Source organism: Hemicordylus capensis, chromosome 6 (assembly GCF_027244095.1).
Source record: "Hemicordylus capensis ecotype Gifberg chromosome 6, rHemCap1.1.pri, whole genome shotgun sequence".
Taxonomy (NCBI): Eukaryota; Metazoa; Chordata; class Lepidosauria; order Squamata; family Cordylidae; genus Hemicordylus; species Hemicordylus capensis.
In genome coordinates, this window is record NC_069662.1 from 80,033,834 (window position 1) to 80,105,922 (window position 72,089).

Here is a 72,089-nt window from a genome sequence, read left to right on the forward strand (position 1 = left end):
CACAGTGAACACATTCCTTTGACATTCCTTTGACCCACATCCTGTGTCTCAGTTTGAAGCCTACTCTCTACATAAGAGGTGAAGGCCCAAGAGCATAGCAAACAGAGCATAATGAACAGGGAGAGAAAACGGGGCATTGGAGTTGTGCGGCAGTTTAGCGAGAAATGTGTGGGGGAGCCTGGAACAAGCCCCTGTTATCACAAGGAGCCCGGTGGAGAAGAGAAGGTGAGTACAAATCCCTCCCTCATATTCCTGAGAAAGGCTGTTTGGACAGTTAAATAGCTGACCGTTACAGCTGAGACCTATCCTTATAATAAAATATCTCTAAATACTGTAAACAGCCAACAAAACCAGTATGAAGACAGAAAGTCAGCAGGGGAGGGGGCACTTTTCAGTGTATTGCACAGAGTGCCACATGTATGACTATTTGCCCCATGGGCAAAAGTCATGGGTGTGTGCTCAGTGCAAGTTGCTCCTGGCTCTCAGGGAACAAGTTCATTCCCTTGAGACCAAGGTGACAGATCTGGAGAAACTCAGAGAGAGACAGAGGCATGTGGACGAGACCTTCAGGGACATGGTAGAGGCATCCCACTCCAGGGCTGATAGCTCCTCTGCTGTCAGGGAGAATGAAGGTCCAGGCAAGGAGGACATCGGTCTGAGGAAGAGGGAAATGCTCCTTTAGAAGGGACCGTTTCCGTGAAAGATGAGCCCATATACTCTCGCACAGGGGATACTCCCTCGGGGGGGGGGGTTCCTTGTAGTGAGTGATCCGATCATTAGAGGTATAGAGAGATGGGTTTGTGACCTGCATGTTTACTGCACTGTGACTTGCCTGACTGGTACGAAGGTTGCAGACATAACGCAGCAACTAGATAGGCTCTTGGGCAGTGCTGGGGAGGAGACAGCTGTCATGGTGCACGTCAGCACCAACAGTGTGGGAAAATGTAGTCGGGAGGTCTTGGAAGCCAAATTTAGGCTGATAGGTAGCATATTGAAGTCCAGGACCCTCAAGGTAGCATTCTCAGAAATGCTACCTGTTCCACACGCAGGTACAGGGAGACAGGCAGATCTAAGGCATTTCAATGCGTAGATGAGACATTGGTGCTGGGAGGAGGGGTTTAGCTTTGTTAGGCACTGGGATACATTTTGCGGCAAGAAAGGCCTGTACAAAAGGGACAGGCTGCGCCTGAACCAAGATAGAACCAGACTGCTAGCACTTAAAATCAAAAAGGTTGTAGAGCAGCTTTTAAAATGACACCTGGGGAATAGCTGAAGGGAGCTGTGCAGTATCCGGTTCAGCAGATACTATCCTTTAAAGTGAGTGGGGGCAAAGGATTCAGATAAAAAAGAAGGGGACAGAGCAGAACCACATAAAGAGCAGACAGGAGCCTGTGCCAGCTAGTCAAAGAGTCAAAAGAAATATATCAGACACCAGGGAAGAGATTCAGCATATAGGTGCTTATATGCCAATGCCAGAAGCCTCTGAGTCAAGATGGGTGAGCTGGAGTGCTTGGTTGCTAACACAGAAATAGATATAGTAGGCATATTGCCCTGAGCCATTTTTGGAAGGGCGGTATAGAAATTGAATGAATGAATGAATGAATGAATGAATGAATGAATAACAGAAACATGGTGGAACAGTGAGAACCAGTGCGACACTGTTATCCCTGGATATAAACTCTATAGTGTTGTTGGTTTTTAAAAGTATTTTAATTGGTTTTAAAAGGTTTTAATTGTTTTTGAATAGTTTTTATATTGTTTTTAGCACTATGTTTTGAATTGTGTGTTTTTATGTCAACAACTTTTAAAAAGTTGTTGTAAACCGCCCAGAGCCTCTGGATGGGGCAGTTTATAAATGGAATAAATACAAAATAATCAAATAAATAAATGTAGAAAGGACAGGGAACAGCGTCTTGGAGGTGGAGTAGCGCTGTATGTTAAAGAAGGGATAGAATCTAACAAGCTAGAAAACCTAGGTGGACTGGAGTCCTCCACAGAAACCCTGTGGGTGACAATACAAGGCCTGAAAGGAAATGTGCTACTGGGGATGTGCTATCGTCCTCTGGATCAAAACACTGACAGTGACTGGGAGTTGCAGGAGGAAATCAGGGAGGCGTCAAGGAGAGGGAGGGCAGTAATAATGGGTGACTTTGATTACCAACACATAGACTGGGTACATTCACAGTCGTGTAATGACAGAGAGGTCAAAGTTCTAGATACGCTGAATGATTGTGCATTTGAACAGTTGGTCTTGGAACCAACCAGAGAGAAGGCAACTTTGGACTTAATCCTGAGTGGCACCCAAGACCTGGTGTGTGATGTCAGTGTCATCAACCCTTTAGGGAACAGTGACCATAGTGCAATCAAATTTAGCATACATGTGGGGAGAGAATCACCAAGGAAGACTAACACAGACACTTTGAATTTCAGAAGAGGAAACTCCTCCCAAATGAGGAGTATATGGTGAAAAGAAAGCTGAAAGGGAAAATCAGGAGAGTCGCTTCGCTCCAGAATGCATGGAGTTTACTAAAAACCACAATACTAGAAGCCCATTTAGATTGTATACCCCAAAGGAGGAAAGGTACCACTAAGTCCAGGAGGATGCCAGCATGGCTAACGGGTACCTTCAAGGATGTCCGAAAAGGAAAGAAGACTTCCTTCCGAAATTGGAAGGCCTGTCCAAATGAAGAGAACAGAAAGGAACACAAACTCTGGCAAAAGAAATGCAAGGTGAAAATAAGAGAGGTGAAAAGAGAGTTTGAGGAACATTTAGCTAAAAGCATCAAGGGGAATAACAAAACCTTTAAATTCATCAGATGCAGGAAACCTGCCTGGGAGGCAGCTAGACAATGAGGAAATGAAAGGGATTATTAAGGAGGACATGGAGGTTGCAGAGAAGCTAAATGAGTTCTTTGCGACTGTCTTCACGGCAGAGGGTACTGAGCATATACCTATTCCTGAACCAGGTTTTTTGGGATGGAGGCTAAAGAACTGAGTCAGATAGAAGTGGCAAGAGTTGATGTTCTCAACTGTCTTGAAAAACTGAAAACTAGCAAATCGCCAGGGCTGGATGGCATCCATCCAAGTGTCCTCAAAGAACTCAAATGTGAAACTGCTGGCCTCCTTGCTAAAATATGTAACTTATCCCTGCAATCAGGCTCTGTACCAGAGGACTGGAAAGTAGCCAATGTAACACTGGTTATCAAAAAGGGATCTGGTGTGATCCAGCAAATTACTGGACTGTTAGCTTAATGTCCATTCCAGGAAAACTGATGGAAAGGATCCTCAAGGATAAAATTGTAAAGCATATAGAACAGGGATTCTCAACATTGGGTCATCAGATGTTATTGGACTTCAACTCCCATAATCCCCAGCCCCAGTGGCCTTTGGTTGGGGATTATGGGAGTTGAAGTCCAATAACATCTGTGGACTCAATGTTGAGAATCCCTGATATAGAAGAACAGGCCCTGCTGGGAGAGAACGAGCATGGCTTCTACAAAGGTAAATCTTGCCTCACAAACCTTTTGGAGTTCTTTGAGAGTGTCAACAAGTGTCTGGATCAAGGTGATCCAGTTGACATAGTATACCTGGACTTCCAAAAAGCTTTCGACAAAGTTCCTCATCAAAGTCTCCTGAGGAAACTTAGCAGTCATGGGATAAGGGCACAAGTACATGTGTGGTTTGCTAACTGGTTGAAGGACAGGAAACAGAGGGTAGGTATAAATTGAGAGTTTTCACAATGGAGGGAAGTAAGAAGTGAGGACCCCCAGGGGGAACAGTGCTTCTTAATTTATTCATAAATGATCTAGAAGTAGGGGTAAGCAGCGAGGTGGCCATATTTGCAGATGATACCAAACTCTTTCAGGTACTGAAATCCAAAATGGAATGTGAGGAGCTCCAAAAGGATCTCTCCAAACTGGGTGAGTGGGTGACAAAATGGCAAATGCGCTTCAATGTTGGCAAGTGTAAAGTGATGAACATTGGGGGAAAAGCTCAACTTCAAGTATACACTGATGGGATCTGAGCTGTCGGTGACTGACCAGGAGAGGGATCTTGGGCTCGTGGTGGACAGCTCATCAAAAGTGTCGACTCAATGTGCGGCAGCTGTGAAAAAGGCCAATTCCATGGTAGGGATCATTAGGAAGGGGACTGAAATTAAAACTGCTATTGTTATAATGCCCTTATACAAAATGATGGCACTGCCACACGTGGAGTACTGCATACAATTCTGGTCACCACATCTAAAAAAGGACATTGTAAAAATGGAAAAGGTGCAGAAGAGGGCAACCAAGATGATCAGGGGCCTAGAGCACCTTCCTTATGAGGCAAGGCTACAACACCTGGGGCTATTTAATTTAGAAAAAAGACGACTGTGGGGAGACATGATAGAGGTCTATAAAATAATGCATGGTGTGGAGAAAGTGGATAGAGAGAAATTCTCCTCCCTCTCACATAATACTAGGTGTGTGCAATTCGTATTTTTGGTGTTTCGATTCAGATCCGAATCGAAACACCCCAATTTGTTTTGGGGTCTGAATCTGACCAATCCGAAGCACCCCAGATTCAATTCAGATCCAAATTAATCCGAATCCCAATTTATTTGGATCAAGAAAATTAGTCCCAGAGCCAAAAGAGTGGGTTGAGGTGGTAGTGCCTAATGGGCGGAGGCTACCACCCAAATTCGAGAGGGATTCGGCTAACCCATGGGATACAGGGTTCTATTGTTTCTGAGGTGTTCTGAGTGTAGATTCTTTGGTAGCAAATGAGATTTTCAATACAAACCATGAATCCACTCTCATTTGCTACCAAAGAATCTACGCTCAGAACACCTCAGAAAATACAGAACTCTGTACCCCATGGGTTAGAAATCCATGGGGATGGTTGGCAGTCTATATGCACAACACCACCACTCACTCTGGGCACCCCAGCACCCCCCAAAGTGCAGTTATGGGGCTGCTGAAACCTCCATTATACTTTATGGGGAAAAACCTTAAAGACATGTAAACTTCAACAAATCACCAAAAATCAGCCCTCCGCCCAAATCCTTTGAAAAAATTCTGGTAGCTTCCTTGCCCCCCTTGAGCACTACCACCAACCCCACACCACTCTAGGCCACCCCTTTCCCTCCGATGTGAAACGATACACCTCCATTATACCTTATGGGGAAAGACGCGCAAATTCCAACAATTCACCAAAAATCAGCCCTTTGCCCAATCCTTCTGCAATTTGGGTGGTAGCCTCCACCCATTAGGCACTACCACCCTACCACACTCTTTTGGCCCTGGGACCCAAAATTCAAGTAGACGTCAGATCTGACCCTTATTATTATTATTATTATTATTATTACATTTATATCCCACTCTTCCTCCAAGGAGCCCAGAGCGGTGTACTACATATTTAAGTTTCTCTTTCACAAAAACCCTGTGAAGTAGGCTAGGCTGAGAGAGAAGTGACTGGCCCAGAGTCACCCAGCTAGTATTATGGCTGAATGGGGATTTGAACTCGGGTCTCCCCGGTCCTAGTCCAGCACTCTAACCACTACACCACGCTGGCTCTCTCTTTTGCATTGACGTCAATGGGAGGCAAAAAGGCGGGAAATTCAAACAGACGTCAGAACTCAAAATGGAAGAGGAAGAAGAAGCACTTTATCAGCCACAAAATGGAGGGCTGAAACTACAAATAATTCTGAGCCGAAATGGGGGCGATTTGTTTCAGCTCCAAAACATTTCAGGAGGGCAAGAGGGTGATTTGTTTCGGCAATGAATCACCCAAAACTGGCAGTTTCGGGTACAGATTGTTCTGTACCCGAAAGGTTTCGCACATCCCTACATAACACTAGAACCAGGGGTCATTCTATGTAATTGATTGCCCGGAAATTTAGGGCCAAGAAACGGAAGTACTTTTTCACACAATACATAATCAACTTATAGAATTATCTGCCACAAGTTGAGGTGAGGGCCAACAACCTGGATGGCCTTAAGAGGGGTTTGGATAACTTCATGGAGGAGTGGTCTATCATCAGCTACTAGTCAGAGGGCTATTGGCCACCTCCATCCTCAAAGGCAGGATGCCTCTGAGTATCAGTTGCAGGGGAGTAACAGCAGGAGGGAAGGCATGCCCTCAACCCCTACCTGTAGGCTTCCAGAGGCATCTGGTGGGCCACTGTGTGAAACAGAATGCTGGACTAGATGGGCTTTGGGCCTGATCCAACAGGACATGTTCTTATGTTCTCATTGATACAGTTCATTTATTTATGACTTTTTTGCCTCTCTTCCACACAGGATGTGGAATAGAATTCTAAATCAAAGGGTTGTAGAAGTCTGTTATTTATTACCCATAGAGCTTCTACAGTTACAAGGAACTCTGCAAGCAAGGGTTCAAAAAGGACAGGCTGTGCCTAGAGGCTTCGCCATCCATTTTCCCCCATTCATAGCAGGGCTGTGGGGCAGACCAAGGATGCTGTTGTTCTGGAGCATCTGGAGCCATAACCAAGAAGATAGCTTTTGAGCATGTGCAGAGTGACTTGCCCTCCAGTACTAAATGACTCAAATATCCGCCCCCCCACAAGCCAAGGCTGAGAGGGGCTTTCTAGGCAAACTAGAATGTTGTCCAATCATGCTCTTTGTATTGGAAATGAAGTCCTGTGTCTGCCTGTCCTTCCTTTTTCTGTCTGTCAGTGTATCCATCTGTCCATTCAGGGAGCCCAGGATTATTCTGCCTGTCTTCACTGCTGATCTAGCAGGTGACATCACGGGCATAAGCTACAACTGAACAAGAGAGTGGGGAGATGTCCCTGGGCCCCTAAGGGACAGCACCCCTATCCAGATGCTTCTCAGAACTGATGCTGCTGGGTGCTCTCAGCCTTAAAGACCGTGGAAGGGGAGGTGAAGTGAGGGCTTCAGGAAGGGCCGTACGTCAGTGGTTGGGCACTTGCATCTACTCCAGAAAGGGATGTGAAAAACCCTTGCTAGGAGGAGAGCTCTGAAAGGTGATGCTGGAAGTTCTCCTGTGGAGCTGCACAGAATGGGGGGAGGCTGCAATTTAGCCTTTTTGTCCCTCTCAGATGCCCAAATGGCCAAACTGACCAACTGCACCTCTTCATTGCCTCTGACCACAGGGCAAGAAAGTCCTCCGTGGGATAGGCTTGCAGCACCCAGCAACCTCTTTGGCCCTTCTGGTGGGTCCAGCAAGGCTTGTCCTGTCTCCCTTCCGCTGCCTCCACAGCCTGGCTAAGAGTGCGGGGCACGAAGGGAACCAACGAAGTCTGGCCCCCGGGGTAGGTGGAGGGCACTTTCCACCCCCCCACCCCCGTGTAGGATCAGAGGCTTCTGCTGGCATAAGCAACCTCCAGGTCTCATGGGGCGGTAGGCTGAGAGGGGGGGGGGGGAAGGGAAGGGAAGGGAAGGGACCCAGGTGTACAGCTGAGGAAAGCCCACCTTGGGGAGGCAGGACACAGACCACTAGCAGCAGCGTGACACCATCCCATTTCCCCACTGAGGCCCTCACCCAGCCTCTGTTCATACTGTGGTGGCAGCCTGCGCAGATGGCCCACGTGTGATTGCCTCCATCATGGAGGGGGGAGTGCTCGGAGCCCCTCCCCGGCAGCAGAGGACTGGGCCAGTTCCCTGTGGCTTGCTCCTAAGAGCGCCACTGCCTGGATTCCACACAAAGTAATAAGTTGCATATCCATAGATGGCTTGGTGGGATTGTGGCTATCAGAGGAAGCAAACCCTCCAGATTACATTGAGCAGCATGCTCAGGAATATAACAATGATTTGAGACATATGGTGTTTTTTACAAAAAGGTTTCACAAGGAGAACATTGGTCAACAGAAGGATTTAAACCACTGCTCTATTGGCTGATATGGATGATTATGACATCACTGGTTTGTTCCTCTAGTTAATGCTACTGAGCCTCTTGCTACTGAGCTGAGCATTCACTGCCTCTTTTGTCTTTATTGACAGGATATGCCTCACCAGACAGTTTTCAAAATCTCATCAGGAGTATAAAGTGAGGAGATAGCAGTTTTTGGAACGCCAGCTATCTGATATCAAACCCCATCTACATGTTTATGAACTCTCTCAAAAAAATCTACAAGGCTGGTAAGGCAAGACTTTCCTTTGAAGAAGCCATATTGATATTTTTTCATGGAGGTTTGTCCTTGATTAATTCTAGTTTTAATCCTGCTTTCCATGTTGGGACGGAAGATGGGCTAAAAGATTTATGATTTCTTTGCTGCCCTGCCCCATCCACTGCCCCCCATCCCCCATTGATATTGCATTGGCTACCTTCCAGTTATCCACGGAGGCCAATTTTAATGACAAATTGTATATGTTTTGTTAGGTGGTTGACATTTTCATATCTGAGCTCTTTAAGAATGTCCAGATATATGCTGCCAGGACCAATGACTTTTTAATGTATTAAGTCAATTAGCCCTAGAACATCATTTGGCATTGCATTTTAATTTTTCTTCAGATATCTGCCATTCCTTTCTCTGTGAATTTTTTTCTTCTCCATTACAGGAACAGGCAAACCTTTTAAAAGGGATTGAAATGATTTCACACTTTTTAATCCCTTAATGGCTAGAAGGGAAAGTGAGAAATTATTAGGGAATAAACCCTAACCCTTTTAAAAGGTCTCCCTGTTTCTGCAATGGAGACGAAAAAATAATAATATAAAATTGAAGGAATGTCCTTTTTCCTCCACATGGGGGTGGAATGATGGTCCCTGGAGGGGCTTCAGATCTTTTTTGTGGTGGTGGTGGTAAAGTTCTGGCTTCAAACAAGTCACAGAGTTCACAATTTTTAAATTCACTAAAAACCAGAAGACAAAACCATAAAGTTACATAGTGCCTTTCCAATGTGGTCTTCATGTAGTGCCAGATTTTATAACTGCTTGTCCATTCCAGAAATATAAAGCGGTCGGGGGGTGGGGGCAAAAGGAAGATTCCTCCACATGCTGGTGGAATGATGGTCCAGGGAGGGTTTCTTGTTTCAGAAGTTTTTATAAAGTTCTGGCTTCAATGTGTCCTTCAGTGTAAAACTGGCTCGAGGTCGAGCTGGTTCTCACATCCCTAGTCTGTGTGTGATTACTTGTAAATGCATGACTAGTTTCTACAGTTTACTATTTATAGATTCCTTTCTGTGCAGACTATTATGATCAAGACCTCTAATTTCCTGAAAAATCACAGAATTTGGCTTCTATCTTTATACATTCATCAGAATCTTGAGAATTGGGGCTCGAAAGACAATGAAGTAGGTTGTCATGAGTGTTCTAGTTGTCATGAGTGCAGTGATAGGCTTCAAAAGCTGAGGGTGATGTCTGTGAGGTTAGATCTTTTATAGCATTGCTGAGGTAATGTATATGAAGCACTTTGTATATTCTAAATTTGTTGTATAATTAAGTTTTAATATTATTAGACATATTGATATAGCTTTACTCATTTCAACCAAGGTTTTCTAGGTTTTTCAAGAACCATCTCTTCCCATACAACCTTGCCTGTGACCTTCACACCTTCATTCCCTCACTATCCAAGTTGTAGTGGGTGTTTATAAGGGGTAGGCTCTTCTTAGCTTTGGCACACAAACTATGGATTTGTCTCCCAAAAAGATATTTATTTGTTTGTTTGTTTGTTTGATTGATTGATTGATTTCTATACGGACCTTCCAAAAATGTCTCAGGGTGGTTTACACAGAGAAATAACAAATAAATAAGTTGGATCCCTGTCCCCAAAGGGCTCACAATCTAAAAAGAAACAGAAGATAGACACCAGCAACAGTCACTGGAGGTACTGTGCTGGGGGTGGAGAAGGCCAATTACTCTCCCCCTGCTAAATAAAGAGAATCACTACGTCACTAGGTGCCTCTTCGCCAAGTTAGCAGGAGTTTACCTTCTCAAAGGCAGTGACAACTATATTGCTCAAGTAAGTTTTGTAAACCTTTTGGAGTGCCCTTGCTGAAATTCCCTTGCTTTTGTTTATGCCTTATATTACTGGTTTTGTTAATGTAAGAATGTCATTTTATTTTTGCATTTAAGCCACCTTGAGTGCATTTCTGTGTAGAAAGGCAGAGTATAAATTGATGAACTAAAATGAAATATAATTATGACTAGAAAGGACCTAAGCATTTATTTATTAAATATATAAACCACCTTTCATTACATGCTTGAAGGTGGTTTATAACATAAATATTAAAACAATAATAGGGGTAGGTTATGGGGTGGAGACTGTCATGGTTTGCCTGATGGATGATATCCAATGTGAAACTGACAGAGGGTGTGACTCTGTTGGTCCGTTTGGATCTCTCAGTGGCTTTTGATACTATTGACCATAGTATCCTTCTGGACCATCTGAGAAGGTTGGAAATGGATGGCAATGCTTTGCACCCTCTCAGGCAGATTCCAGATGGTGTTGGTTGGATACTCTTGTTCTTCAAAACTTTTATATGGCATCCTCCAGGGCTCCATACATTCTCCAATGTTCTTTAAGATCTACATGAAAACTCTGGGAAACAGGAGATGTGCTGCAGGGTGTTATCAGTATGATGATGTCACCCAGTTCTATATCTCCATGTCAGCATCATCAAGAGAAGGCGTAACCGCTTGCTAGCCCATACTTGTGATGGGCTGGATGAGGGATAACAAACCAAGACTGAATTCAAATAAGACAGACATTATGCGGGATTGGAACTAAGGAGACGGTTTTGATCTGCTGGTTCTGGATGGCTCACACTTCCCCAGAACTAACAGGCACACAGTCTGGGAGTGTTTCTGGATCCAAACCTCTCTCTCCTGTCTCAGGTTGAGGCAATGGCCAGAAGTGCTTTCTATCAGCTTTGGCTGATACGCCAACTGTGTCTGTTTCTTAAGATAAACCACCTCAGAACAGCAATACATATGCAGATAACCTTCAGAACTGACTACTGCAATCTGGTCTATGTGGGGCTACCCTTGGACGTAGTCCAGAAACTGCAGTTGGTACAGAATATGGCGGTCAGGTTGGTCTCTGGGTCATCTCAGAGAGACCATATTACTCCTATATTAAAAGAACTACAATGGCTATCAATAAGTTTCTGAGCAAAATACAGGGTGTTGGTTAGAACCTATAAAGCCCTAAACAGCTTAAAAAGGTAAAGTGTGCCATCAAGTCAATTTTGACTCTTGACACCCACAGAGCCCTGTGGTTTTCTTTGGTAGAATACAGGAGGGCTTTACCATTGCCTGCTCCCGTGCAGTATGAGATGATGCCTTTCAGCATCTTCCTACATCACTGCTGCCCGATATAGTACCAGCAGGTATTTGAACAAGCAACCTTCTGCTTGTTAGTCAATCATTTCCCCACTGCGCCGCTTAAGGTGGCTCCTAAACAGCTTAGGCCCTGGGTATTTAAGAGAATATATTCTTCACTATGAGACACATTGCCCATTGAGATCATCTGGAGAGGTTCATCTGCAGTTAACACCAGCTTGTCCGGTGGCTACACAGGGAAGCACTTTCTCTGTTGCTGCCCCAAGACTCTGGAATGCACTCCCTCCTGGAATAAGAGCCTCCCCATCTATAACAACTTTTAAAAAGTCTCTCAAGACAAATTTATTCACCCAAGCTTTTAAACTAGAATTGTAGTTTAAAATTGTTTTAAGGTTTTAATTTCTGTTTTAATTTGTTTTACGTTGCTGTAAAACACGCAGAGATGGATGTTTGGTGTGGTGTACAAACTGATATGATATGATATGATATGATATGATATGATATGATATGATATGATATGATATGATATGATATGATATGATAAATATCTATAAAACCCTAGAGCAGGGGTAGGCAACTTTGGCCCTCCAACTCTTGTTGAATTCTAACTCCCAACACCCCCCGCCACAATTTATGGGAGTTGTAGTTCAAGAACAGATGGAGAGCCAAGGTTGCCTCCGCAAGCTTTAAAGTCTATACTATAGCACTGTCACAATCAGAAAGACACATGCAAAGTATATGAGGTATAAACTGGTTTTTAAACTGTGTTCCAGGGAAGCTTATCTGAGGTTCATTAATTAGTCAGTTGATCAGTGATTATTTGAATAAATCAGTAATGGGTTGATTAGTAATGGTTCAAGATATGGATGTGCAAACAGGTTTGACGTTGAATGTGTCATGACCCAAGCCACACAGAGGCCCAATGCGCATTCGCGGCAGCCTCCAAAATGGCTGCCGCATGGGGGAAAGGGGCGGAAATGGCTGAAGAACACCCAAACTGGGCGATCTTTGCCACCAGGAAGGCTAGTGGGGGGAGGGGGAACCTCCAGGGACACACACACACCCCACGGTCTCAGAGGAGCCCCCCAGAGGGGATACGTTTTTTAAAAAAAAATGACTTGCAAATCCCCCCCAAACTGAACCCAGGGGGTTGATGGGGAACAAAACCGAACTGGCCCAGTCCTGTTCGGGTCCAGTTTGGACTTGAGCTGAACCAGGGCAGCCGGTTTTGTGCACACCCCTAGTTCAAGATACATGTTTTTGCCCTTATTTTTGTGGGCTGAAAAATGGGCGGGCGGGGAGGGGGGAGGTCTCCGGTGGATTTTTGACACTTAGTCAGAGACTAAAGTTTTGTTTCACTTAAAAAGGAAGCAGTGTCACAACATTGTGTCCTTCCCTGGTGCATTCTGGGAAAGAAAATCGAGCAGGCTAGGAGACAAGCAACACTTCTCATACTGCTGCATTATGACGCTAGCCCTGACTAGTGGCTCCAAGTCTGATCCCAAAAGGAAAGACCAGCACTGGACCCAGCCCCAGCCCTAACACTCAGCCATAGCCTGAGAGAGCTTCAAAGATGGGGCCCCTCAAGATTGTACCTGTAGAGCCTGAACCCCCCAAAGTGATGCCCTCAGAAACTGAGCCCTCAAGGGAGCTGGCTACTCTTCTTCCATCACCCTCCCTGATATCTCACATCAGCACTGGTGACAGGCAAGGCAGCATCAGTGGGAGAGGAGGCGGAGTGCCAAACTCCAGGCAGAGGTTCTCTTACCCCCTCGACTTCTGGGCCGAAGTCCAGGGCCTCCACAACCCCTGGGGCCTCTCGATTCCTCTTTAGTCTGTCCCAGCTGATATGGTCGCCACACCAGATGGCTGAGCATGGCTGTGACCTGCTCCCGAGTGTGATGGCCGAGTGTGACCTCTGCTTTAGAGACAGAGTGGGGGAGTGGGGAAAGAAATATGTGGGATGATATGTTTAGTTGTGTGTTGAAATGTTTCTGGGCCCCAAAGGACCCACATGTTAAAAATACTGTGTGTGTCATGGAGTGTGTGTGTGTAGGGGGATGATACTTAACTTGCAGTGGGGAATGGGGGGCTCTAAAGGCTTTTAGGTCCAGGCTCCAAAATTACCAAGGTGCACCTCTGACTCCAGGCTAGAGAACTGATTCATTAAGACTGCTCCTCTCCAGGCATGAAGGAGGAGCTCAGCGGGGGTAGACTGAGCTCAGAGGTATTCAGGAGCTGAGTATACCTCTGACAGTTGTCATATCCGTGTGTCCCATGGACCTGTATATAGTGCTGGCTGCCTGCCTTATTACCCACCAGATCTTGTGGACTATGAGCTGCAGGATGGAACATGACACCATCACTGTTTGCACAAGCAACAGCTTTTTCCGAGTTAAAACCAAAACCAAAAACAAAACTACCACTGCCATGGCCTTAGGTAAACCTCTGCCCCATCCTTAAAATAATAATAACAAATGTTTGTGAGTCCCCTCGTGTAAGAGACAAGAATTCCTAAGGCTTCTTGAACACCCCTACAAATGATTGACATTTCCAGCAAGTTGCTAGCATAAAATACTTCACTTCCAGCCCTAGTGATGGTGGATGCGTTTCTCTGAAAGAAGTGTACCCAGCACTACCAATCTTTCCCTGAAATGTGTGACATAGGGGAGTGCTGATTGTGTTTTAGGGACAACTCTCAGTTCACATGGGGTGATAGTGAAGCTGAACCTGTTTAGCAAACACCCTACATATTTTGCCTTAAAAGATGTCCCAGAATCCTCTGCAGTGCCTAGAGGCTCTCTGGCTGACAGGTTGATGTGGAAAATGTTCCCTGATGGTACAATATTTAAAAACCACCGAGGTAGTAAAAGGAACAGAAGTTGCAACAAAATTAAGAGGTCTCCTGTCTAACTGGAAAATAATGCATGAGTTAAGAATAAAAAAAGAGCATACTGAGCTAAAATCCAGGCAATTAAAACTGAGATAGTGAGGGGTGGGGAATTACTAAGAAATTGTACAATTCAAACTCAGAAAATTATTTATCCATATATGTAAGAACCAATTAATAGTTTTGGTTCTTTTGTTGCCTCATGACACAGTACAGAGTTAAGACTAATGGGCAACAATTATTCTGACTTCCCACCACTTGCCACATAACTAAGCTTGTTTCTGTGTTTTCAATAGCAGTCTGAGCTGTGGAAATTTGGCAAGTAGAACTTTTCCCCATTGCTTTACCTCTTTACCGGGGGGGGGGGGATATTCCAAACCATAGCCAGCTTAATTTCTGTGTGTCAGACTGCTGTTAAAGACACACAATGAGGGCAAGTAGAATTTCTGGCAAATCCACTATTGCCATGAGATTTTGAGAAAAAATGAAGAGAATGCCTTTCAGAATTCCGTTTTAGGACAAATTGTTGATTAAAAATGACACTCCAATAAGTAGAGGCTAACTGAATAAAAGAAGGAAACTAGGTGTCTATTTTTAAACACAGCAGATAATTTCTCATTGTCAGTCAGATTGGTGTCTTTTGTCTGTAAACTGCACTGAATGTTTTGAAAAGGCCATGGATTTGGTTCATGCCTTGGGGAAGATGTTTCACTTCTGAAGGACGTTTGTGATGATCAGAGGCAAAGAAAGCCTCCCCCACCCCCCCGCATTATCAGTCAACCAGACAAGATTACAAGTTAAATTGATTTTTTTTGATGCTAAGATGACTTGGCAAGAAATATATTAAGAGAGGATCAAACGATGGGTATTCTGGCATATCAACCTCTATCTAGCAAAATTGTAGGTGTGGTCTTCACTGATGGGTGTAAATGGGTTTGTTTTTTTCAGATTTAAGCTTAAAATTTATAGCCTCCTCTTCTACTGAAAAGCAATATTAAAGGCAGCTTATAAAAGCTTCTATGATTCTGAAGTACCAATAAACAGTTAGAACACATGTCAGCAAAGAGTGAGGAGGACATACATTCTAAAAGAGTGGTGAAAATGGTTTTCACACACATTCACTAACTACATTCCATTGTCATCAAGGTAGAGAATGTGTCAAAACTGTTTCTGCCACACTTAGAATGTCTGTCTGACTTCACTCATAATTCAGCCAAGGATTTCTGCCCTATCCATATGAGGAATTTTAACAAAAACTTGGACTGAGACTGTTTCTTTCAGCCATCTCCTCTTACCACCCACAAACAGCTGCCTAAACATCACAAACCACACATTTAATAAAAACCAGTGTACTAGTCCCAAACACACAATATCTCTCCTACCACATTTCAGCTCACCCTCCCCTATGGCCTTCTCATCTTTTCTTATTATATTGGCACTCAATGGCATAATGAGGCTCTTCACATGATCAGTGTATAGAGCTGAGAGGGGTTTGGCGGGGAGAGCGTGTCAAGCCCACTCTCCCTGCACACAAGCAGCAGTTGAGATCAGTCGCCCACACGGTAACGGGCTCCATCACGGAGCCAGTTGGGGCTGTGGGAATTGGGGGAAGTCCCAGAATGCCCCACACGAGTGCTTGGGCATTCGGGGGGGGCAAGGCTGGGAGGCTTGTTGTAGCCTCCTGGCCATGGGTTTCCTCAGGAGTCACTATGGCACGGAGCCACACTGGGGCGACTCATGATCGAGAAAACAGGGTTAGTGGAACACTCACTCCACTAACCTCATTTAAGGGGAGGACTACTTTGTCGGGCAAGCCGCTGTTGAGCCTGCCCGCGAGCCTGGTGGTTCTCATGATGGGGGGAAAAACCAGGCTAGGCTCCCGTAGCCCGGTCCCCACCCCCCGCCCCATCATGAGAATAGCCTCAAGGATGGTTGCAGCCATAGACTGAATGTGATCGAGTTCACATCAACACTGAAGTGTGGCAAACAGAGAAGAAGACAAAGCATACATAGAAATGTTCAAACAAATGATGGCTGTAACAGGAGCAGAGGGACCAGTAGCCCCCCAGGCAAAATACATTGTGAAGCTCTTCTCACAATCCGTGAGAAGAGCTCTGGGGTGGTCTGCAGGAAAAGAAGGGTTAACCTTACCTTCCCCACAGACAATTTCTGACTCTTGCCTGGGTGGGTGGATTGCCTGCCCAGATGAGCAGCAGCTCTCCTGCCACTCCTGCTGCCACTCCCGGGGTCGGGGTGCCAGGACGCGCTGCCACATATTGCCCCACCCCCCGAGCCCTAATAATGCACCACGTGAGTGCACAGTGCATTACTGGGATCCCCTTCCCCCTCCCAGTGTACCTGCCATGGCTGCAAGCAGCCGCAACAGACACTCGCACTCGCTCCCTTAACTTCATTTAAGCAGGAGGCTTCAGTGGTGGGTTTGCCACCATGTAGCCACCGGAATTGGGTGTGATCCAGGTGGTTCATATGATACCCTTGCTCTTGTGAACCACTGGGATCGGGCTCAATCCTGGTGGCTGCATGGTAGCAAACCCACCTATTGAGCCACCCAGTTAAACAAGTGTAAGGGAGTGAGCTCTCCCTTCACCTCATTTTTTAAATCGTGTGTCAAGCAGCCGCTGGTGGAACACTCGGGGGGAGGGGGGATCCCAGTAATACACCGCACACTAGTACAGTGCATTATTGGGGCTCTGGGGCCAAGGCACGGTGCTGCATCTTGGAACCCTGACCTTGGGAGCTGCAGCAGGAGCTGTGGCTCATCTGGTCGGGTGATCCACCATCTGCAGAGAAGGTACATTTTACCCTCCTTCCACACAGACCGCCCACGAGCTCTTCTCGCAGATTGTGAGAAGAGCTCTATCAGATGTTTGGTTTGAACAACATTGTTTGGGAGTGAGACAATGAGGCTCTTCTCACGATCAAGTGAGTAGAGCCAAATTGGGTTTGTGGGGAGACTGGGCTAAGCCTGGAAGTTCCATATGCCCTGCGCGAATGCACAGGGCATGCTGGAGAGATTTTTAGCCTCCTGGTCAGGGGTCTATGCGTGAGTTGCCGTAAAAAACCGGGATTGCGGAGCACTTGCTCTGCAAACCAGGTTTAATGGCAGGGGAAATTCAGAAGGTTACCCGCTTGTAAACCACTGGGCTAGCCTGAGAGCCCGGTGGTTTACACGACCAGGAAAACAAAAAACAAAAAAAACTAGGCTCTCTTAGCCTGATTTTCGCTGGTCATGAGAATAGCCTCAATATATTATCATTACAATACAGATTATTATTGCAAGGAAACAGAGCGCTCTGCAAACCTGGTTTTCAAGATTGTGAGTAGTTGCGGTGCGGCACGGCTCCGCACCGTGACTACTCACGAGGAAACCCCTGGAGGGGAGGTGAAAAGCCACCTACCGGCTCCAGGGGTCTCGCCAGCATGCCCTGTGTGCTCGTGCAGGGCATGCTGGAGCTTCTGGGGGCCGATCGGCCTCCGCTCCCACCAGCCCCCGCCGACTCAGTCACAGAACCGGCAATCATGTGGGCAGCCAATCCGGCTGCCCAAGGCTCCCTTCCTGATTATCTATGGGGAGAGCGGGCCTAGCCCGCTCTCCCCGCTCTGCTGCACAAACCGGGTCTGACTGATCATGAGACCTGGCTCAAAGAATCACTTAAAAAAGTGTTGAAGGTAAGATTGCAAATTTTAATGACTCACTTGCCACACAGGCTTCTGAGAGTAAGAGCTCTCGTGTTTGTGAAGTATTTCAGCCAATCGGTTTAATTGACCCAGATGCTGAAACAGTAATGAAATATCAGTGAGCAACTATAATTAAAATGCATAATTTGGTAGCCAGATTCTACTAATTAGAATAACTGTATGAATTTGGTTCCAGAAAGAGCCATTGAATTTCTTTTCAGAGTTCCTCAAATTAGAATGGGAAATAATCTAATGCACTCAGGTCCAGCCTGCCTGCTATGCCAACTAGGGTGGCCGCCTGTGGGGGTACTGTTTCACCCACCATGTACTCCCTGCCTCACTCTCTGCTGCCCTTGCTGACTGTCATGCCCCGCCATAGTGGCAAGAGCAGGCACTGGGATTAGGAGATGAGGTGACATGGTGACAGAACAAAAGGCTGTTTTAGAGCCTCAGTTTTAAATAACTATTTCCCCCCTGAGAAGCTCTCAGTCTTTAAAAAGAATCTTCACTGCCTATATGGGAGACTCCCAGCTGCCCTTTTGTGATGATCATCCAGCTTTTGGAAGGAGAAAGTGGATAAGATACAGAGCCGGGTCTCACGATTAGTGAGACCCAGTTTCTGCAGCAGAGTGGGGAGAGTGGGCTAAGCCTGCTCTCCCCGCTCACGATCAGAGCAGGAGCCCTGGGTGGCTGGATCAGCCGCCCACACGATTGCCGACTCCATGACAGAGCCGGCGGGGACTGGGGAGCTCACGGGCCGCGCGGCCTCTGGAAGCTCCAGTATGCCCTGAGCAAGCGTGCAGGGCATAGTGGGGAGACCCCCGGAGCCAGATTTTCGCCTCCCCTCCGGGGGTCTACTCATGAGTAGCCTCAGCACGGAGTCGCACCGCGGCTACTCATGATTGGGAAGCCCAGGTTTGTGGAGTGCTCACTCTGCAAATCCGGGCTTAGGGGAGGGCTACAAAAGCGGGCTAGCCACTTGTAAGCCACTGGGCTCGCCTGCGAGCCCGGTGGTTTATATGAGCAGCAAAAATCGGGCTAGGCCCTCCTAGCCCAATTTTTGCTGCTCGTGAGAATAGCCCCACTGTTATTCTTCAGAAATGCTAGTGCCTTGGAAGAACTCAGGGAGGCGATTCTCGTGATTGCCAAAAAGCGGGTTAAGGGAGCATAGCCTGCTTTCTGGCGATTGTGAGAACCACCAGGCTTGCTGGTCAGCCCAGTTGCTCTCAAGTGGGTAACCCGCTTATGGAGCCCTCCCCTAAGCCCAGGTGAGTGGAGCGAGCGCTCCGTCAACCTAGGCTCTATGATCGTGTGTTGCTGCAGCACGACTCCACGCCACAGCAACTCATGAGGAGACCCTCAACCGGGAGGCTAAAAAGCGGCTTGGGGGGTCTCTCCAGCATGCTCTGCGTACTCGTGCAAAGCATGCTGGAACTCCCGGGGGCCACATGGCCCCTGATTCCCGCAGTTCTCACCAGCTCCATGACAGAGCTGGCAGTCATGTGGTTGCCCAATCCGGCTGCCCAAGGCTGCAGCCTGCTTGTGTGCGGGGAAAGCGGACTAAGCCCGCTCTCCTTGCTAAACCTCTTGAGGTGGGTCTCACTGATTGTGACACCCGTCTCGGGGTTTGGCAAAGCAGCATGATCAGTACTTCAAGATGGCAAGAGCTATCTTATCCCTCTTAATCACCTATTATGGGGGGGGGGATAAAATGCAACCGGACCAATTTTGAGTCCTCAGGGTCCCCACAAATGAATAAATCCACTAAACACCTTAAAATAGATGAATTTTACACTCCTAAGGAAAATGAAAGACTTTGAGGCTATTCTCATGAACAGGTGAAATCGGGCTAAGAGAATCTAGCCCAGTTTCGCCTGCTTGTGGGCTGCAACAGGAGCTGCACGGCTCCCGGCAGCAAGCATCTCTAAATGCCTCTCCCCTTAAATGAAGTTAGCGGAGCGAGCACTAGAGAGAGCGGGCTGCTTGTGTTTGGGGAGAGCAGGCCAAGCCTGCTCTCCCCACAAACCCCCTCATGGCTCGGCATTGCCTTACTTTATTACAATTCTCACATGTAATAGATACACTGTCCTTGAAATAGGCCATCTCCTCTCCTCAGAGAAGCCAGTTTCATCAGCTGATGGCCTGATGACGAGGAGCCTTTAATGGATACATTGTTAGCATTGGAAGAGACCTAGAAATTAGGGCAACTGTCCACTTTCCCCATGGACTTGGGAGCAAATCAATGTTTATTGACAGCAGAAACTGTGACAGTGATCTTTGAAGATTTCACTTTTGTTAGTAGGAAAGTAGACCTATTACTGACATCTTTTGAAATTTTTAGTCAGGGTACTTGGCAAAGACAAACTCTGTCACTAAGTCTTCAGTGCCTAGTTGCAGCAAGGCAGCAGGCTCAGATAAGCAACAAAAACAACTGGCTGTGATGTTGGATTTCAGCCAGCCTGCAGCTGGAGTTAGAAGAGCTGCAGTTACATTTGTAACCAAACATTGCAATTCAAAATTTATTTATTTATTTAATATATTTATATCCCGCCCCTTCAGTACAATACTGCTTGGGGTGGCCCACAACATCAACAAAACAGATTCTAAACAGATACAATGTAAAGTAGAAGATTAATAAAGTTAAAAGACCAGGCTAAAACCTCATTTAAAATTACAATTTTGAAAACTTCCAAATTAAAAGTTATTATTAAAAAGCTAAAAACAGAGAACTAAAAAACTAAAAAAAAACCCCAACCCTACCAGATATGAGCAACACAGAAAACATTAAAAAGCCTCTTTAAAATGATGTGTTTTTAATTATGTTTTTAAAAAAAACACTGAGGGAGGGAGCATGGCAAAATTCTTCAGGGAGGGCATTCCAAAGCCAAGGGGCCACAACCAAAAAGGCCCTGTCTTGTCCCACCAACTGGATCTCTGTTAGGCAGGGCTTGAGATGCTGAGTGGAGGCTTGGATCCAGAAGCAACCCCAGACTGCACACCTGTTCCTTTTGGGGAAGTGTGACCCCATCCAGAACTGGCAGATCAAACTCATCTTCCAAGTTTCAACCCATCACAACCAGTACCTCTGTCTTATCTGGATTCAATCACAGTTTGTTATCCTTCAGGCATTTAGAGAAGTTATGCCCTCTTCCGATGATGTTGACATGGAGAAATAGATTTGGGTATCATCAGCATACTGCACCAAATGTCCTGATGATTTCTCTCAGCAGTTTCATGTAGATGTTAAATGTCATCAGCATACTGCACCAAATCTCCTTATTATTTCTCCCAGCAGTTTCTTGTAGATGTTAAAAAACATCAGAGACAATATGGAGCCCTGAGGGACACCATACAAAAGATCAGAAGAACAATCTCCAAGGGACACCCGAGAGGTAGGAGCAGAACCACCACAAATCAATGTCTCCCACTCTCAACCCCCTCAGATGCTCCAAAATAATTGCCTGAGGAAAATGCTAGGCCTTCCCCCAGACACCCCTCCTGTGAATCTATGAATGGAAGCACGGCTGCCCTCAATCTCTGTTAGAGTCTGGCTGATACTGCTAAAATATTTTAAGAAACTTGACAATCTTCAAGAAGACTATCTAGTTAAATCATGCTATTGGCACTACCAAGAGCGGAATCAGTGGGCAGATACACTATCCCATATTCTGCAAACGTACTCTCTGCCTTCACTAGAGGAATCTAAGTCCTTGGTGGGGGGGGAGGGATCTGTTTTGGCTCCTTGAGTGAGATGCCAGGTTGGACTCTGGTTTGATCCTACATTCAAAGTTCTCCCTATGATATCCGCACCAAGAGAAACAGATCCACTTTGTATTACCTACTCAACCTCACCAGTACATGAATAAGGAAGGCATATACCAGTTTACGTTTCCAAACCATGCCCTCGGCATATCATGACGGTAGATTTTACAAAGTTCCCATGGAACAACATCTCTATCCTTGTGGCCAGAGGCAAGTGCAGGATATTAAACATTATATCCTACACTGCTCCTTTTATAGAACAATAAGAGAAAAAGCACTAGATCAGATCACGGATAAATTCACAGGTTCTGAAACAGAATGAGCCAGGTCTCACGATCGGTGAGACCTGGTTTAGCAGAGTGCGCGGGGAGAGCAGGCTAAGCCTGCTCTCCACGCACATGAGCGGAGAGGGAGCCCTGGGTGGCCGGATAAGCCACCCACACGATTGCCGGCTCCATGATGGAGCTGGCAGGAGCTGGGGAGCTCAGGGGCAGTGTGGCTCCCAGAAGCCCCAGTATGCCCTTTGCGAGTGCGCTGGGCATACTGGTGAGACCCCTGGAGTTGGGAGGTGACTTTTTGCCTCCTCTCTGGGGGTCTACTCATGAGTAGCTGCTGCATGGAGCCGCACCGCGGCTACTCATGATCAGATAGCCTGGGTTTGCGGAGCGCTCACTCCACAAACTCGGGCTAAGGGGAGGGCTAAAAAAGTGGGTTACCTACTTTACACGACCAGCCAAAACTGGGCTAGGCTCTCCTAGCCCAATTTTGGCTGGTCGTGAGAATAGCCCCAATGTGTTAATTACTTGCTGGTGGATGCATTTCTTTATGTTAGTTATCAAGCAGCCATTTTTACGAATACAGATACGACAAATATTTATATACTGCTTTTCAACCAAAATTCCCAAAGCAGTTTACATAATATAATTAATTAATTAATTAAACGACTTCCTGTCCCCAAAGGGCTCACAGTCTAAAATTTTTGTTTTGTCTTTTAAAATTAGGAAGAGAACTGTATCTGCTAGCCCTGCTACACACCTGGCTTGTAGTTCCAGGACTAGATCTCTTATTCAAGTTGTATGCTTCAGCGTTGTAACTACAATTAAGTATTTAGGATTCTATCTCTTTAATTTCATGCTTGTTATTTAGCTAGTTATGTTTTTTACTGTCTTATTGTATCATCTGTTTTTCTTTAAGCATGATGTATTAGCTATTATGTTGTATGTTGTTCTATTGTGCTTTAACAATATGTTCGCTATGGCCTATGGTTACAACAATAAACTTACTTACTTACTAGGGATGAGGTGGTGGGGTTGGGAAGCATGTTACCAATTGTCTTCCTCTCCAATGCTGCCTCCTCCTCTTCCTCTGTAGCTACCTGCCTGTCTTTCCTGCTCCCAGCTGGAAGCAGGTTGGACAGGCCAGAGAAGAATAGGAGGCACGTTGGTGGGGTTCAGGATGGGGCTGCTAGCCAGCTAATCAGCTTCTCTGGCCATGCAGGCAGCCAGGGAAGCCAGTGATCTGACCAGCAGCCACATCCTGAACATGCCACTTTTGCCATGGCTCTTCTCCTCTGGCCGACTCGTTCTACTTCTGGCTCCCAGCTGGAAGCAAGAAAGACAGGTGACCAGAGAGACCAAGTGGCTGGTCAGAGAAGCCACATCCTGCACCCACCACCACACTTCCTCTTCTCCTCTGGCCTGTCCACTGGCCAGCTGAGCTGTTGGCGGCAGCGGCAGAGAAGGAGGTGGCTGGGATGCAGGAGCATAGCAAGCTTGGAGGGGCCCCAGAGACAAGATTTTAAAATGGGCCCCTCTCTGATATACACACTTCACAATATATAGTGCACTCACACTCACATCCCCATTATGAATATGGTGAATATCCAGTTCACATTGAATCTGGGTTTTTTACTCTCTGCTCCTGCCCATCTCCAAGAGACTCAACATAATTCATAGGGGGTGCAACATGGGTGGGTGTGGAGTCATGTGATGTGCCTCTGGGGGTCCCCTCGAGGCAGTGGGGCCCCAAGATGACTGCCACCCCTAGCCTAATGGTAGTTAAGCCCCTGTCGGGATGGTTAAAAACAAAACAAAACAATGGTGTGGCAGGGCTTGGCAGGTTCTGTCTGGAGTGCCAAAATCCTTGGGCACGCTCTGACTGAATGCACTTATTTAAATCTTGCCACATATCAGGATTTCAGTCAACATGAAATCTGACAAAACTCTAACCATGGTGGAATCTCCATATACGTGTCATGAATGGGTGTGTTTTTACTATATCCACTCATCACCTGAGCCATTTTGGAAGGGCAGTATATAAATCAAATAAATAATAATAATAAATTTCACCCTTTAGAATTAAAGTATTGACTTATGCTAAGGTGAATATTGAGGAGGACTGAGAAATGAAAAGCTGAAATCAATATCTTTCTTAAGACATCATCCTTTATTACAATCATAGACGAGCATAATTTTGATATTAGAAGTAAAAGGCCAATACCAGCATTATTCAATCTGCTGTGGATGTTTTCATCAGAAACAAGACATCAGGAAATGTCTTTACTATGGGCAATAAAAGTAAGGGAAAGCCTCAGCTCCAATACTCAAAAGACCCTGCAAGCACAGGTTAGCAGGCACAGCTATATACTGTATAAAAATTAGTAAAACGTTTTTATATTGATGAAGCCATCCTGTTAAAGGGGAGAAAAATATTAGACACAAAAGACCTACAGCTAAGGATACAGCTTATTTCAAATCAATATATGAAATTCATCATGTCCCCTCTTTGGCCTTCCAGCTCCACAAACTCTGCTTGGCTTGATTTGGAATCTACTTGGTATTTATGAAGTTTCTCAGTGAGTATTCAGAAAAAGCCAATCTTATAATATTGGGTTTTAGATCTGAATGGGGGCACCAATCACATATTTGCAAAAATCAAATTGAGAGCACCGACCTAAGTAGAACTGGACCAAAACAGCCTTCTCAGATTTATTTTCACTTTTGTTATTATCCAAAAGCATACCATTTTTCAGTGAGTTTTCAACTGCCCCTCAAAATTAGGCGGGCTAGCTGCCTTGGGAGCACCAGGCTTGCCTGCAAACCTGGTGATTCCCACGATCCCTGGAATGCGGGCTAAACTCCCTTAGCCTGCTTTCCAGTGATCATGAGAATGGCCTAATTGAGGCTCTACACACAAACGGAGCCACGCTGCAGTGGCACACAGCCAGAAAACCCAAGTTAGCAGAGCGCTCACTCCGCTAACTTGGGTTAAGGGGAGGGCTTCTTTGGTGGGATAGCAACCAGAGAACTACCGGACTTGCCTGGTGGTTCTCATGATGGGAGAAAACCAGGCTGGGCTCCTTTAGCATGGTTTTCTCCCGGCATGAGAATAGCCTCATTGTATCTTGACAACAAATGTTGAAGGTTAACAGTGTGAGTCTTATACAAGAATTTGGTCAAAATTTCATGCCCACAATTTTTATGAATTCTTTGATTTTCTACTGCCTACATGCGTAGCATCATCTACCAATTATGGGAGAGACTGACTTTTACATTTCAAACATTAGTAAATTACCGTCTTTTTCTGATTCTAAAACACCTCCATGCATAATCTGCACTTAGATGGACATGAGGCAGCTTCCTATGTTTCTAGGACTTCTGTAACAGGAAGTAAGGATGTAGTGGTAGAAAACAGAGAGTAGGTAACATCAACAAATTTATAAACCTGCTTGTGGTGTAGAGGGCAACCTCTGGGCTGACAGAGAGGTGGGATGGGAGAGTTCATTGTCAGATTACTCTCTGGGGTTCCGGTAACGATCAGCTTCAGCAAAATCTTCAAATTCCACCTCTGAATCAGTAGATTCAAATGTTGCCCTAAAACTATCTTCTTCATCTGGTTGCCCTCCATCCCATTTGTTAGGCAATATTTCTTGAACTCTTGCTATATAATGGCAGGTTCTATTGCCTTCCATGCCTCTTTGATCCACCGGATGATAACAGATAGGTTTGTCCTTCTGACAGCCTGATGGGGTGAGTGCCTTCACCCCCAGAGTACATCCACTCCACCCATTTCTTCCTCTATAGCTGCTTGAAAGGCCAATTGCAGCCCACATCCATGACCTGCAACTGGTTCATAATCCCTGCTGGGATGATTACTGTAGGGGGAGAATTGCAGTTCAGTTCCCAAATAGCAAAGCAAAACCAGTTTGGTGAGAAAGCAGCAAAGCAAAAGGTCTTGTGACAGTTCTTTACTATTGAAGAACTACCAAAAAATATTTAAAGAAAAGGTTACAAACAAATGTGAAGAAGCCTGCAGCTTAATTTCAGCTGTTGCTCATGGATGAAGGGGAGAGAGACTAAACAAACAGCCAACTCTGAAGAGACAAAATGGAGACTGGAAGAACAAATTGGGGAGGACAAAATGGAGACTGGAAGAACAAATTGGGGTGGAGTCGAGCATGTTTATCCATGACCCTAACCCCCCACCCAGTGGTCACTATGAGACATTGCAGCTGAGGGCTGATGCTGCCAGGGTCCGAGCTCCAACAATTATAAGGTCAGTCTGGATTTTGGAGAGGATTGATTTTACAGATGGCATTTTGTGGCAGCTGAATGTGCCCACAACCAGCATATGGTGTCTCCTAGGGGTGGTTTCCAACGAGACAGATTTCAGCCAGTCCTTGGTTAAATGTTGATCCATCCATCCCCATTTGTGTGTACATATTACCACTTCATGGGGCCACCTCACATTCTTTGGCAGTGTCTTCCTTCTAAACATGATATACAGAACAACTTCTCATCATTGCCAGGTGCCCCCAGCACCACTGTGAACCAGTTCTTCTTATTCCCAGTCATTCTCAGCATGACAGTTTCCTCCCTTTTCTTCAAAACCATTTGCCTGTGGGGAATGTTGAAGCTCAGTGGTATCCGCTCAGCATTTGCAATTTGGCTGGTAGAGTATCAATGTTGCTTTTGGAGCTGCAATACGAACCACTGATACTAGCACAGCTGGTGCTCAAAGTCCTGCAGCAGGCATTGAGCTACTGAATTGTGCCTCTGGATGGACAGCTTATGCTGTCACATAAAGAGGTCGCACCATTTTGCAGAGGCCTTGAAGATGCAGAGGAGATCCAACCTTAGAGAAAGCTGAATTGCTTTCAGCTGGAATTCCCCAGTTCTGACAGCACACCCTTGGGCTCACCCATCCAGAATGTACCGGAGCAGTTGCTTTTCCAGTTCTGGGTGCTGAGCCCTGTGGTCATGCCCTGGAGTTTATGAAAGAGAGCTGAGATTGAAAGTAGGTCTTCTGTTTTCTCCAGAGGCATACATTTGCATCATTTACCCCATATTCTCAGCCTTCTGCACGTTTGCTGCTGCATTCTGCTATGTCCACAACCTAGCCATACCCTGGAACCAACAGCCCAGCCCCCCAAACTGCCTTTCCCAGCCTTGCCCTGAAACAAGCAACCAGCCCTCCAGCACCCTTCCACCCATAGTACAAACCAAAGTCTGAAGGCTGGAGGGTCAGGAAGAGGATCCTCACTGAAGCCAAAAGAGAAGGGAGCTCTCTGAAGGCTTCTTTTACCATTCACGAAGAGAGGCAAACAGAAGGGAAACAATGGTTCCAATCCAAACCCTTTATAACACTCAAGGTTAAGTAGGACACAGCTAGAGACAAGGTGCCACACACTGCATGTGGCTTGGCTTGTTACCTCCACAATGAAGCTCTTCTCATGATCCGTGAGAAGAGCTTCTGTAGGGTCTGCGGGGAGAGTGGGCTTAGCTTGCTCTCCCTTCGGATGATCAAAGGGCAGCCCTGGGGCGGCCGGATTGGCCACCCACGCAACAGCTGGCTCTGTCATGGAGCTGGCAGGGATCAGGGGCCAGCTGGACCCTGGAAGTTCCAGGATGCCCTGCACAAGTGTACGCAGCATTCTGGAGAGACTCCCAGGCCCGGGAGGCTTGTTTTAGGCTCCTGGCGGGGATCTCCTCATGTGTTGCCACGGAGTGGAGCCGCATCGTGGCATCACATGATCCACCAAATGGGGTTAATGGAGCACTAGCTCTGCTAACCTCATTTAAGGGGGGGGTACTTTTGGTGGTTTACTGCCGGGAGCCGTGGCAGCAGATGACCAGGAGAAATCCGGCTAGGCTCCCTTAGCCCAATTTCTCCTGGTCTTTAGAATAGTTTCATTATCTTCACATGACACCAAGAAAGCTTGCCCGTGCAAGCAGGATGCCTAGCCTGGGAGTCAGGGTACAAAAAAGGGAAAGGAAAGGTTGTGCCGTCGAGTCAGTGTCGACTCCTGGCAACTACAGAGCCATGTGGTTTTCTTGGTAGAATACAGGAGTGGTTTACCATTGGCTTCTTGCCATTAAATCCAGGAAAGGGGGCCTGGAAAGGGAGTGCCACTTCCCCCTTAATGTCAGGGTAACCAAGGCTGAACCTTGAGCCTGGGAAAGGGCCTATAAGGTGGGTAACCAAAACCCCTTGTCTACCTGGAAGTGGGGGTGGGAACTCTGAACCTTAAGCCAGGAAGGGTGCCTGGGAAGGGGTCAGCTAAGAGGTTCTGGAGGTTCTAATGGGGAAGGATTTGATTGCTTTACCTAAGAAGGAGTTCCAGTGTCCTGGCCACTGTTTTGTATTCAACCTAGTCTCTGATGGGCTCTAACGGAAGCCTTGCCCACATTTGGGCATGTCCAGGGAGACACATAGGAGGACAGGGTTTTTGGAACTGGTGGCAGCACAGTGGTCCTGTCTGCCTGGAGGAAATAGAGGCCTGGTCTACCACACCACCTCTGCTCAGAAAGGGCTCTGGAAGTGGAGCAACTACTTCCCTCTGTCCATCTGGAGGCCAGGGGACAAACCTTGAACCCTAAGAAAGGAAAGGGGTCTGGAGAGGGGGAAAACATTCTCCCTCTTTCCCCCTGGAAGTGAAGGGGTTAAGCCTGAACATTAAGCCAGGAAAGAAGCCTGGAAAGGAGAGGTCCTTCTCCCTCTTCCCCTCCAGAAGAAATCATGGAGGTGAGGGCTACCATCCCAGCTCTGCCCAGGAAAGGGGCCTGGAAAGCGGTGGGACTTTCTAACTCTTTCCCCCTGGATGTCAGGGAGCCAACGCTAAACATTAGGCCCAGGAAAGGGTCTTGAAATTGGGATTCACGCTGGCTTGGCACAGGGGGAGAACCATGGAGTAGAGATGGGTGAGCCAGCTTGGGCTGGTTTGGGTGGTCTGCGTTAGAACCAGACTGCCACTGCCCCGGTTCAAAGAACCAGCTCGTGGGCTGGTTTTGGGGATATACGTGTAAAGGGGAATTCAGCTATGATTCCCCTTTAAAAGTAAAGGGGGTTCCCCATAGGGGCATAGCAAGGTTGTAGTGGGCCCAGAGACAAGAATTTAAAAAGGCCCCCCCTCCCCCCGTCAGTCAAGCTCAGCTCACGAAGTAAAGAAATCTTAAATGAGGCTGAACAGTGGTAACAAAAAGCTTAGTAAAATGTATTATATATATGTGCTACAATAGAACATCATCCTAAATTATTTTTCAAAAGGTTTTGTAAATTGTGGATGATGCAAGTCATTTAATGGTACTAGAGAAAGACATGCTGTTCTGGTAGCTCCAGGTCTTAAAACTCACATCACTTTTGGAGGATGAATACAACTGAAGGAAGCCCAGGTGGGTGCGTGGCAGGGAGAGTCAGTCATGTGACTTGCCTCGGGGGGGAAGGCAATGGGCCCCCAGACAACTGTCTCCCCTTGCCCTATTATAGTGACGCCCCTGGTTCCCCAGACTAAGAAGGGAGGCAGCAGAAGGGGAATATTTATCTTTAGTTTCCCAACAGCAAGGAGTGGACCGGGTCTCACAATTCGTGAAACCCAGTTTTGGGAAGTGAGTGGGCAGGGAGCCCTGGGTGGCCAAATCAGCCGCCCACACGATGGCCAGCTCCAAGACGGAGCCAGCGGGGGCTGGGGAGCTCGGGGGCCGCGCAGCCCCTGAAAGCCCCAGTATGCCCTGCGCGAGTGCTTAGGGCATACTGGGGAGACCCCCGAGTCGGGAGTCTGCTTTTAAGCCTTCTGGCCGGGGGTCTACTCATGAGTAGCCGCAGCACAGAGCCACGCCATGGCTACTCACGAGCAGATAGCCCGGGTTTGCAGAGCACACGCTCTGCAAACCTGGGCTAAGGGGCGGGCTACAGGAGCGGGTTAGCCGCTCCAGAACCACCGGGCTCGGCTGCGAGCCCGGTGGTTCTTACGATCGCAGAAATCGGGCTAGGATTTTCCTAGCCCAATTTTTGTGATCGTAAGAATAGCCCCAGTGTCTAACAAACGGAAAAGGATGGTAGCTTAGTTTTGATCCTGGATAAGAATGCTGTTGCCAAATTGGGAGCCTAGTAACAAGGCAGAATTAGGAAGTAGGGCTAGGTTTAGAGGCCAATGCAGGAAGGATGATATGGAGCTAAGTCAAGTCTCCATTCTGCTGACGAAGTTGGGCGGTTGCAAAGACAGACAGCCTTTATACAACCAAGACTTGGTAAGGACAAGTTGGTCAGAGCTCTTGTGAAGCAGAGCTCATGGAGGCCCTACCTTGTAAATGCAGTTGTGGAGAAACAGGAACTAAAGAGTTAACACACTTCCTGTTATACCTGCAGAGGTTGGAGTTAAAGGTTCTGTTCCAAGGGGGTGTGGCTTTAATCTCTAGGGAGGTTGCTAGCTTTCAGTTGGGTAGTTGGTGGTGACAGCTGGAGGTGAGATAAGGAAAATGAGAGCTATAAGGCTAAAGGTTTGACAGGGTAGGCAGCTGTGGGGTGATCTATAAATAGGAGGAGAGATCTAATAGTAAATAAAGACCAGACAAAGAATCAATTTGAATCTGTAGCCTCATCTGGTAGTTGTGTTAGTGGAGGGAAGGCTTATGGGGAGAGTGAGCAGCTCCTTTTCTTCCTCCTTCTATATAGCTTCTAGGGAGAGAGAGAGACCATTTCTGTGAGGTGCCTGAGTCTGATTTTATTTCTCAGTGGGATCTGAGAAACAAAGTAGCCAGTCAAAGGAAAAGACTGTTGTTTTTGAAAATACAGCTTCTAAGGGAAACCCTGGTCAAGGGATAAGGAAAAAATAACTCTAGAAAGGAAAAAGAATATGCTTACCGGTCCATGTACTGTAAAACCTAGGGAAAGTAACTTACTCTAGAGGGGTAAAACCACTAATGTTTGGGTAACAGTCCAAGAAAGTAAGAACATAAGAACAGCCCTGCTGGATCAGGCCCAAGGCCCATCTAGTCCAGCATCCTGTTTCACTCAGTGGCCCACTGGGAGCCTCCAGGCAGGAGTTGAGGGCATGCTCTCTCTCCTGCTGTTACTCCCCTGTATTCAGAGGCAGCCACAATTGAAGTACCACAGTTGGGGAGGGGGCAGGGATCACAAACACGTAAATTGCTATTTCTCCTGTTTATTTACCAAAAACCTGAATAAACATTCATAGTAAAATTTGTAGTAAAACCTTAAATCAATTTTACCACCATAGTACCTTGATTGGTTCCCTAACACTAACAGCCATATCCTACTATGTGTGGGTTAGGGAGGGAAGTGAATAGTCCTCAGTAAGTGTTGGCAGTGGGTTAGGCAGTTTAAACTACAACAAAGGGTTTTTCTTTTATTTATTTTTTTAATACACTGTGACTTGGATTTGGTTCCCCTAGTGAGGAGATCCTGTCACAACCAAAGGAGCAATGACTGAGATCATAGGAACATAGGAAGCTGCCATATACTAAGTCAGACCATTGGTCCATCTAGCTCAGTATTGTTAACACAGACTGGCAGCAGCTTCTCCAAGGTTGCAGGCAGGAATCTCTATCTTGGAGATGCCATGGAGGGAACTTGAAACCTTCTGCTCTTCCCAGAGTGGCTTCATCCCCTGAGGAGAACATCTTGCAGTGCTCACACAACAAGTCTCCCATTCATATGCAACCAGGGGCAGACCCTGCTTAGCTATGGGGACAAGTCATGCTTGCTACCACAAGACCAGCTCTCCTCTCCATCATATCCATCATATGTGATGTCTGCAGCAGTGAGATGCAAAATTATTTTGAAGGATTCTGAGGCAGTAAAAGAATTCAAAGTGGAATCAAATGAGTACTAATCTTAAAACAGGTTTAGGTAAAAAATAAAGTAAATTTTTTGACTTGAAGTTAGTTTCACAGATGGTAGAGACATGGGGAAAGTGACTGAATACTTGGAGATGAATAAAGGTGCTTTTGTTAAGATATGTCGACAAAGAGACATCCCTCATGAGGGCAAAACTGTTAAAGAGCTAAAGATTCAGAGAGAGGCTACAAAGATAAGTGGGATTGTTAGGACTGTTGTGTTTATTCATACAGCAGCACCAGTCCCAATCTAGATGTCTTCTGAATATGTCTGGCTGAAGGAATTGTGCATACAGAGCATGCTTGAGGAGTAATGTATGCTTGAAGATCAGAAGAAGGAGCAGAACAACCAGATTGAGGTGGGCTGCTCAACTTCAGCCCTCCTGCAGATGTTGGCCACATCTCCCATAATCCCTGGCTATTTGACACTGTGGCTGGGGATTGGAGTTGTACTCCAAAAACAGCTGCAATAAACTGTAGCTGGGGGTGCTGGGAGTTGTAGTTCAGCAACATCTGGAGGAACCCTGGTTGGGAACCATTGCCCTAGAGGCAGCCGCCACCAGTAAATTTCATGATGCATGTACACAGCCATCTTCGCTGGACTGAGACTGTACTCTATTGATTCTGCTAGCTAACAGTCTTAAAAAAACCAACACCTGCCTTATCACTGTAATAGAGCAGAGCTACATATGTGATTTAATTATGTTCCTAAGTAAGATGCAATTACAGAACATCAAGTTCAAAGTGGTTACTAATAACAAAGTTATCTAACCCATGATTTAATTTCAGCTACCCTCCTTTTTATTTATTTATTTTCCAGGAGATCTCTCTTAATTTTTGTCTCAGCAAAACACTGCAAAGTAATGATTTCCTTGAATATTAATGTCAAGGACTGCATGGTACCAGCAGGTGACAGCAATTTGAAGAAAGAAGGCTCTGGCAATTTTTAGAGCTCTGAATATTTATAACTTCATAGCAAATTCATTGTTGCTGCTGTGTTATGTAACAGCGGAGGCAGTTCTAGCTTCTTACAGAAAGCAGGACTGAGGAGACTTCAGCAGAAAGAAAGGAACAGTGAATGCATTTTAAGAATGCAAACTGAAAGGTATTTTGTACATTGATAGGCTAGGGAAATTTCTTGTTTTCTTCACGTTTTTGAAAAGTATGCATTTTTTTAGTTGATCTACACATCATGCAAAATGTGTGGTAGTGGACTGAGGAGGTAAAATTCTGGACTGTGTTATTTTCAGTCCGCAAGGAGTGCCATAGCTTGCATCACACCAATAACTCCCTAAACATATTGGGGAGAAGGCATCTTCCTCTCAGGTGGGCTAGTTTATGAAATGCAAGGAGTTTTCTTTAATGTGTGGAAGCAGTGCCCCAGCCGCAGCCTGAAATGGTACAGTCCAAAATTCTACCACCTTTATTCAATATAATGTGTAGATCAGCTCTTCAAACTGAAGAACCTTTGCTTGCATTGTTTGTGTGCAAGTGAGTGAGACAGAGAGAGCGCATACATTTAGACTTCAGACCAGGCTGCTGCTATAACAGTATTAGGTTGTCACCCAGGGATAATGGATGTCATTAGATGGCTGCTTTCCATTATCTCTTCAAGAACAGTACTTGACATCCATTCATTCAGGACACAGCTGCTTTGCTGAGACTGCTCCACTGTGAACTTCCTAGAGTGCTGCTAAAATGTTGTTTCACAACACATTAAACAAGCCAGGATATGGTAGTCCATGCCTAGGGCTGCTCATTTTTTAAAAATTTTGAAAATAATGGCATTCTACCAAGGAAGCAGAGTGAGGGCAGTTGGTCAAGACCAGAGTCCAGGAGAACTGGGCTTAGTAGACTCCAATACTGTTTATTTGACAGAACATAGTTATAGTGGCTGGACCAGTAGTAGTAGTCGTATTACTTAGCATATTTATATACGCTTTTCATTTTTTAAAAATCATCAAAGTGGTTTATATTGCAAAGTAAATGAGAGGATGGTTTCCTGTCCTAAAAGTTCACATTCGGAAAAGAACTGCAAGGAAACTCCAGCAAGGACACTGGAAGGGACACTGTGCTGGGGTGAATAGAAACAATTGTTCTCTCCCTATTAACTATAAAAGAGCCACTACTTAAAAAAAAAAAAAAAAAGCCTTGTTACCCAGTCAGCAGGCTAAAATAAAATACAGTTTACTGAATGTTGACATTGTGGCCGCCTTCAGAAGTAATCCAATGGACCCGCGGTTTTGAGGCCCCCAAACCCCCCACTCTCCTATCCACTTTCAGGCATTTGGGAGAGATGCTTCTGAAATCAGCAAGACTGCAGAGGGGCAGGATTGTTGGCTGTGCAGGCTTCCTTCTTGACAGAAGGACAGCCCGGACAGCCAATTGGGCCAGAGTCAGGGAGGAGCTTCCTCCTTCAACTCTGGTTCCATTGAGCTGAAACTGTGGTGCCAGTGTTCGGATGCAATGCTGGAGCCACAGAACCAGAGGTAAAAACCGGTGGTGAAACTCCACTCTGACCAAAGGTTCAGAGTGGGATGGAGAAGAGTCCCTTCTTGCTCTTAACTCCGGTTTCACCAATTTGGATGTGCAGCTTGGTGAAGGGAGGTGAAGGGACCTCCGCTTTCCTCACATATTGAGCTTGCTTGTTTTCCTTGGCTGCAGCACACTATAACAATGCGTAGGAGCCACCTATAGCTTCCTGGAGCTTTAGGACCCATCACTATAGTGGTGGCAGCATGAAAAGCTCCTAAACTAGCCCTGGCCGCTGTGTGCTTTAAAAACATCACAGCCTGGTGACAAGTGCTGGGCTGTGATGTCTTCATAGGGGCAGCAGCCAGGGAAAGCTAAGGAGTACCCACTGCAGTTCCTGGAGGATTAGGAGCCACCAGAGAGCTGCAGTTTTGCATCTCCACGGTTGGGTAACTGCTTCCTGGCCTCAGCATAGGTGAAAAAAAATCAGGCACTGAAAGAGTTAAGACCCGCATATCTATAGGTCAGGGGTTGGTCATTTCTGCCCACCATTTTATCTATGGGAGCCATTTGCTGGCTTGGTTCTGTTTTTCTCATGAAAAAAAACCCCTGAAAAATTCAGCATTTGGGGGCAATTGCTGGACAGCTGGGGAGACATAGAGCACAATAGGGCACTTCCACCTTCCAATTTCCCCCCAGTTTTTGCTCAGTTTCCACTCATCCCCGCCACCCCCACAATCTTTTTTCTTGCAAGTTTTTTTGTGCCTAAGGAACCTAACCCCCCATTCCCATAGTCCTAATACCCCATTATCCAGTTTTGCGATCTGCCCCTCCCCCAACAGAATGGGATCCCCGCAGATAATGAGTTCCTCCTGTATGTAATTCATTTCAATTATTAAGACGAATGCTTGAAAGGGTGAGTAATCCAAAATGCTTTGGGCATATCAAAACTTTTCTTTTAAGGCATCCTCTCTTGATTCTTTGTTTTTTCAGATTATACTCCTCACAATGTAGGTTCTCCATGCTAACTTTCTCACGGATGGAGCAAATTTTCCTCATTTTACGATGAATAGATTTTTCAGGCTTTATAAAGGCTGAACCCTGCCCCCAACTTCACCCCCCCACACACACCTTAACTATACAGGCACTCCTGTACCAGCATAATTACAGTGACTGTGTAGTGCCCAGTACCCTGATGTGATGTCACCTCTAGCCTACTGAGGCAGGAAGGAGGCAGCAATGCAGGCCTGACTTGATGCCATAGCCAAGCTTGCAAGCTCTCCTCTTCCTGTCCAGGCATGCTGCAAACCCCACTTCTTGTACCACTTGTGCCTGTGCTGCTGGTTGGCTACCCATGCCTAAATGTAGGAAGCTGTGTGGTACAACTGGTCCATCAGTTAGAATGCTGGCAGCATGAGGATGGATTAACATACACCACTTCAATCTCCCATCACTTGATTAGTCAGCTTTTGATTACTCTTGGCCAAATGTCTTACCTGCTCTCATTGGGAAGATTATTTTTATTGCCATTGGGTGAAGTACAAGTTCTAATAAGTGATGATTAATCTGCGATGACTCATTCATAATCACTCAGGAGTTCATGAAACATCAGCCTTCTGAAGGGGAAACAGAAGCAACATGTGAAGAGGGCCAAGGTCAATACAGTGACAAATGTGTATGTGTGAACTGACCTTTCATGTGTTAGGATGATTTCACAGGATTTCTGCCTAATGTACAGGAGCAGCAACTGATCTTTCAGTGTGGAATACAGTAAGAAGTGAGCGGCTAGAGCATTCTGTCAGACAGAAGCCCGCAGGCAAACGGCAGGATGCTTGCTAGGCTGGAAGGGAATGAAAACACACCGGGAAATGGCTCACTTCTGTAATCCACATCTCCTAACCCATTCATCTACCAGCAACCAAGAGCAATTTGAAATAATGTTATCGGCATGCTTCTGGAAAATACATGACAGCCTCAGCCCTGGTTATCTCTTCTCCCCACACTTTCCTTCAGATCTGTTTCCTTGAGCATGTATACTGCTTTTGGTTATACCCAAGGGCAGTTCTGAATTAACACTCTTCAGACAGCACTGCTAAAGCTATGCCTCTTCATATATCTCATTATATACTGATTTTATTTCAAACAGAACTCAGAGAAAGCAACAAAATGAAACACGGTCACTTTTTTTTTTTTGGTGGGGGGGTGTCATAGAACACATAAGATAACTTATTTAGGCATTGAGGTCTGAAGTAGGCAAGTCTGATTTAATTAAAATCTATTAATTTATCTTTAGTACTTGCTGTTTAGAGATAGATATCAATGTAACCAAGTCACAAGCTGCACATATTGTGTCTTTATAAGGTCATATAGGATAATTTGGATTTTTTAGTAAGGGTAATTTATTTTTTATATTTTTATCAGATTTGTACATCGCCCCAAACTTCTGTCTCTGGGCAGTTAACAATAACATAAAAACAAGTTTTTAACACAATTTTTTTTTAATTTGAGGCAAAGATCCAAGAGATAACACATTTTTTAAAAGTTAGTATCCAAACTTCATTTTCCCATGGAAGCTGAAAGCTTTGGATATTTTGGAAAAGAAAGTGATACAAATAGGTCCAGTCAAATGCTTTTATAATCATACAATGGACCGGGTCTCACGGTCAGTGAGACCGTTTGTACTGGTGAGCGGGCAGGGAGCCCTGGGTGGCTGGATTGGCAGCCCACACGATGGCCGGCCCCGAGACTGAGCCGGCGGGGGGTGGGGGGAGCGGGGAGCGGGGGCGCGCACCCCTGCAAGCCCCAGTATGCCCTGCGCGACTGCGCAGGGCATACTGGGGAGACCCCCGAGCCGGGAGGCTGCTTTTAAGCCTCCTGGCCAGGGGTCTACTCATGAGTAGGCATGGTGCAAAGCCACACCGCGGCTACTCACGAGCCTAAAAAGCCTCCACAAACCTGCTTTTTAGCAGGGGTTCTCGAGCGGTTACCCGCTCAAGAACCACCGGGCTCGGCTGCGAGCCCGGTGGTTCTTACGACCAACAAAAATCGGGCTAGGCTCTCCTAGCCCGATTTTTGTTGGTCATGAGAAATGCCCCAATGTTTGGTTTCAAAGGGTTGTAAAACCAAAATATCTTTCAGACTTTACTCTGCAGTCACTGGTTTCATCCTGCTTCTTTTTATTGTGCACTTAATGGCTGAACTGAACTGGTGTTTCATGGTATTGGGGATCCCATAACTCAACATTGTATATATGACTCAATCCTGGAACCTGTTTTTCAAAACTGTGACAGTCATTAGTTATGTGACTTAGTAATAAAGGAGAGGGTGACTCTAGGTTTATACAGAGTTTATACAGTGTTAAGTAACCAAATTAAGTAACCAAATTACAGCAGCCAAATTACCTGACGTGTATGTGTGTGTGATTGATATACTGTCTGTGTGTGTGTGTGTGTGTGTGTGTGTGTGTGTGTGTGTGTGTGTGTATATATATATATATATATGGAAATTAATACATTACCATGATTGTATCTCATATATGAAATGGCAAAATGCATGTGAGTGGTGGTGCAGATCATCACATAAGAGGTTCCCGTGCCAGCACTGCAGGTCCTCTTACCCAAGCTGATCTCCTCTAACTAGGCAAAATAAGCTTCTTCTGAAGCAAATGAGGAGCTCTGCTTTAGGAAAACAGACACAACTGCTGAGAAGGACCGGTTGATATAGGGCAGACAGTTGGCAGTGACTCCCAATCCTACTTTCTCCTCTGTGAGAGTGCAGGGTGAGCCATTCACAAGTGACAAGCCTGCCCCAAAGCGTCTTGTGCCACCAGTAGAATGTTGAAGCTGGTGGAAAAGAGCCCTCTTCCTTCTTTAGGATTCCAAATAGGTGGAGGAAGGCTCCCATCCATGCACTTTTCCAATAGAGATCTTCATATGTTACTTGAGTGGTGTAGAGCTACAGCAGCACAGCTTTTTCCTGTACCCCTGGGGTAACTCAAGAAGCCCCAGGCCACATGGAAAAAGCACACATTGTGGCTCCACCCCACAACAGCATCACCCCTCCCAGAAATGGGTCAATGCAGTGTGGGCTTATCCCATGTACTCCAGAGCTTTTTGAGTTATTCCAGCAAGTCAAGGAAGTGGTGCACTGCAGTGGTACCCACCTTGTCAGCAGACCGTAAGAGAGGGCAAATGTGTGGGCTGAATGGAGTTTCATACAGGGTCCACTACACATACAACAGCTAAACTTTGGTTCACACCCTGAATAAATTTACTTGGGGCATGCCTAACTTCCCATTTTAATTTCAAAAGGACTTCCTCTAGTAAATTTAGTCAGGATGTCAACCATTGTTCTTGGCTACTTTACCCCAGGAAGAAAGTGATATGTTTATCAGTATTGTGTAAAATACTTGAATTTGAGCATCATGCTGCTCTTCCAAACTTTGTTATGCTAACTTTCTGCAAGTGCACTTGACAACTGTGAAAAGCAAGATGTAAAGGTTTAAACATGCAATTGCCAGTTCTAACTTACATTCCCCTTTCCAGTGAAAGTTCCTAATCAAATGGCAGACTTTTTGAGAGAGAAAGTAGGTTATTTTCACACAAAGAATGGGAGCAAAGAAAATGCACTTAGAAATCCCTCATAAAGAGATGTATTGAACTGTGGTGTATTTGTGTGTTTGAGCTACAAGTGCAATTCAAATGAAAAATCATCATCTCAATGGGAGTTTCCTTTCAAAAGTTGGTTTTGGTGTTAGCAGCATTTTAAAAAGTGCTAATTTGTTACTAACCGAAGAGAATTCCCTGGCAAGGAAATGTTAATGTAGTTGTCACATATAACCTTTGTTTCTAACACTTTTAATAATAAACACTTCAGTATCACTCTAAGAAAATAATTTCTAAAAAAAGAAACCTAGGCGCTGTCAGTACCTCAACATCTTCACAACAGGAATAAAAACCAGATTATACAAACCACGTAGATGTCACCAACTCCAGTAGCTCATGTCATCTCCTTTCCCTATTACAGGTGGACCTCATTATCCACGGAGGTTCTGCTCCTGCAGATTACCGTGGGTAATGAAACTGCAGATAATGAGTCATTGGGGCTATTCTCACAAGCAGCAAAAAACGGGCTAGGAAAGCCTAGCCCAATTTTTGCTGCTCATGTAAACCACCGGGCTCGCAGGAGAGCCCAGTGGCTTACAAGTGGCTAGCCTGCTTTTGTAGCCTTCCCCTAAGCCCGGGTTTGCAGAGCGAGTGCTCCGCAATCCCGGGCTTCCCGATCATGAGTAGCCGTGGTGCGGCTCCACACTGCAGCTACTCACAAGTAGACCCCCGGAGGGGAGGTGAAAAGCCGCCTCCTGGCTCCGAGGGTCTCCCCAGTATGCCCTGCGCACTCGCGTGGCTCCTGAGCTCCCCAGCCCCTGCCGGCTCCATCACGGAGCTGGCAATCGTGTGGGTGGCCGATGCGGCCGCCTAGGGCTCCCTCTCTGATCATGAGTGGGGAGAGTGGGCTTAGCCTGTTCTCCCCACTCTGATGCAGAAATCGGGTCTCACTGATTGTGAGACCCAGCTCAGTGAGTTTATGGGACTGCAGGGGTTAGCCTCCCTAGACTCAAGCCCCCCCCCACCCCCCAAGAAACCCAGAAAAAGTGAAAATGGGCCAGATAAAGTGCCCTACCAAGTTCCACAAGTCTCCTGGCTTCCAGCAATGCCCCCACAAAGCCCCAAATGGTCCCCCAAAGTCCCTGATTTTTTCCATTTTTTAAAAAATGGACAAAATGGCTCCTGTGGACAAAATGGCAGATGGAAATGACCTCTGTGGTCATTTCCAGCTTTCTAGGAACCATGGATACGTGGGTTTTAACCCATTCGTATTCATGCATAAGGAGTCCAGGTGTCTGTTTGACACTCTGGATATGCGAAACAGCAATTAGCAATTCTGCATATAAAGAGGTTTGCCTGTATCTAAGAGAATTAACTGTGACACAGCATCATTAGATTATGAATTTCCCTGTCCACACCACCACTGGCCAATGGCACTGAACAGGACAAGGAAATTCGTAGCCTGATGACACTGCATCACTATTACTGCAGGTAGTGGGAGGACTCATCATCTGGATGCTATTGGCAGCATCCTTGTGGCCCACATAGTTTATTATTTTTTAAATACAAACTTCAAAATGACCTTTTTAATGCATGCACGTAGGCCATGTGCATGTCAGCATCATGCAGGGGCAGCTGGGAGACACCCCATTGGTCCGTGGGCGTATCTGGGGGGGGAGCACTGTGATTATGGCAATGGTGGCCATCGGAGGAGGAGCAGGCAGTGGCAGCTGGTGGCTCTTGGGACTGGGGGCCACTAGGCAGAGCGAGCACTAGAGGCGGGGCCAACAGAGGGGGGGAAACACATTGGCACATTCACTCACTGGCATCCTGTGAAACTCACTGGCATAGTCACTTATCTCTCAGCATAACTTACCTCACAGAGTTGTTGGGCAGATAAATATAACAAAGTACAGCAGTCTGTGCTTCTTGGAGGAAGCGCGGACTATAAATATAAAAATAAAAAGATATGTATAACTCACAAATAAAGCATGAGCCAATGACAAAAGGCTGCTTTCATGGAGAGCAAATGCATTCTGAAGGCACCAGGGCAGCTGCCTTAGTATTTTAGCAAGAAATAACAAGTTGTTCTAGTTAGAACTAATCTGACTACTTTCCTTTCATTATCTCCACAATTGGACTAAATTTGGTTCAAATCGAGGTCCACAAGTTAGATCTCTTGCACCTCAAATGTTCACACGTCTGCCATTCTGGATCAGGGTGGATGACATTATTATAAACTATACCATTGAAGTGTCCCAGTGTGTCACTCGTCACAACTGTACTAAATTTAGTTCAAATTGGTTAGACAGTCCTCAGGTTAGTGCACTTGCGCCTCAAACGTTCACATGCCCACCATCTTGGATCGGGGTGGGCAACATAATTACAAACTACACCACTGGGTAGCTACACACCATATGTGTCCCTACAGCTGTAGCAAATTTGGATTAAATAGGTTAAGCTGTTCATAAGTTAGCCCACTTGTGCCTCAAACATTCATGCGTACGCCATCTTATTTGTTATTATTATAAATAATAACATTATTTATTATTATTTATAATAATTCAATTTCTATACTGCCCATCTAGAACTGGGGTGGATGACTTCATCACAAACTATACCATTGAGGTGTCCCTATGTGTCCCTACAACTTTACCTGATTTGGTTCATATTGGTTGAACTGTTGCAAAGTTGATGGGGGAGCACATACATGGAATGCTGGGTGATCTCATAAGCCTACTGGAAAGTAGGCTAAAAATGAGAAAAATCACAGGTTTTTCAACAATGCTTGCCTTGCTGCTGCTATGAACCATCTCTGTAACTTAGAGGACACAATGCCACACAAAGGATGCATGCAGGGGACACCCGCTCCATATTACTGCTGTACAAGTGGGTACTGTTCTCTGCCTGCCCCAGGCACCTGCCATTTATTTTTCCAGGTTTACCTTTGTGATTTTGTTTTCACACAGCCAGATCTGTTGGGCTCACCAATCTTGATTAAAATTTAACCAGGATCTTTGTGTTATGTGAACCTAGCCATTGTAAGAATCTGTACTGAAATGAAGGCTAGATATCTTCAAAATAGAGAAGATATTTGCAGATTTATACAGATGTTTAAGTGTGTAACAAATGTGAAGATGAAAGGCAGATATATTAGTTGCACTGACTGTGCACTGTACAAGGTGGGGGTTTTTTGGGCTTTATTTTGTTCTTTTTGAACAAAAAAGAACATGCACCACCAAAACAGAATTTAGTAAACAACAAAACCATAAGCATCTGTGTCAGATTATGCACCATATGCAATAATAAACACAAACAGAATAATGAGAAATCCCATTCATACCACAACCAATGCTCTACAGAGGTTAACAACCCAATGGCAGGCAAATCTGTCTGAGGATCACTAAAGTTAAAAGAGAAATATAACAACACGTCTCAGATAAAAAATTTTTAAAGGAAATTAGGCATGAGGATCACAGACACCTTGGCCTGAACCTCTCCAAAGAGTCAAGGAAGCAATATAATCATAGGAACCAGTGCACCCAATTGTCTATCAATAATATCAATCACAGTAAAATCAGTAGAGCAAATTTCAGCAACTGAGTGAGTTTTGTACAAAAGCAGTTTACAAGCCACTCAGCAAGCGTCCAACTCCACCCTCATTGAGTTTATGTTTTTTGGAGGGTGGGGTGGGGAACACCTTTTACATTGCAAGTTAAAAAACACATGGGAGAATGAGAAATGCAACTATGTTATGAATTTCAAAGTAATTCACTAAAACCATTAAAATACGCAATAAATATTACAATATGTCAGTGCGAAGCTGTTTGAAGAGTAATTATTCAATCCATTAGATTAAGTGTTGGAAATCATGAGATGGAGAGGATGAAACAAGCCCCAAGGTCTGTGCGTGCACATGGCCCTTTCTTCTGGGCTCCCTTCCCTCCTCACAGAGCAGAGAGGGGAAGAATCCAAGAATTCTCTCCTGGCTGTTCCTGCCTCTGCCTCGGCTGACCAGCTCTGCAGGTGTGTGATGGCCAGGGCCGGATTAAACTAGTGTGGGACCTGTAGCATATTTTATGAAGGGGACCCAAGTTTTTTAAAAAATACACATAAATATTAAAACATAAATGCCAGATATCTCCCCATGTCACAAAACATCCCCATATACATCCCCCTCCATTTTTGCTTACTTTTTGAAATATGACTGATTGAAAGATGATGCCTACTCTTTGAAATAAGACTGTGTGCTCAGCAGAGCAGCAGTGTCCACACCAGACAGAGAGCAGGGAGAACTAGGGAATGGGAAATCTGAAAGGCAAGGGAGGACCTCAGCCTGTATAGGCTCACTGATTGCTTCTGCAAAGTAGCTATTTCAGTGCCTGGGAAACGGCGTCTCCCCGCCCCCTCTGCTAATTATTAGCTTGCAGAGCCAGCAGCAGCCGCAGCTCACAGTGTCTGGCTGCAGAGATTCCAGGCTGCTCTGCAAGAGAGAGGGGCAGGCGCCTAAGCTGTGTGGGGCCTTCAAAATAGCGGGGCCCGTAGCATTTGCGACTCTTGCTAATAGGTTAATCTGGCATAGCACATGGCCCTTTCTCCTGGGCTTGGCAGGCACCCTTCCCTCCTCACAGAATCGTGAGCCCAGCCATGTGCACGCGGGAAGCCCTGGTCAGCCAAGGAGGCGGCAGAGCTGGTGGTCAGCTGAGCGGGGAGGGGGGGGCAGATAGGGGAAAGGAGAACAGGAAGATCTGATTCTTACCCCAGGCAGATCCAAAGCCAGCCAGCAGCATTTTCAGACAGCAGGCTTTACTGTGAGTTTGAATTTGTCCAAAAAACCCAATGAAAAAAGGGGATTATGCTCTAACAGGCAATGAAAAAACTGAATTGTGTGTGAAGTGTTCCCTGATAGCTCGCAGTGCCTGCCTGGCTCCCCACTCAGTTTATCTGGGGGAATCACTGGGTTCAGGACACAACTGGTCTCCTCAAGGTAGGGCTGCTCAGCTTCGGTCCTCCTGTAGATGTTGGCCTACAACTCCCATAATCCCTGAATGTTGGCCGCTGTGACTGGGGATTGTGGGAGTTGTAGTCTAAAAACAGCTGGGGGAGGGGCTAAGTTGAGCAGGCCTGCCTCAAGGCAAGGAAAGAGTTAAGACAGCCAGCACCCTCTTTCATAGCTGCCCCCACTTCTGTGGTGGGTCCAAGTGTTGCTGTAGTGCTCTTGAGAATGAGCTGCTTCAATTGCCCACTCCAGCATCGGGCTAATGGGAGTGCGGCTGGTGATGCAATGAAGGCTTTCCATGGCGAGGGTAGTGTGAGGAGTGATGCAGGGGCTGTTGGGATTCAAGCTCCTTGGAGGCCAATAGCTGCTGTGGTCTGCTCCCCAGCTTCACATAGCAAAGTAATGTGTGATCTGGTTCGTGGAGTTTCTCACAATCAGATCACAGTTCTGGTTCTAACAAGTTCCATGAGGTGCTGGCAGGCACATGGAAAGGGGCTCTGCAGGATTAGACAGACAGGTGGGCTTAGATTAGGCAAATGCACGGATCCCAGACAGCTCTGGCTACAGTGCCTATTACTATACTGGGGGCTCTGCCTGCACCCATGATGAGCAGCTGAAAGTGGAATTCTGACCATGTTAATCAGGTAGTGAAGCTTTCCCTCACCAGTAGTACTTCAGGTTCCAAATTGTGGTGGAGAGGAGTTGTATGTTTGAATGTTCTCCCAGAAAAAGAAAATATCCTGCACATAGAAAGTTAGCACATCAGGTGAAATGATAGAATAAAGCCATTTCTATGACCCTAAGACGCTATTTTTTCAGGCACAGAGTGCTTTTTTCCACACAGGGAGGCATTCAAAAGTACTCTCTCCCACCTGAAGCAGTGTAGTCTATAGAAGGCTTACCATATGATTAATTTGAGAATTTAAACTGGCCTTCATATGCCACAGATACTGAGCATTTAAAAATGTATTTGCCTCTGTTCGCTGCCTGGAGTATGAATAATATCAATAACTTTCTTCCTATTATTCATAGAGAACTCTATCAAGGCCCCCAAATTTCAGCAGATGAAATGTTGTAATATATAATTATTACAACCCCAAGCTTATCAGGTGAAAAAATAGTAGTTTTATTCCCAATTCAATCCTTTTTTAGTCCCAGATGAATAACTGTCCCTTTGAAGACTGTTTGCTTTCATTTCCGGACTGATTACTGTTATCGTCCCTTGGGTTTTATCAGAGACTTGTTTGTGGTATGAAATAAACCAGAAATTCTGTAGAAGGAGGAAAAGCTATGGTAAGTCAGGGGACTGGTACTGGGAAAGAGAATATGGATTCATGATGGCAGAAAGTGGTGTGTGGGTTAAAATGCGTGTGTTATAGAATTCCTTGGACCACAGACAGGCAGTTAGGAGAGACGTCAGTATCAGCCCAGTAGGCTTTGTATTTTAATATGGGGTTTGGCATGAATTGTATGACTGCTGAACCAAATTACTTTTCATGGGAACTTGAAAAAGCAAGAGTCTCCCCCCTCCCTCCCCCTGCCCCCGCCCCCTTCCCGATCAGCAAAATTAGAGCTGCCACTGAATTTTGCCTGAGGTGAATTTTGAGGCCATTGTGAAGGTTTCTGCTAGAGCAAAACACCCTGTGAATTTTAAGAGAGGCAAAAGAGCTTTGAGAAGACAAGCTACATTTCTCAGCAGGGTACCACACTTCCCTGAGGACCCTTCAGTTGCCACCAACTTCAATGCAAATGCTTTGTTTATTTCTAATGTGTGCTACATTTCTAAATCGGACAGTTTTTCCTTGCATCATTGCTTAAAAGAATGATTAATATAGAAATAAAGCTTGGAGTACACAGGAGCCAAGGAACTGTAGGCTTAGCTGTGAAATGTACTAGAAAATGTGTGTGGTGCTTCCCACATCCAAGTCATATTATGACATGTTACTTTATTCCATAGTCAAAAGAAACCTTTTCATAAAGCTGTCCGCCTTCAACAGATCAGCTATTGGATTTGCTAGAACACCCTAAAAAGAAGTATTGTATCTTTACTTTTAAAAATATAAGCAGCTTATTCCCCCAGTTCTTTTGTTGCTCACTTATGTACTGTATATCCAAACACTTCTGTGTCATAATTCCATGAAGTATAATGGAACATTGCAATGAACAAATAACACTGACCCTTTCTCAGGTTCAGTTAATAGAAGTCATAGAGGCCACCTTTACCTGGTCATTCTCTCCAAAATATCAGAGAGGATCAGCCAATCATTGATGCCAGCACCACAAAATATATTTGCATCTTAGATATAGACATGCACATCAACACATACAGGTAATTTAGGGTGGGAGAAAACACCCCAAAATAGAAAGTTAAGTCTTCTGCTGTCTCTGCAGTGATGGGAGTTTGCTGAGGTGACACTAAGAAAGTTAAAAGGTAAAGTGTGCCATCAAGTTGGTGTCGACTCCTGGAGACCACAGAGCCCTGTGATTGTCTTTGGTAGAATACAGGAGGGGTTTAACATTGCCATCTGCCGTGCAGTATGAGATGATGCCTTTCAGCATCTTCCTATACCTCTGCTGCCCGATATAGGTGTTTCCCATAGTCTGGGAAACATACCAGTGGGGATTCGAACCGGGAACCTTTGGCTTCCTAGTCAGGTTATTCCCCTCCTGCACCATTAGGTGGCTTACTAAGAAAGTTATTAAGCTAAATATCAAATTCCCAGTACACATCTGGATATGAAACATGGCAGACCACATCTTCCTAGGACAACTGATTTCTGACACACTGCCTCGTAAGACAAGCTGTATTTTTAACAAGGGCACTTTTGAGATGGAATGTTGGTTTGGAATTTTGGGCCAATCATGCCTGAGGGCCAGGGCCAAGGTTCAGTGTCACTTGCAGATTAGGGTCAAGCCAGTGGGAGAGATAGGTAAAAAGCTAGCCCTTCCAGGTGCTTTGTTATAATACTTACAAAAGGACTTAAGGCAGGAGAAAGCTTAGCAGCAGACTAATAGTAATGTTTCCCAGGAACCTCTCAGGCTTGGCACTTCTCATTTTGCTGTATCAGGCAGGCAGGAAGTGTACTGTATTGTCATTTTTCTTTTGCAGTCCCTAGTAATGTATTACAGTATGGAAAAAAAGCCAACACAACTATATACATATCATCAATCTATATGTATAATTATAATCAGTGTATAAATACCAATCAAATCTCATTAAACCTAAAATCAGTCTTAAATGGCCAAGTGTTTCCATTTTCGTGGATTGTTTGGGGGAGAGAAAGAGAGACCTTATAACTCTAAGAATCTCAAACCTTTATCTTCAGATGATGCAAATGTTAGCCAATGGGAAACAAAGGAAATATAGAGTGTAGCTTTTAAACAGGGTTGCAGCCTAAGCTATCACTTTGCCCTGTCACACTGTGGTCAGGACTTGACTGCCTTCCATTTTTGACCATGAGGCTATTCACACGATGATGGAAAATCAGGCTTGCCTTTGCAAGCCCGATTTTCTACCATCGTGAGAACCACCGGGCTCGGCTGCGAGCCCGGTGGTTCTTAAGCGGGTCACATGCTTAAGTAGCCCAGTTTTTGCAGTTGTGAGTTGCCGTGGCGTGGCTCCGTGCTGCAGCAACTCACGAGTAGACCCCTAACTGGTAGGCTCAAAAGCAGCCTCCCGGCTCGGGGGTCTCTCCAGGATGCCCTGTGCACTTGCACAGGGCATGCTGGAGCTTCCGGAAGCCACACGGCCCCTGAACTCCCCAGCCCCCACCAGCTCCGTGATGGAGCCGGCAGTCATGTGGGTGGCCACTTCAGCTGCCCAGAGCAGACTGACTGCTCATCTGCAGGGAGAACGGGCTAAGCCCGCTTTCCCCACAAACCCTCCCCAGTTGGCTCCCACTGATCGTGGGAACCACCTCCATGTCTTTTGCCTTTGGCCCTTCTAATCCTCATATACCTGATCTGACACTCAAGCATGGCCTGTCTTGATCACATCTGCCTCTGGACTCTTATAAAAATAAAACCAGCAAAACCAATAGGCAACCAGCAGCAGACCAATACTAGGACTATGTGAAGACTCTTCCTTTTGATTTGGCACCTCCAATTTGATTTGGGGCTTTGAGAAGGTGGGCTTCCATTATACTCTGACACAGTTAAAAGTAGTTGCTTTGGTTTGGGGCTGAAGCTTTGCCACCCACCTATCATTCTTCCAACCCCTGAAGATTTGCCAGACCAGACCTGGGGTGGGGCGGGGGAGAGACTGGCTGGAGGTAGTTCATTTTATTGAGTGACATATACCAAATTTCAGGAGCCTTAGAAGTATATGGGGGAAAATTACAACTACTCAGACTAGCACTGAGCCACACACATAAATTCGAATATTCCAACTGAATCATGCGGTTTTTGACAAGGTATAACCATTTTGTTGAATCAATGGTTAAATCTCAAGAGAAATCTTTTGTTGTTGTTTAGGCTGTTTCATGTGGGTGGTTAGGTTAAAGCCTTTGAACTGCTCTCAAAGGGCCAAGATCAGGGAACCGTTCAGTTTCATCAGGAGGGAGCTATACAGTCCCTAAGCTAACTCAAAAGCTGAGACAGCATTGCACCCAACTGCCAGGGTACAGGAGCTTTTCTGGACGTGGTCTTTGGGAGCAAACTTTTCTTTGGGAGCATTTGTCTTCGATAGGTTGGAGTTCAGAAGCTTCTCTGGACAAACTCACTGGAGCAGACACTAAAAATGAATGAAAAACAAATTGCAAGGAAGAAGATATTTTAGATACTGCAGGTGGGAGATTAGTGACCTGCTCTTTGATATGCTCATGATTAAATTGCAAGAAAGCAGTGTATTTCAAAATAAGATGTTGTAGTTATTTTTAGAACCTCATAATAACTACAGCAAAATTATTATCGCTGACAGTCACTCATTCTTTAAGTAAAGGGCATGTGTGTCTTAGGGATGCATATATACAGGCCTTCTTAATTGTGTAATAATAGTCACTTAGCATGTAGAACCAATGGCTGCCTTCGCACATAACAGGAAACCACAGATCTAATGGACCCACAGTTTGCCCCCATTCCCCCCACCACACTTCCAGCTGATCTGATCTGGAGTCTGGGAGACTGATGGGGGGAGGGGAGTGACTGCATGGGCTTCCTCCTTCTCATGAAGAACAGCCGTGGCAGCCATCAGGGATGGAGAGAGGGAGGAGTTTCCTACCCTCAACTCAATTTCCAGGCAATGGCAGCCTTCAGGCGACACAGCACCACCTTCTAACTGGGGTTATTACCACCAAAACTAAAGTGGAACCAAGGGTGACAATTCAGGTTTGTGGTTGTTAACCTTGGGTTGCTCTTCACACAGAACCATGAGTTTCTTAGACTTCAGACCACAAACCCAAGCCTCTGGCATGGTTGGCTCTGGTTTGGTGTGATGTCCAAAAGCAACCATTGAGTTGGCCAGCAGTAGAGGGTGCTCATATGATCTGAAACCTTAAATGAGGAGGTGAGGTGGGATTAAGTCTCTGCTCTTGCTTTCACTCAGTGTTGCCCCTAACTTTCTGGCATAATTTTATCTAAACTGTGTGAGTAGTTTTGGCTCAGCACTAATTCGGACCCCCCAAAATGCATGCTTGCTTGGGTAACAGAAGTCTGCTAATTCTAACTTCCTAGAAGAATATAAAAATAAGCCCTTTATGTTTGATTAAGGCACTTATTTTTAGATCATATGGTTGGAGGAGGATGGTAGCACAGGTTTTATTATAACTGCAATGATCTATATCAGGTGTTATTTTTATATTCTTTTAAAAAGAATGCTTCAGACAATGAACATAATTATAAGCAACACAATAGCACTTGCTCAATCAAGATACTCTGCCACTGATTAACAGAGGCATTTTCTCCTAATGCTATTCTACAGCAATATGGAGCAATTCATTTTGGTTTCCGATAGCAGATTACTCCAAGCACAGGAACAGCCTTTGTGTCTGAACTTTCTGCTTTAGAAGAACAAAGGCTTCTTGGCATGCAGTGTGAGGATTAATGATTGTAAAGTAGGTATGATATGAACTGATGAATACATGCAACAGAAGAATTTATTCTCGTAGATATAAAAAGAAATTAGACATTTTGGTTGATACACTAAGGCTTAGGAATTTTCCCACAAATTTCCACACACCCCACCACAAGAACCGAGTTGGCCTGGGAGTATGTAGCTATATGAGTGGCTGAGAGCAAAACCACATGAGTAGGAGGCCCACATAGGGGAGCTAGCTCTGATTGCTGCTATTCTGGGAGATTCCCCCCCCCGCAATATTTTTTCACAATAACAGGCCATTAAAGTCTCCCAGATTGCTTTCAATAGTCACTAAGAAATTGATGCCAATTCCAGTAGATTCCAGGCCAATCTGGGAAGGCTGCCAACCTGAGGCCTATATGGTATCGGTTCCTGGGCTGTACTATTTCACATTACAAATGGGGGATGGAAGAGTTGAATGCTCCCACACATAAAAGGCATACAAAACTAGTAAGTCAAGACCCAGGCTAGACTATAACCTTCTCCCTGACATGGTTTGGTTTGTTTAGAGAGTGAAAAAAGTGTTCAGACATTAACATCCCTCTACACTTGTATTCTGAAGTAGTACAATCCAGCAATAAAATCACCAAGTGTAGCTTCTGCTTGACAATTTTAGCTACTACTGTGTTGTCTTATTACTGTTAACATTAGTGTTCCTGATTCAACTCCACTGCCTTATCCTTCAATACTACAACTTTCTCCTCTGGATTCTACATGGCTGAATCTTCTAGTCTCTGGCAGTTGAAGACAAAGTCCAGGTTCCAGGCCCAAGCTCCAAGCTCCAGGTTCCAAATGGAGGAGGCCGAAGGAGCTCAGGGGCTAGTTGATGGTAAAATACAAATCCAAAGAAACAGCCATTTCTGTTGATTAGCCATATTTTAGGAAAGAGCAGCTATGCTCCAGGGAACCATGTCACATCCATGCTTCAGATACAATACACAGGGCCGGATTAGATGCCCTAAGCACAGCCCAACAATGGTGCCCCCCCCTCGGCCCCCTCCATTGCTTAACTGACAAGACATTAAGACTCAAGCAAATTATCTACTTACTAGTATTTTTAAGCCCGTTAAAATAACGGGCGCTAGTTGGGTTACATTTTTCCCCTCTCCTCCACCCGGCTGGGCCCACCGCCTCCTCTGGCCCCACACTGTTGCCTCTCTTCCCCTCCCTCCCACCCTCCCCTCCCTCTCACCCTCCTGTCCCAGTCCCTCTTGCCCCTTTCCCCTGCCCCAATCCCACTTGCCCTTCCCCCTCCTCCACTCCCTCTTGCCCTTGGCCCCCCTGCCCCACTCCCTCTTGCCCTTGCCCCGACCCCCGCCCCACTCCCTCTTGCCCCTCCCCCTGCCCTTTCTCCCCCCCCCTTGAATTTTTTTTCCCCTTACCGGTCCGCTGCTCCTCCTCCCGGGCGGCAAACAGTTTACTTTGGAAGCAGCGGCGAAGCAGCAGCAGGAGGCGGCGACTGGGTCCGATGCTGGCCGCGGAAGGCCTGCCACGCCACGCGGCCTGCCGTGGCCGCTGCCGCCGCTTGTTTGTCATTGCGGGTGGCTGCCGGACAGCCACCGCTCCCCCCATTCCCACCTTCAGCCCCTGGTATTGGGGCCCACTGCGGGCTGCCCTTCCGTTGCTGGACCGGCCCCGCAACCACCAACCGTCGCCCCGCCGCGGCCGCAGCCGCCGTGGGCCCCACTCGCCGGTTCCCGCTTGTTCTCCTTCATCACTGCCGCCTCTGCCCTCCCCGGTTCCCGCTTGTTCTCCTTCGTTTTCCCGCTTGTTCTCCTTCCCGCTTGTTCTCCTTCGTTCTCCCTGGTTCCTGCTTGTTCTCCTTCGCCACTGCCGCCTCTGCCCTCCCCGGTTCCCGCTTGTTCTCCTCCTCCCGGTGCCCATGGCCGGTTTTGCGGCATGGCTGGTCCCGCCTCTGCCCTCCCCGGTCCTCGGCTCTCCTCCTCCCGGTGCCCATGGCTGGTTTTGTGGATGGGCTGGTTCCACCGCTGCCGCCTCTGCCCTCCCCGATCCTCGGTTCTCCTCCTCCCGGTCCCGATGTTCGTTTTAGTGGCAGGACTCCTTCCGCCACTGCCGTCTCTTCCCTCCCACTTCTCCTCCGTCTGGCCTGGAAACAACATGGCCGCCGTGTCCCCGGCCGTATCTTTCTTGGATGTTCTGGGCATGCGCTCCGCACATGCCCAGAACGGCCGAGAAAGACACGGGCGCACACTCAACCTCTTTATTATAGAGGACTAGTATCTTTCAGCCCGTTGAAATAACGGGCGCTAGTAGCCTTCTCCCCGCACCTTCTGCCCCAGTATCTGGGGTCCTCAGAAGCTGAGGAGAAGGTAGAGGAGGAGCAGGAGGTGCTTGAGCAGCTGGCCGCACAATATAGGTCTGAGGCGGCGGCAGGCGGGTTTGGAGATGGTGGCTTGCGGGGATGAATGTGGGCTGCCAGCTGTTCTGGGCTTGGAGGCAGTTAGTATTTTCCTCCTTCCCCTGTTGGTTGTGGCGGCTCTGCCGCTGCCTCGCCCGGCTTCTTTGGTTGCCTCCTTCCTCTGCGCGGTGGCACCTTGGCCGGCTTCCCCTGCCAGCTCCTCCCTCTGTCCGTTGGCAGCGGCAGCCCCGGCCCTGGCCCTGGCCCCTTTTCCCACCGCCTCCTCACTCTGTTCGGCGGCGGTGGTGCTGCCGCCGCCTCTCCTCCCCCGCGATCGGGTCGGACCCGCCGCTGCCGCATTTCTCTGCCCCGCGGTCGGTCCGAACTCGCCGCCGCCTCTGTCCCTTTCGGCGGCAGGGCCAGTCCCGCCACTGCTGCTTCTGCCCTCCCCGTAGGCCATTTTTGGCCCGCTGCTTCTCCTCCTCCAACATGGTAGCCTGGTGCCTGCGGCTGTATCTTTCTCGGATGTTCTGGTCATGCGCAGAGCGCATGACCAGAACAGCTGAGAAAGACATGGGCAGGGACACGGGCGAACACTCAACCTCTTTATTATAGAGGATACCTTAATATTTAAATTTTTAAAAGTTTTCTTCTAGATTTTTTAACTTAAAACAAAGCAGTTCCACTGCCTATAATTTCTTATAAATAGCCGCAACAGAAGGAATGACTGAGAAAAATATTTCATCTTCAAGGTCAGACATCATAACATATGACCATCTTTTACGTGATGTTTTATCAATATTTTGTATTGCTATTTACAGTAATCATTTGCAAATCAATGACTATTTACTTCAGATACATAGTTTAGTAGTTTCTCAAAACTTTAGTTGCCTTCTGAGCCAAAGAAAACGTTTTTTTAACAATGCAAAGTAAAGTTGAACACAGCAGATAAAAACAATTACAAAAAATCGACTAAAGTTGAGTGTGGCAGTGAAATGCAAGGTGCAAAAAAAAATGCAAGATGACAATAAGGGAAATGAAAAGAGCGTTTGAGGAACATTTAGCTAAAAGTATCAAGGGGAATAATAAAAACTTCTTTACATACATCAGAAACAGGAAACCTGCCAGGAAGACAGTGGGACCATTGGACAATGAGGGAGTGAAAGGGATTATTAAGGAGGATGTGGAAGTTGCAGAGAAGCTAAATGAGTTCTTTGCGTCTGTCTTCATGGCAGAGGATACTGAGCATATACCTGTTCCTGAACCTGATTTTTCAGGGATGGAGGCTAAAGAACTGAGTCAGATAGAAGTGACAAGAGATGATGTTCTAAACTGTCTGGAAAAACAGAAAATAACAAATCGCCAGGGCTAGATGGCATCCATCCAAGAGTCCTCAAAGAACTGAAATGTGAAATTTCTGACCTCCTTGCCAAAATATATAATTTATCTCTGCAATCAAGCTCTGTACCAGAGGATGGAAGGTAGCAAATGTAACACCGATTTTCAAAAAGGGATCCAGGGGTGATCCGGGAAATTACAGGCTGCTTAGCTTAATGACCATTCCAGGCAAATTGATGGAAAGCATCCTCAAGGGAAAAAAATCATAAAGCACATAGAAGAACAGGCTCTACTGGCGGAGAACCAGCATGGCTTCCGCAAAGGTAAATCTTGCCTCACAAACCTTTTGGAGTTCTTTGAGAGTGTCAGCAAGTGTGTGGATCAAGGTGATCCAGTTGACATAGTATACCTGGACTTCCAAAAAGCTTTCGAAAAAGTTCCTTATCAAAGTCTCCTGAGGAAACTTAGCAGTCATGGGATAAGGAGACAAGTACATGTGCGGATTGCTAACTGGTTGAAAGACAGGAAACAGGGGGTAGGTAATGGTATAAATTGAGAGTTTTCACAATTGAGGAAAGTAAGAAGTGGGGTCCCCCAGGGATCTGTACTGGGACCAGTGCTTATTAATTTATTCATAAATGCTCTAGAAGTAGGGGTAAGCAGCAAGGTGGCCAAATCTGCAGATGATACCAAACCCTTTTGGGTAGTGAATTCCAAAATGGATTGTGAAGAGCTCCAAAAGGATCTCTCCAAACTGGAGAAGTGGGTGACAAAATGGCAAATGCAGTTCAATGTTGGCAAGTGTAAAGTGATGCATATTGGGACAAAAAACCCCAACTGCAAGTATACTTTGATGGGATCTGAGCTGTTTGTGACTGATCAGGAGAGGGATCTTGGGGTCGTGGTGGACAGCTCGTTGAAAGTGTCGACTCAATGTGCCGCAGCTGTGAAAATTCCATGCTAGGGATCATTAGGAAGGGCATTGAAACTAGAACTGCTAATATTATAATGCCCTTATACAAAATGATGGTGCGGCTACACCTGGAGTATTGCGTACAATTCTGGTCACCACATTTTAAAAAGGACATTGTAGAAATGGAAAAGGTGCAAAAGAGGGCAACCAAGATAATCAGGGGCCTAGAGCACTTTTCTTATGAGGCAAGGCTACAACACCTGGGGCTATTTAGTTTAGAAAAAAGACAACTGCAGGGAGACATGATGGAGGTCTATAAAATCATGCATGGAGTGGACAAAGTGGATAGAGAGAAATTCTTCTCCCTCTCACATAACACTAGAACTGGGGGTCATCCCATGAAATTGATTGCCAGGAAATATAGTACCAACAAACGGAGGTACTTTTTCACACAACGCATAATCAACTTGTGGAATTCTCTGCCACAAGATGTGGTGACAGCCAAAGACCTGGATGGCTTTTAGAGAGGTTTGGATAACTTCATGGAGGAGAGGTCTATCATTGGCTACTAGTTGGAGGGCTATAGGCCACCTCCAGCCTCAGAGGCAGGATGCCTCTAAGTACCAGTTGCAAGGAGTAACAGCAGGAGAGAGGGCATGCCCTCAACTCCTGCCTGTGGCTTCTAGCGTCATCTGGTGGGCCTGTGTGTGAAACAGGATGCTGGACTAGATGGGCCTTGGGCCTGATCCAGCAGGGCTGTTCTTACGTTCTTATGTTCAGTGAAAGAGTTAAGGGCATGATAGTTAGGGGGGAAACTCTGTGGTGCCCCCCTTCCCTTGATGCCCTAAGCACGTGCTTGTTTTGCCTTATGGTTAATCCAGGGCTGACAATACACCTTCCCAACATGCTATTGCGGCAAACTCAGAAGTGTCCAGAGATTGTTATCATTAGCATCCTGTCGTGGAGTCCTTTCCTGCTTTGTGTGACTTTCATAATTAAGACATTTCCTAACAGGGCTAGCTTTACAGGGCTAGATTTACAGTTAGTTTCCCCACTGGCTAGACTCACATTTCCAGGTGATACTAAACTTTGAACTTCAGGCCTGATTGGCCAAGAATTTCTACACAAAATTCCATACCCAAAAGTGTATTCAGGAGGGACAGGACATCTTGTCCAAAAGCACCCATCTTAGAAACATGCTTCCATTGTGTTTCATATCCAGATGTGAATATTGGAGTTCTGATATTTATCATAACCACTATATACAATCTTAGTTCCAGCTCAACAAACCTACATCACTGCAGAGCCAGAGAAGTCAGAATTATGTCTGTCCTTCCATTTCTTTTCTAAATTGCCTGTGTATGTTGTGTATGACACTGTCTACCAATAAAAAATAACTTTTTGACTAAGTGCTCTAAATTGGGTGTTATTTTGTAAGCTCAATAATATTCCCACATGCCTAGACACTTGAGGAACACTTCTAGTTTTAAGAGGAATGGGTTTGCGTAACACTGAAGCCGTTCTCCTAATCAGTCTCTTCAGACAATCCCTAATTTGGAGTGATTAGTTGATATATCAACTAATATTAATTAGTTGATTAGGGCGTGGTAGCTGATATATCACTTTGTGGCAAAGCCCCAAGGCTCCAATGAGATTTAAACTAGAATTCACAAGACCCTGTATAAAAAGACAAAAGGTAAAGTTCTGCCGTTGAGTTGGTGTCAACTCCTGGCGACCACAGAGTCATGTGGTTTTCTTTCTTTCAACCACAGAGTCGAAAAGTAAACACTTTTCTAGTGGATGGTGGTTCTTCACGGAATGAAGGGCTGACCAGCAGATGGAAGGAAGCTGCAATCTTTCACCTGAGAGAGATAGACCCCTATTTCCCTAGAAACAGGGAAATATTAAGAAGTCTTCAGTGCTTCTGTGACATCAACATCCATTACACTAATTCACACCCTCACCTCAGGCCTACTTGTATGTCTAAAAATCAAGGGACAAAACCTTGATTAGGCTTAAACTTGGGCAACAACAAGCTCTCTCCTCCCCATTCTCTCTATTTCCACCCATATTTCTGGCTGCTTTTTGCTAGTAAAAGCAAAGAACTTTTGACTACTTTCTTCTGTTCTACAGAAATGCCTGTAAAGGAAGAAAATTGCTTTCAAAAATCTTTTGAAAGAGGAAAAAAGTCTATTCCCCTGGTTTTGCTTGTCTTGCATGACAGGTAACTTCCTGATCCCCCACTGAGATGGTTTCATGGTGTCCACAAACAAATCGACTCCAGGGGGTTTCTTTTTGGCAATGATGGCTCCTCCTTTCCTTTTCCACCCCGGCTCTGAGAAGGGATCTGTGCATGTTTCTTTACCTCTGTTCCATCTGCTCAAAGGCATGGAACCTTTTCATGTATTGTTTCCATTGTTCCTCTTTGCACTAGGCACTGAAAGAGGAAAAACTGCACTCAATGAATAAAATATGGCACCTAGACTCCCCAGGAGGTATATCTATTAATGCAGCTTGCTGAATTAACCTATCTCAGCAACTATGCTTATGTATAATAATAGACCACAATGGTGGGTGTTTAAAAAAAAAATCTTAATGTAACTGACCTATTTATTGTGGCATTACTGAAAAAAATTGCATGATTTTGTTCCCTCACCAGCCATCCCCAATGAATGAGGCTATAAGAAAGAAAATGAACATGTCATCTGGAAGTTTTGGAAGACTGGTGGGCAAGAGGAAAAGTAAGGTGAATTTCTGGGTGGTAAATTACAAGCACTTGGTATGTTCATATTTCTACAGTCCTGCAGCAGCACTGCTGAAAGAAGTAGTAGTTCATAGTGAAATCACAGACCCTATTAGTAAAAGGGCTTCTTGCACAGGGACACAGTGGCTTCCTTTGCACATAACACCAAACCGGAGGTGAACAAGCAAGAGGTTCCATTTCATGGTCATCCAAATGCATGACACCACAGTTTCACCACAAAAGCAACCAGAGGCTTTTGAGCCAAACCCATAATCTGAACCTTGGGTTTGTAGTGAGTTTTGCTGCTGCAAACTGAGGTTTGAAGATAACATCGGATCGTCCTAATTCTGCTGCCACCATAACCTGAGTTTTGTGCTGTGGCTGCTGCCAAAACCATAGAGAGGGCAGCTCAGACCAGCCCAAAAATGTGCCAGCTCTGTGCCTGCCACACTGCTTGCTTGCCACCTCTCCAAGCACTTGTCCTGTCCCCCACTGTCTCTGCACTCCTCCAACTGTTGCCTGGCAACAGGGACACCGCTTTGCCATTAGGGATGTGCACGGAACCAGGTGGGGTGGTTTGATGACCGGGGGGGTGCATCTTTAAGGGTGGGGGAGGGTGCACTTACCCCCCCCCCACATTTCCCCCCATGGTGCTCTGTTTTGTTAAAGCCTCTCAGGGCGGCAGCATACCTCCCTGCCGCCCCGTCACCACATCTCCCAGAAGTAACCAGAAGTAACAGATGCACCTGCGTGCATCAGGCATAAAGTGCCCGGGTCCTGGTGGCACAGAGCGCCAGTGGGAGAAATGCAGTGAGAGGGGTAAGTGCACCCTCCTCTGCCCTTAAAGATGCACACACTCCTGCCATCAAAACAGCGGAACTGCCCGCTGATCGAGCCAGTTCGGAGGCCCATAAAGGAACTCCAAACTGGTTCCATGCACATCCCTATTTGCCTCATCCCAAGCTTCAAAGCATGTCAAAGGGGGAAGCCAGATTGGGGGATGCCCGCTTTCCACTGTGTTTCATGTTTCCTCCCCCCACTTTGGCAATATGCTGGAAAAGGGGACCGGATGACAAGATGGGCACTTTGTGGAGAGGTCTCCACAAATCAAGTGATGAAGAAGTATTTGCACAAGCACATGGGGTCCCGGTGGCACCATAAACCGGGCAACCCAGTTGTTTCCCAACAAAGATAACACATGCCAGTGGAGTGATACCCATGGTCTGGGTTGAAAGGCAGCCCACAGAATTCTTGAGTGGTTCTGCTCTATTTTTTGTACAAATTAGTAGGGGAAGGTGGGCCCAGTCCCTTTCCCGTGCTTCCTGTGCAAGCATACAGTCTCTGGCATTACTCATGAGAAGAACCATCTTGGGGTTCACTGGAATAGTTGAAGGACTGGATCGCTAATAATGTGTGATGATGTCCCTTCTCCCAAGGACCGCTCTCTCATAAGAGTGGCAGGACAAAGAGACACGCATGCAGCCAGGAGTGCTGTTGCTGCCCAGCCCCATTGCTAGATCCATGCAAGCCCCGGGGAAGGGTACCAAACCAATACTTCCAAGTCATGGTGACTGGCAGACAGCAGGAGTGGAAGAACTCACTCTGGCAGTCTGGTCATCCCTTGCCACATACGCATGCTGATTTTTGCCCAGTACGGTCACCCAGCTTGCCACGGATAGCTGAAAATAGGGGTTCCCCCACCTGTGATTCTCTGCAGCAGCTGATCTGCATATACCACAATGCCAGTCACAGTCCAGGAATTTCAAATGTGTTCTAGGAGCCATCTCCGATCTTGCCAGACAAAGCCTACAGGGAAATAGATGGACACACGGAGCAGCCTTTGCTCCTTAGAAGTCTGTATGGGTTGAATGTAGAGGGGAAGGTGAGGAGTTCTATTTTTGAACAGGTATACTGGGGGCTCCACATCAGCGGGGGCCCTTATAGTTGGATGGCCTAACTTATGGGGGCGCAGTGCAGTCTGACAAAGACCCAAAGCTCATCGAGTGCTGGTCCTCCCCAATGGACTGGCCCTCTCATGAGAGGGATCATCCTCGGCCAGCAAGCCAACACGTGGGCAGGAGTGTTTTGGGGGTTCCTGATGATTCCTTTGTCTCAGTGGACCAGACCTAGAGATATGCAAGCTGGCTTGCATTGAGCTGGGCTCAACATCGAGCTGCACCAGTTCGAGCAGTACAAGTTCAAACTTGGCCGCTCCCCAATTTGAAGATCTGGCTTGCAGGCCTGCTTGGGAGATATACTTGTAAAGGGAAATCCAGCTAGGATTCAGATTCAAACCGGGCCGGCTGAATGGCTGGCTCGCACGCCCGTAACCAAACCCCAGGATCCTTTGCCTGTCCTCATATACATATCCCCTTCTAGAAAGTCATCTAGAAAGCCTTCCCGGAGTAACAGAAAAATTGTTCCCCTCTCTATCCACCCGTTACCAGTAATTGTGCTTGTGCTAGTTTGTTTGGCTGCGGTGCTCTTGCACGGGTAGCTGTGCAAGTGGCGTGAAGGAAATGGTTTAAATGCCATGTAAAAGGGTTTAAATGCCCTTTCCCTGCTGAGGGTGGGCAGTCCATGCTGAAAAGGCACGATCGTGCTGGGCAATTGGCCCTAGAAGATCGTGGCTAATGACTGCAGCTCCCCACAAGTTCAGCTCTATGAACCTGAGCCAGGGAGATCCACACATCTGCTCTACCTTGGGTCTTCACACAGTTCAAGTGGAGAGGCAGCGGCTGCAGCTTCAAGTTACCTCTCCTTTCTCTCTACCCCACACATTTCACCCCACTAAATGTTAACTTGAAAACACTTTAGTAAATGCAGCAGGCAGTATAGCTGGTTTCTGGGATTTTTTTTACACTTTAGGGCTGCAATTTTGCATACTCCCAATTGCATTAAAGCAGGCACTGTGTACGATTGTAGGCAGTATGCTGTATTTAACAGGTTTTGGTTTTTTAAAAACGATTCAGCAAAATGTTTCCTCTTAAGGCTTTGAAAAGGCAGGTGTGCTGGTTGCCTAGAGAGTGATCTTGACACATTTGGCTATGTAAGATCTCATTCCAATCTTCTTAAACTTACTAAGTTCATTGTAACCTTTAATAAAGAATTTGATTCACCATTCCCACATATTAATTTTTAGCAAATTAAGAGTCTAATCTTATTTGATTAGGTTTCCCTGCTAGCTGATTTTTAATAAGTGATGAATTAGAAATTATTATTTTTAATTTACCCAGCACCATGGTACCTTACAGAGTTCCACAGGCAAAAATAGATAGGATCCCAAGGAGCTTGCCATCTAAAATTGGCAATGGGAAAAACAACAAAGGGAGGGGAGCAGAGACAAGCACAGACAAGGGATGAATATGAGCAAGTGCAGTTAAGTTTACCTAAAATTTGGTTACAGTTGGGAATGGGGACAAAGGGGATAAGTCAAAGGCCATGCAGCAAAGGTGGGTTTTGATGAGGGGTTAGAAGGCTGGGGGAAAGGTGGTACCACTTACCTGGTCAGTGATGGCGTTCCCATACATAGGGAATCCAATGTATGGATTCCCGGTATGTAGAATCCAAGGGAATATGTACAGAGAGGCAAGTGCAGACTGCTTTACTATGCTCTTATTGCTGGCTGTTTGTTAGCGCCGCCTCTACTCCAGGACTGGAATACAAGTAACTAAAGCTTAGAATAGATCACCTTAGAACAGATCAGAAGTTGGCTTGGATCAAGGAATTGGTTAACCAAAAACACCACAGGGGGGCAGAAAGAGAGACTGGATGATAGAAAGCAAGGGGCTTTTGAGCAGCTTAAAGTGGTAGAGTTGGAGGAATGGGGGTCAAAGGCAGGGGTGGATTAAGGTTTTTGCCGCCCATAAGCAGCCAAAGATTTGCCGCCCCAGGGACAAGGATAAGGGGGCTTGGAGGGGAGGGGAGGTTATTTTCCCCCCACTTTTAAAACAGCCGTTCTATTGCGGCGGCACAGCAGGGTTGGTGGTGAGAGCTCTGCCAGCCTCACAAACCATGACAGGTGAGGTTGGGTGCTGGAGGAAGGCAGCAGAGACAGCGAAAGAGCTCCTCACTTGGGCCCACCTTTCTTGCAAATGACAGAGATTGGGTTATTTCGGCCCATTTGGGGCCTCTGCACAAGGCAGGCCTGAGTGAGGAGCCCTTTTGCGGTCTCTGCCACCTGCTCTTGAACCAAGAGCCTCATGGCCTTGTTATGAGCACCCCAAAATACTAATACGTATCTAGAATATAGGCCTGTGTCTGATTTCATTTATATTAAGAGTTCAATTCAATGTCTGAACTGGAGGTGAATCTCATGACTGCCTGGTCAATGATTTGTAGAGGCAGGGGAATCTAGCATTGTTTATCAGGGTTTGCGGAAACTCACTGAGACAATGGGTCAGGCTTAATTACCAGTCTCACACTGCTGAAATTAACTTGTTGTCCAGTAACAGGATGCTTCTGCCTTAAGTCAAATGTGTTAATTAACTTGCCTCACACAGGCATACCTTTTGATGTTACTTTGAATACACAAGAAATAATGTAATTGATGTCTCACACCAATAGAACTAACTCTCTCCCACTAACTCCTGACTTTTTAACACCTTTTGGGACCAGGAAGATGGGATTAAGATCTCTCTGGACTGATCAAATATCCTGAGCTAATTTTGGTAATTGAAAGACAATATTCCGAGGATAGCAGGAATAAAGGCCTTTTGTGATCCAGAAGACTCAAAAGGGACATCAAAGGATGGAACCACTATAAGAAGGAGTCTCTGGACATGGCAGTTTAGCAGTTATGTGCCTATGGGCATTCTGCTCACACGCTAGCTATCTTGTGCCTACAGCAAGATTTGCTCAGGAACTCTGCTCATGAACAGGAACTGTCTGTGACTTCTACTGCGCACTGAGAAGTCAAGACTTTCCCCCAGCCATGGCACCTTCACTCTCTGCCTCACTCTGAGCAAACTGTCTGCTTGACCACCAGAAGCCAGACCATCGCTCTGTTGCTGCTCCCAGCTACAGTCTCTCCTCTTCAGCTGAAAGATCCACCATTCTCAAGCCTGGTAAATATGCTGCTCCTACAAGCTTGGAATCCCCTCCATCCTTCCTTGCTCCCTTCTCCTTCCCCCCTTCCTTTCCTATACTAACTCCAAACCATGCCAGCCCTCAGCCTCTCTCAAACCCACCCCCCTCTTTTCTGCCTGTATCTGAAATGTATTAGAATCTAGGAAGATTTAATTACCCACACATAAGTTAGTTAGGCACACGGTGAATATTGGTACTGGTTAGGATGTTCTGTTTAAATACTGTGCTGATATTAATAGAGGGTTCTGCTTTCTGCTCTGCTAGATTAGTCTTTTATACTCAATAAAGCCCATTGAATCTTTGAGTGGTTGGATCTCTTTTCTTCATTGCGTCCAGATCAAACGTGGTCACCAATATAAAAGAACTTGGCCCAGACCTATTTTATATACTAGCTAGTGAGCATATTTAGTATATAGATCAGGCCTGGTCTGTAACAGTCTGAGATTAGGACCTAACCAAGTGAGCTACTATGGATTATGTGTGTGCAGGCTTCAGAGCCCTTCTCAGGTGCAGAAGGGAACAGGCATGTGTAACATCAGCCGGTATTATGAATCCTCTGGATAAGCCAGCGTGGTATAGTGGTTAGAGTGCTGGACTAGGACCGGGGAGACCCCAGTTCCAATCCCCATTCAGCCATGAAACTAGCTGGGTGACTCTGGGCCAGTCACTTCACTCTCAGCCTAACCTACTTCCCAGGGTTGTTGTGAAAGAGAAACTCAAGTATGTAGTACACCGCTCTGGGCTCCTTGGAGGAAGAGTGGGATATAAATGTAATAATAATAATAATAATAATAATAATAATAATAATAATAATAATAATAATAATGATAGCCAGGTCTGTTTTAAATATGAGGAACCTGCCCTTCCACCCTGGCTTTCCCTTCTGGTTTCAGTGCAGCTCGGGCTACTGAACTTAGAATAGATCTTCCAGGTCTAGATTTGGATATGGTCAACCCCTGGTTAAGCTTATCCCAGAATTCCCTGCACACATAAATGCAATGCACTGGAACAATGTTGTTGGTGAATGCTCTATCCGTTATAACTTAATTGACTCAAAGCACTATGCTCACAAAAGGCACTTCTGCCACTGAAAGGATGGTGTATAATAGAGATGTGTGCACACCTTTGGATGGAGCCTAAATATGGCAGTATCTGGCAGAAGCTGGATCTCCTGAGTCACACACACACACACACACACACCAACCACATACACAGCCTGCAGCTGCTTCAAGCCACTGCTCCCCTTAGAGCACCTGTTTCCCAGAAGAGTGACTCACTCAGACACAGTAGCCATTTTTGCACATAATATAGAACTGGGGTACTAATGGACCCATGGTTCCACTCCTACCCCCCACCCCCACACCCTCTTGACCGAATTTGGACATGACAGAGAGCATGGAGCCTACAGTCAGTGAGACTGTAGAGGGGAAGGGGGAATGGCTGTGAGGGCTTCCTTCTTTCATGAAGGACAACCCACACTGCCAATGACAGCTGGAGAGAGGAAGGAACTTCCTCCCTCAACGCTGATTACTAAAGAGTGGGACTGTGGTGCCGTGTTCGGACATAAAGCTGGAACCAGAGTTAAAGGTGGCAAACCTTACTACAAACCAAAGGTACAAATTGAAGTCTGGGGAGGGAAACTGCAGGTACATTTTCGGTCCAAACTGCAGTTTTACTCATTCAGACAATCAAAAACTCTGGTTTGGGTTTGCTTGCAAATGCGGCCAGTATACTTTAGATGAGGCCAGTATGCCTGGGAAGATGGTGGTACAGTGGCAGCCAGCAAGGTGAAGCAGAAGGTAATAACTGGCCCCCACTGCTGAGGAGACATTTCTACTGGCTAACACTGTGAGGTGGCAGTGGAGGCAGAGTTAGCTAGGTTGACAATGTGCAAGCACTTCCTTCTTCTGTCCATGCCAATGCTTTGTGCCTTTGCCTTGTTCACCTTTCAGAAGCAACAGTCAATTACTGCCTTCTGCCCCACCTGGCAATGTGGCAGTGGCTGCCACTGTGCAGAAATATAAAAAGGTCTAAGGGGTCAGGAGTTAGGTTTTACCAGCTTCCTGATCATCAAATTTGCCATCTTCCTAGTCTGCAGCTGTTGAAATACACCTAGTAGTGAAGATGGTGATGGATAAGAAACATCAGTAATAATAGCAGCTCAAGTTATTTTAAGGCTGATGCTCATGTTACTCTCTTATCAGGGTAAAAGACTGGAGATATTTGTGTTACACACTGGCTTGGGATCACAGTATCCTTCCACCTCCCTTCCTCTGATCCTGTTCTTAGGCTGTGGAAGTGGCCTCAGAGGTGCTGGTGATGGGGTTAATTGCCACCCTTTGCCTCTACTAACTGTCAGGGAGAGAGTTAAGACTGCTTCTCACCAGGAGACTCTAGTCCAATTCACTCCCATCTCTCCAGGCCTCCTCATCCCTGACCATCCAAGCCTTACATAAAGCCCTGCAATCAGGGCAATCCCAATCACCTTTTCCTGACTCCGCCCTCTCCAATGAAGCTACCTGCATCCTCCCTCCTTCAGCTGTTGCCTGTTTTCCCAGTTGCTGAGGCCCCGCCTTCTCCTCTTTGCCACCAGGAGGCAACCTGTTTCTTTCTGGCCCATCCACAATCTGTGGATTCCTGTGTGTCCCGGCTCTCCCTGGCAACTGCATAGGGCCCCAGCTGACTTTGCCTGTACCCGGGGACTGTATTGCCTCCTTCTTCTTGGCCCTCCAACTGGGTGAGTACTCAGGCCTGCCCACAGCCAGCAGGAAGGCCTGACAATGTGTTTTTAACAGCAACAGAGGGACAGCTGTACTGAAACCTACACTCCCATCCACTGTTCCCTCTAACAGGGATTTACAGATGTTGTTCACTACAGCTCCCAGCATTCCTGGCTGTAACAGCTTTTGGCTGGGGATTATGAAAGTTGCAGGCAACAACATCTGGGAATCCCTCTTACAGGGAAGACTGCTCCCACCTGTGGTGGTCTAGAGTGCAGCCATCACTATCCACATCACATCTTTATCAATATCACATCACTATCATGGTTGAACAGACACAGGTGGCCCTCATTTTTTATTTTTTATTATTTATTAAAAATTTCTCATATAACTCCTCTTCCAAAGACTCTAGGCAGTGAACAACAACAATACCAATGACAATTAAAAAAATTAAAGGGCAAACACCTGGCAAAACAGGTAGGTCTTAAGAAGGGTCTTAAAACCAGTTAGGGAGGAGGCTGAATGAATAGGTGGGGGGGAGAGCATTCCAAAGAAGAGGGGTAGCCACAGAGAAGGCCCTCCTACAGGTCCCGCCACCACACACTACAGCAGGGCCCAGGACACTAAGGAGGACCAAATGAGAAGATCTCAGAGGACAGGACACGACCGGCCATGAGAGGCAATCCAGGAGATATACAGGTGCTAAGCCCACAAGGATTTTGTAGGTGAGAACCAGCACTTTGAATTGGACCTGGAAGTGAACAGGTGACCAGTGCAGTGAACATAAATGAGGTGTGTCACTATCAAATCTATGGTCACCCATGAGGAGGCGGGCCACTGCATTCTGGACTAGTTGAAGCTTCCGAATCATTTTCAAAGTCAACCCTAGGTAGAACATGTTACAGTAATCCAAATGAGAGGTTACAAAGGCTTGAGTTACTGTTGCCAGGGCCTGTCGGTCGAGAAAAGGCCGTAACTGGAGAACCAGCCAAAACTGGGCAAAGGCAATCCTGGCCATGGCCTCCACCTGCTGTTCAGCCAGGAGCCACAAGTCTAGAAGGACCCCCAGATCACAAACCATCTTTCTCAAGGGAAGCGCAACCCCGTCAAGAGATAAACTCACACACAGCAATTGGCCAGATCACAAACTTAACAAGAGCAACTCGGTTTTGGAGGGATTAAGCTTGAGCTTGTTTTGGCCCATCCAAATCCTTACAGCCTCTCGGCACTGAGCCAGCACATGGAAGGCATCACTTGTTTGGCCCAGGAAAGAGATATAAAGCTGAGTATCATCAGCATATTGATGAAAACTTACCCCAAATCAATGGATGACAAGGCCCGTGGCTTCATGTAGATGTTAAAGAGAATGGGAGCAAGGACCGAGCCCTGTGGAATCCCACAAGAAAGGGGCAGGGTGCAGCACACTCACCCCCAATCGACACAGACTTGAATCACCCATAGGACTGGAACCACTGAAAAACAGTATCCCCAAGGCCCAGTGTTCCAGAAGGATAGCATGGCTGATGGTATCAAAGGCTGCTGAGAGATCAAGGAGAGCCAAGAGTGGGGCACATCCCACATCAAGGTTCTGATACAGGTCATCTAAGAGGGCGACCAGTGCCCTTTCAGTGCTGTGCTGCGGCCTGAAACCTGACTAGCAAGGATCCAAGAAATCAGTTTCCTCCAGGACACTCATAAACTGAGCACAAACCACCTTCTCCAAAATCTTACCAAGAAAAGGAAGATTGGAGATTGGATGATAGTTATCCAGATTATCAGGGTTGAGAGAAGGCTTCTTCAGAAGAGGGTAGACCACCACCTCTTTTAAGGCAGATGGAGCAAAACCCTCCTGAAGAGAGGAATTAACTGTCTCCTGAAGCCAGGAGAGAACATTCTCCCTCCAGGCTAGAGGTCGCTGTGCCCATGTTGGCGGGAATCCTGTGCACATCACCAGCCCCAACAAGCTCAAAGGTATCCCAGATAGTACCACAAGACCCAGCCTCTATTACCTCAACAGATACTGAGCAGTTGGAATCCAACTCCGACTGAAGGCGAGCAACTTTACCAGCGAAAAACCTAGCAAACATGTCACAGCGGCCAGATGGAAGATAACCAGAATCAATCCTTCCCAGCAAAGAACAGGTGATTCGGAAAAGGGCTGCTAGATGGGAATTCACTGATGCAAAAAGCACAGAGAAATGAGTAGATTTCGCTGCCCTTATTGCCACTGTACACTCCCGAACATGGGCAAGCAACCATTCTTGGTTGGATTCTGTCTTAGTATTCCTCCAGCAGCACTCTAGGCATCTTTTGACTTGCTTCACCTCTCAAAGTTCCTCAGAGAACCAAGGAAGCCGAGATCCACAAGCCCTAAGAGGCCACTCAGGAGCAATCTTGTCAAGCGCCCTCATAGCCACGATGTTCCAGGCCTCAACAAGTAGCACTGTCAAGTTGCCTACCAGATTCCTGGGAAACTCCCCAAGTGCCTTCATTACCCGTGGTTCTGGCACCCGCGGTTTCATGTATCTGTGGTTGGGTCATAGGGGCCCAGTTTCTTTATTTGCAGGGTGAAAATAGGGTTATTTTTTCCTATCCACAGTTTGTGAGTCCAGAAATTACTTCTGAAATTATTCCCTGCCACCACTTTGTAGTGCTGAGTCATTTTGTGGCAAAAAGGAACAAAAAATGAAAGATTTTGAAGTTTTAAGGGCATTGCTTGAGAGCTGAAGAGCAAAGTACTGTGCTTATTTTTGCTCCCCCCTGCTTTTTCTTGTGATTTTCAGCGCACTTCAGTGTGCTTAGGAACCTTAGGAACCCCCAATCCCTTAAGAGTTATGGTGTCTTCATCTGCAGTTTTGTTATCTATGGAAATTGGCAGGAACAGAACCCCCGCGGATAACAAGGGCCACCTGTATGTTCCTGTTCTTGCCTTGCCCTGCCTTCCAGTTATGGACACAGCACTGTCACCCAGTCAGCTTCATAACAGCCTTTTACTTTTCCTCGACAGAGTAAAGCAAGGAAGTAACTTCCATCCCCCCTGGTGTCTGTCTGCTCCTTTTGTCTGAGGTTAAGAAGGGGAAGAACAGGGGGAAACTGCCACAACTGAAAAGAACAAGAAATGCCAATCTTTAGTGTGGGAATTTCTGTTCTCTTCCAAGGGCGGGGGGAAATGGAGCTGCTGCTAGAAGGGGGATCTGGACTCATGAGGTAAGCCCAAAGCCAGTGGGAATTATGAAAACATGAAGCCACTACAGGCACAATAGGTCTTCTGTACACACGGCCCCTTGTAATGTGTGAACTAGTTCTTGGGAAGTCTTAAAATATAATGAAGAGATATAGCTCTTCAACTGTTAACACTATGTCATTTACCAAACAGAACACTGGAGCCCTTTCGAAGCTTAGGGCCTCTATGTGTGAGGGAGAAGGCAAGAGAGGGAGAGAGTGCAAGGGATTAAATATTGCTCATCCTTGAATGATGGAGAGGTACTCTAAAGAGGATGTCATTTTTCAAGCACACTTCCACTGAACTCCCTATGTGCACTGAAGCTTTGACAACACTTAAAGCAATAGTCAAGGATAGTTTTCTGAGTCAGTTTTTTTTTACTGTTAAATACTGGTAGCTGAAAGGTCTAGACATGGATGTTCATGTGATAGATTCTTCAAAGGATAGTTGATTTTAAAATCTATTTTATTTTAAATATATTAGATATTAACAATTTGTTTCATTTGTATTGTAGATAAGCTTGTCTTTATTCATGTTGTGTATTTTCTGTTGAGAGTGTATATTTGAAATGGTTTGTTACGACTTACGCAAAACAATAAAACCATCTACTACTAGTCTTACTACTTCAACTACTACAACTACTACTATCTCTGCTATTATTATTACTAATACTACTATTAAACAGAAGACGTAGTAGAAGAGAACACTTGTGCTTTGTTTTAGAGAACTGTGCTATATTTTGAAATAAATCAAATTCCTTCAGGCTAAGATGAATTTATGTAAGATATCTAGGAAACAAAAAAACACCCTTCCCAAATGAAAACATTAGCAAGGCTAACGAATGTATTATTTGCCAGCCATCTGTTTGGGATGATTGTCTCAAGTCTAGCTACATTTTGAATATAAATGTTTCATTTAATACAGTTTTCAAATGCATTAGTTTATTCATGCATATCTATCTGTTTTTATTGTTAGCGGCCCTGATAGTATTCATACCTAAGGTTAAGGTATAAATCTTTTTATGAATACATAAATGCTTTAAAATGTCAACTACCCTCACACCCCTCATATACAGTTAAGTATTCTAAAGGAACACTGTTTCCACGCTAAAGAGACATTGTTGTGGGGGCGGTGAATTCAAAAGATTTTGTGTCAAGCACGTAAGCGTTACTCTGGTGAGAAATCCATTTCATTAAAGCAACACCCTTATAACTAATTTATATTAGATCATTGGTAATGTGACAACACTTCAGGTCAACATATGCTGTGAAGTCTCTGGGTTTTCAGTTTGTACTGCAGAACATATGGAAATATCGTTGGTGAGGCCTGGTAAAACTTAATGGCAGAAAGTTAAACCTTGACTTGTTATCAATGGTGTGCTGTAAGGAAAGTCGTAATAATAATGCTTAGCATTTATGTAGTACTTTTCCTGAATGTTGAAAACACTGTATGTACAACATATATTATGGTCATCCTTACTACTATCCTAAAAGGTAGGTCAATATTATCCCCACATTGTAGAAGAGAAACAGTTTTGTCTAAGGTTCAGACTTGATGAGACATGAGAGATTTGTAATCAGATCTCCTAATTCCCAGAAATGATACCTGATCCATGCACAGGTACAGTGAGACAGGCAGAGCTGAGGGATTTCAATGTCTCTAGAATGGCTCTTCAAAAAGAGCCAGCGTGGTGTAGTGGTTAGGGATGTGCAAAAAATTTCGGGCACAGATCGATCTGTGCCTGAAATGAGCAATTTCGGGTGATTCGGGGCCAAACCGAATCACCCCCGATGTCCCCCAATATTTTTCCGGGCCGAGCTTACTATGAATATTGAATGAATCAATCTACCACACTGCACTTTATGAAGAAAAACCTCAGAAAATCAACAAAATCCAGCCCTCTGGCCAATCGCTCTGAAATTGGACACGGGTGGTAGCCTCCACCCATTAGGCACTATCTACCAGCCCACCCCACTCTTTTGGGGCAGATCCACTTTCTGCCCCCAATCTGCCCCAAAGACACCAAAACTTCAAAAATTCCCAAAATATCAGCCCTCTGCCCAATCCCCCTGAAATTGGGGTGGTAGCCTCCACCCATTAGGAACTACCACCCCACACCACTATTCTGCCCCAGGCCCCAATTTCTGCCCCAATCTGCCCCAAAGACATGAAAACTTCAGAAATTCCCCCAAAATCACCCTTTTGCCCAATCCCCCTGAAATTAGGGTGGTAGTCTGCACCCATTAGGCACTACCACCCTACCCCACTCTTTTTGCCCAGATCCCATGCTATGCCCCCAAACTGCCCCAAAGTCACTAAAATTTCAAATATTCCCCAAAAATCAGCCCTTTGCCCAATCCCCCTGAAATTGGGGTGGCAGCTTCCACCCATTGGGCACTACCACCCCACCCCAAAAATTTGCCCCTGGGCCCTTTCCCCCCTGAATCGATTCGGATTCAGATTTGGGTTAAATCCGAATCCGAACCAAATCAAGGGTGATTCAGGTGGCCCATATTCGGGCACAAAACAGAACAGGGGTGATTCGTTTCGGGTCCCGAACCGAATCCCCGAAAATCCGAATTTCACACCCCTAGTAGTGGTTAGAGTGCTGGACTAGGACTGGGGAGACCCGAGTTCAAATCTCCATTCAGCCATGAAACTAGCTGGGTGACTCTGGGCCAGTCACTTTTCTCTCAGCCTAACGTACTTCACAGGGTTGTTGTGAGGAGAAACTCAAGTATGTCGTACACCACTCTGGGCTCCTTGGAGGAAGAGAGGGATATAAATGTAAACAAATAAATGTGTAGATGAGATGTTGGTGCCAGGAGGATGGATTCAGATTTGTTAGGCACTGGGATACATTTTGGGGCAAGCAAGGCCTGTACAAAAGGGACAGGTTGCACTTGAACCAAGATGGAACCAGACTGTTGGCACTTAAAATCAAAAGGTTTGCAGAACAGCTTTTAAAATAACGCCTGGGAATAGCCAACAGGAGCTGGACAGTATTGGTTCAGCAAATGCCATCCTTTAAAGTGTGAGGGTGCAGAGGATTCAAAAGGGGACAGAGCAGAATTACATACAGAGCAAACAGAAGGCTGTGCCAGCTGGTCAAAGAGTCAAAAGAAAGATAGCAGACACCAGGGAAGAGATTCAGCATATAGGTGCTTATATGCCAGTGCCCGAAGCCTCCAAGCCAAGATGGGTGAGCTGGAGTGATTGGTTGCTAACACAGAAACAGACATAGTGGGCATAACAGAAACATGGTGGAACAGTGAGAACCAGTGGGACACTGATATCCCTGGATATAAACACTATAGAAAGGACAGGGAGGAGCACCTTGGAGGGGAGTAGAAGTATATGTTAAAGAAGGGATAGAATCTAACAAAGTAGAAAACCTAGGTGGACCAAAGTCCTCCACATAAACCCTGTGGGTGACAATACAAGGCCTGAAAGGAAATGTGCTACTGGTGACGTGCTATCGCCCTCTGGATCAAAACGCTGATGACAGTGACTGGGTGTTGCAGGAGGAAATCAGGGAGGCGTCAAGGAGAGGCAAGGCAGTAATAATGGGTTACTTCAATTACCAACACATAGACTGGGTAAATTCACAGTCAGGTCATGACAAAAAGGTCAGATTTCTAGATATGCTGAATGACTATGCCCTAGAAGAGTTGGTCATGGAATCAACCAAAGAGAAGGTGACCCTGGACTTAATCCTGAATGGCACCCAGGTCATGATGTGGGATGTCAATGTCATCAACCCTTTAGGGGTTTGATCACCATCATGTGATCAAATTCAGCATACATGTGGGGAGAGAATAACCAAAGA

The 72,089-nt window shown here is 45.9% G+C and overlaps 1 long non-coding RNA gene across 1 annotated transcript; it reads right to left on the bottom strand.

The window, feature by feature from the left end:
- Positions 1-35,730: 35,730 nt before the first annotated feature.
- Positions 35,731-43,076, bottom strand: LOC128328995 (uncharacterized). The gene is made up of 3 exons (XR_008309496.1): positions 42,998-43,076; positions 40,681-40,749; positions 35,731-36,040 (listed from the first exon to the last, which is right to left on the bottom strand). It is a non-coding gene; the product is annotated as an uncharacterized LOC128328995 (long non-coding RNA).
- Between the last annotated feature and the right edge of the window lie 29,013 nt (positions 43,077-72,089).